This window comes from Equus quagga, chromosome 19 (assembly GCF_021613505.1).
Source record: "Equus quagga isolate Etosha38 chromosome 19, UCLA_HA_Equagga_1.0, whole genome shotgun sequence".
Classification (NCBI taxonomy): Eukaryota; Metazoa; Chordata; class Mammalia; order Perissodactyla; family Equidae; genus Equus; species Equus quagga.
The window spans coordinates 42,611,108-42,677,929 of record NC_060285.1 but is presented as its reverse complement, the minus strand read 5'-3'; the positions used below and the strand labels follow the sequence as shown (position 1 = coordinate 42,677,929).

The 66,822-nt window shown below is 37.5% G+C and overlaps 1 protein-coding gene across 3 annotated transcripts; it reads right to left on the bottom strand.

Moving 5' to 3' along the window:
- Positions 1–8,313: 8,313 nt before the first annotated feature.
- Positions 8,314–60,809, bottom strand: CAPS2 (calcyphosine 2). Of its 3 annotated transcripts, XM_046646525.1 has the most exons (18): positions 60,582–60,809; positions 56,706–56,812; positions 52,569–52,618; positions 50,827–50,872; positions 50,618–50,740; positions 49,198–49,374; positions 37,294–37,416; positions 34,420–34,487; positions 31,486–31,605; positions 26,991–27,065; positions 26,102–26,197; positions 25,920–26,013; positions 23,044–23,162; positions 21,691–21,767; positions 19,969–20,123; positions 16,761–16,880; positions 14,481–14,577; positions 8,314–10,390 (listed from the first exon to the last, which is right to left on the bottom strand). In XM_046646525.1, exons 2-18 carry the CDS (start codon positions 56,781–56,783, stop codon positions 10,215–10,217), a joined length of 1,794 nt encoding a protein of 597 aa, XP_046502481.1. In that variant the 5' UTR covers positions 56,784–56,812; positions 60,582–60,809; the 3' UTR covers positions 8,314–10,214. The 3 variants fall into 3 exon arrangements, with proteins under 3 accessions (XP_046502481.1, XP_046502482.1, XP_046502483.1); XM_046646526.1 differs by lacking the exons at positions 50,618–50,740; positions 50,827–50,872; XM_046646527.1 differs by lacking the exons at positions 50,618–50,740; positions 50,827–50,872 and having other exon boundaries at positions 52,569–52,614; positions 60,582–60,595.
- Between the last annotated feature and the right edge of the window lie 6,013 nt (positions 60,810–66,822).

Genomic DNA, 66,822 nt, shown 5'->3' with positions numbered 1-66,822 from the left:
TAATCTTCAACAAAGGAGCTGAGGGCATACAATGGAGAAAAGAAATTCTTTTCAACAAATGGTGCTGGGAAAACTGGAAAGCCACATGTAAAAGGATGAAAATTGACCATTCTTTTTCACCATTCACAAAAATAAACTCAAAATGGATCAAAGACCTAAAGGAAAGACCTGAAACCATAAGGCTTCTAGAAGAAAATGTAGGCAGTACATTTTTTGACATCAGTATTAAAAGGATCTTTTAGGACACCATGTCTTCTCAGACAAGGGAAACAATAGAAAGAATAAACAAAAGGGACTTCATCAGACTAAAGAGCTTCTTCAAGGCAAGGAAAAACAGGATTGAAACAAAAAAACAACCCACTAATTGGGAAAAAATATTTGCAAGTTATATCCAACAAAGGATTAATCTCCATAATATATAAAGAACTAACACAACTCAACAACAAACAATCAAACAACCTGATCAAAAAATGGGCAGGAGACATGAACAGACATTTCTCCAAAGAAAATATATGGATGGCCAATAGGCACATGAAAAGATGCTCATCATCACTGATCATCAGGGAAATGCAAATCGAAACCACACTAAGACATCACTTTACACCCATTAGAATGGCAAAAATAACCAAAACAACAAGTAACAAATGTTGGAGAGGTTGTGGAGAAAAAGGAACCCTCATACACTGCTGGTGGGAATGCAAACTTGTGCAGCCACTATGGAAAACAGTATAGAGATTCCTCAAAAAATTAAAAATAGAAATACCATATGATCCAGCTATCCCACTACTGGGTATCTATCCAAAGAGCTTGAAGTCAGCAATTCCAAAAGTCCCATGCACCCCTATGTTCACTGCAGCATTATTCAAAATAGCCAAGATGTATGTGGAAGCAACCCAACTGCCCATCAACTGATGATTGGATAAAGAAGATGTGGTGTATATATATACAATGGAATACTACTCAGCCATAAAAAAGAATAAAATCATACCATTCACAACAACATGGATGGACCTTGAGGTTGTTATGTTAAGTGAAATAAGCCAGATAGAGAAGGACAATCTCTGTATGACTCCACTCATATGTGGAAGTTAAACATGTAGATAAAGAGAACAGATTAGCAGCTACCAGGGGAAGGGGGGGGGGCACAAAGGGTGAAGGGGTGCACCTACAACACGACTGACAAACAATAATGTACAACTGAAATTTCACAAGGTTGTAAACTATCACAAACTCAATAAAAAGTAATATATATATATATATATATATACACAAAGAAAACACCTGAATAATAGATGAAAAGTGATCATCAACATTTAATAAAATTCTGAAATTAAAAATAACAAAGATAAGAAATGGAAACAGAGAACGTGTCTGCTATCAAATGAGCAAGCAGAAGTCAGTACTGTGATATGTCCTAATAAAAGCCCTAAATTTCAAGAAAAAAAATAAAGAATTCTCTAAACTTCAAAAGCAGCTGGAAAGTAAACAGATTACTGTCAGGAAACCAAGTTGAAGAATGCTTCTGACCACCTGACAGTGGAGTGGCATCTCCAGAAGTCAGAAAGAGAAAGCAGTGATCACAGACTGCTGTGCACAATTTGTCCCTGCTGCCTGGTGGCGACAGGAGCTATTAGATGCCGACTCCATCACGTTTCCTCCTCATGTACCTTTCTTCAGAGAACAGTAGAATATGGTACTTAGAACACCAGTAACTAAAGGATTACAAGAAAACACTAAATAAAATCTTCAGATGTCTTGTAAACTCACTACTCACTTTAGTGAGACATAAATAATGAGAAGATGATAAAAGAATGGTCATTAAAAAGGGTAGAATACCAGCACTCGGAAGGAGAAGAATTTGGTGTGGATTATAAATAACTCCAATAATTTTTGGCAAAATCATACTTTAAAAAACATCAGTTCTTTCTATAGAAATAGTAAAGAATGTGACAGGATAGAAATAAAAAAGGTCAAAAACACAAAACATCTGATGTAAAATGATCCAAAAGTATTGGGATTGTTGAGGCAGATACAATTTTATGTATTATGTCAGTCAACAAATATTTATTGTGCATTTATGTCAGACACAAAACCAGGAACTGCGCTAGACAGAGAGAACACAGTGATGAGCAATAAACAAGGCCAGCTGCCTCTCACGGAAGATAATCACCGACACAAATGCAAGTGGCAAAGAGATAGGAAGGATGGAGAGAATGCTACGGAAGGTGGAAGGAGCAGTCCTAGTGTTCCTGGCATTACAGGTGAAACCCGAAAATGTGTTTCGAATTTCAGAAATAGAATAGCTACCTTCTGAATGATATTGGAATAAAAAAGAAAAACAGAAATAGGAAATGCATCAAAATCTGTGCCTCCCTCTGCCTTCCAACCTTCGTTGCACCAGGGAACTCTATTAAAATTTACGCAAACATCATCTTCCCTGTCTCCTCTCATTTTCATCACATATGTACAAATACACACCCACCCACCCCCGCCCACACACACACACACACACACACACACACACACACACTGACCAGGAGTATTATTTCTATGTCTATTCATGCTGCCAACCACTTATCACACTTCTGACAGTCAATGACTTCTTGGTCTGCAGTGTCCAGAGCCCATGAGGCTCCTTGAGGATGGAAAGCATGTTTTATCTGCTTTGCGCCACTGGGAGCTCCCACACCAGGTCCCTTTCCTTCTGCTCACTAGAAACTCTCAAAGGTTTCCTCTTCTGCTTCGGGTGGACCTATTTCCATCATAATCTACTCAAACAAACTCCCTCAGACACACACACACACACAGACACACACACACAGACACACACACACAGACACACACACACACAGACACACACACACACACATGCACACCCCCCACTGAAAGGTGGATGAGGGTCAGATCCCGAGTTGAGTTCTTGGCATTTCTGCTTCCAATTCCAGGATACTAAAAACAGAAGCTTGCCTGTCTTCTTGCAATGGGACTGGAGGGATGTCTTTTATTCTTTTCTGTGTCTTACAGCAATAAGAACCAAACATAAATTATATTCTCTACAAATTATCTTGCCATATGTATTAGAGTCACTGGTGAAACCATTAGATGGAATGGACAAATTTTTTCAGTAATAAAATTATACGATACTTAAGATTGCAATAAATAAACTTGCTAATTGCCAGAACTAATAAAATATAATGAGTAATCGCTGCAGTGGTAAAACACATGTTCCACAACTTTGACTTTACATTAGATGAGCCATTCAATTGGCTTATCTTTAATAAAGTACGACCTTCTGCATTCTGAGTATCATACATGGCATCATAGCACTTTCCTCCAAACAGCTGAGATCTACACTTATCGTGCCTATTTCTTCTTTATGTCTCAAAAGACTTCTATAAACTGTGGGCCATATTAATTAAATCGCCTGAATATTTGACAAAGTGTTTTTAACATCCTTGCTTTATTCAAATTCTGATTAAGGGTTTGTTCTACCTACTATTTTTGTATAAAAAATAACCCCCAAATTTAGCAGCTTAAAGCAAGCATTTTCTTTTTCTCACAAAGTTATGGGCCAATTATACCTCAATAAATCTGAAAATTGTTTTAAAAAGAAGACGGAAGGGCTCAGCCGGGTGGTTCCCACATGGGGTGTCATATGACTATAGTGACACGTTGGCCGGGGCTGCAATCAACCTCAGCTGCAACCACTCACGTTGTAGACATCTGATGCTGGCTATCAGCTGGGACCTCAGATCTGCTTGTTGGCCAAGGCATCTGTATGTAGACTCTCCAACCTAGCAATCCCACATAGCCTGCCTTCTTCCTTAATAGCTGAAACATCCCAACAAACAAGGCAGAAACAATGTAGCTTTCACTTGCCTAGTCTAAGAAGTAGCACAGCATCATTGCAGCCAACATCTATTGTGGCAAACAAGTAACAAGTCACCCAGAGCCAAAGAGAGGGAAAAATAGACCCCATCTCTGGATGTGAAGTCAAGGTCACAATGTAAGAACACAATAGGGGATGAGAGATACTGTTGTAGCCATCTTTGTAAAACACAATGTCTTACAGGATTCAAGGCAATCAATTGTATTAGTGCCTAAAGATATTAGGAACGTTCCCTAAAGTCTCTACCGATATAAAATTAGGCTTCCACATGTAGTATCTTCCAATTAACTTGAAGAACAATAAGTTTTGTTACTAATCACTTTGCTATATGCTTTGAAGGAAAAGAGTTGATAGCCTTAATGCAAGATTTTGTCTTTCCTTTATGGACTCTAACGAAGGAAGAGACTTGATAATAATGGAAAGTTTATAGGTTGGAGGAGGAAATGGTGACATACAAATTATTCCTACCCATAAAAATATATCTTTTAAAAGAATGATTCTTGTGATGGCCATTTGGGATTAATCAGGGATTAATCAAGAAAACAATAAGGAAAACTTTTCATTAATTTCTTTATTTCAAGGAAGAAAACAAAGGCAATAGATGTATACTGAGTTGCATGTGTTTGCTAGACTGTGCTAAGCACTAAATCTAGATATATCTACATATACATCTCTAAGTATACCCATGTCTCTATTAGACACTCATATCAACCTTCCAATGAAGAAGTAGAGACCTGGTGACATTAGTAGTTTCCCAAAGTAGCACAGCTAATTCGTAGCAGAACTCAAGTTTGACATCAGTATGCAGTGACTTCAAAGCTTGTGTTCTTTCCAGAATATCATTTATTAAAATAGTACTATGAGTACATTGGGGCCAGCCAGTGGCATAGCAGTTAAGTTGCCACGCCCCACTTCAAAGACCTGGGGTTTGCCAGTGTGGATTCCTGGCATGGACCTACGCTTCACCCGCCAAGCCATGCTGCAGCAGGCATCCCACATATAAAATAGAAGAAGATAGGCATGGATGTTCGCTCAGGGCTAATCTTCCTCAAAAAAATTTTTTTTACTATTAGTACACACCTTTTCTTGATGGAGCGGTCATCTGAACACTTCCTCAAAATTACTTTTCTTTGACAACATATATTTTCTGCAAAGTTCTTCGATAAGAATCTCTTCAACTACTGGATAATTGTGCAACTTTTATAAGTGACACAAAATTATTTTCTTGAAGTGCAGTTATTTGTTTCATCTGAAAATCCCAGGAAACTCAACATACAGTTACAAAAAGCAAGAATCTTTTCACTTATACCTAAACTCATTCAGCCATCACACAGAAATCAGAATTCTAACCTGATAAAAAGAATACTTAAACACAACACGGGCCTTGCATAAAATTTGTTACCAGTGAGGCAATTTTTAAATTCAAATCCTTCTGGATAACTTTATCTTGCTTGGATATCTAAAAAGTATACAAATCATCTTACACACGTTATTAAAGAGAGAAATTCGAAAATGTGTATCCAGTAATAATTTTCTACACTCTGTACAATTCAATCTCTGAAATCTTTCCTGTTTCAGTTTTCACACAGAACTGTATAATCACCATCTCAATAATACCTTCACAAAGCAGTGTTTTCAGAGTGGCGAATGCCTCCTCCCCTGGGAGGGCACGACAGTCCTCTCCACTCCACTGCACCTGGTTCACGCCTGTGCTCCCTCAGTCACGGGCAGGGCTGAAATTTTTAACTCTACTACATTAGGCATTGAACCTGCCATTTGGGCTCAGTGATGCCTCCTGCAGGGTCTGACAGAAAATTGCAGCTGCGAACTGACGAGTGAATTAGGAGTAATTTAGTTGTGCACAAGCAATAGGTTTTTAAAATGGTGGTTAACTGGGACCCTCACTAACATCTTTGCAGTAGGTGAGCATTAGCTACTTCTAACCTCACTCCTCAGTTATAGTAAAATAAATTTTCAGACCAACCTCTGCCACATATACAGACATTTACTAAACAAGCACATTTTAGCAGGAGGCACAGAGACTACACAGCTCTTCTGTAAGCTCAGTGGATCCCGGCGGCCTGTCCTTTCACGAGTTCCCACCCCCACTGAGCACGAAAGGCTCAGCGGAGGAAGCAGCGGCAACATTCCAGGGCAGGCATCTGTTACAGCTGGGCAACCAGAAGTCATTCTCATCCACAGACGGCCCCCCAGGCCTTTTCGGACTCTAACGAGACACTGTCTTCATGAATAAAACTCATCGTGCCTAGGAGGCTAATTCTATAGGCATCAGATCCTGCCTGAGTTCCAGCTAACTGAAGGGAGCACAGCAGCCGCTGAGCAGTGAGCCCTCCGTAATAAAAGTGCTAACCGACCCACCTTTGGTCTGTGCATTCTTTATTAGGGGAACTTACTGCCCCTATAATTGATGCTTACACTAAACTGCACATTCATAATATTTACACAGTCTATGCTAAAGTGTTTTAACGAAAAAGTGTTCAAATGTAAGTACCAGAACAATTGCTGCTCAATAAATCATACATTCATCCAGTCAACAGATTTTGATGGAACACCTACCACATGTCAGATGCTGTGCTAGACACCAGGGTCCTAAAGTTAAACAAGATATGATTCTTATCTTCAAAGAGTTTACAATCTAGTGGGAAAAACATAAGCAAGGTAATCAATATAGTATAAAGTGATAAAAGCTGGATTAAGAGCACACCCAGGGTGCCAATGGGATCCCAAAGAAGGGCAACTACATCAGACTCAAGAGTTTGTCTGATTTAGCTTTCTAGAAGAGATGGTTCTTGACGTAGTGTTAGAAAACCAGTATGAATTAATTTAGATGCACTACATGGAGGAAATAATTTTAAACAAAAGTCGCAGAGCAGTTCTGAAGGCAGAGGTTTGAAACCCCACAATCCATTTTAAAAACGGTAAGTAGTTTAGAGTGGCTGGAGGACATGGAGACTGAGTGGAGGGAGATGAGCTTGGGAGACCAGCTCATTTAGGCTTACGTGTTAAGGTAAGGAGTTTGAAATTTTCTGAAAGATATGGAATACCAGGAAAGAACTTGAATCATGCAAGTAATGTAGATTTTAGAAGGATTGTTCCAACAATATGTAGGATGAGTTGAAGTAGGATTGGGGAGGAGGCAGAGTCGATAAGGGGGTAATACACATGACAAGTGGTAAGCGTTTGGGCAAAGGCAGAAGCATACTGAGATATATAGTAAGCATAGCGAGTGCAAGAATAGTGAAAGGGACAGACTCCAAAGTAAGAAACTAAAGGACTCGCGACTGAGTGGATAAACAGAGAATGAGAAAAATCTAGAATGTCTCAGGGCCTTGGGCAATTGCACAGATTGTGCTACACAGTAAGTATAAACGACCGAATGAATGAAGTAAAGATCAAATTAACAGTGGCTTCAATATGGTGCATTTATTCTTTATTATATGAAGATATCCAATACATAAGTTTTCCTTAAAAGTCTGTATAACCATAAAATAAAAATGGAAGGCTATATGACAGGAGCTTCTTCTCATTATCAGATACTAATACACCCATGTCAACCCACTGGATTCTCTCTGCTCTTCTCTTACCTGGCTTGTGTTACAGAGGCTCAGTTCCCTCCACTTCTTTAAGCACTTTCACTACAGATGTTTGTCCTTGCTGGTCAACCTGGAAGTGATTTCAATTTATCACAGTATATATCTTATTTATGCAAGCACTGCAAACTATAACCTCACAAATGTATGTTAAATTCTCTGCAGTAAGCATAGCTTATTGTATACAATTCTCTCCTAACATAACTGAAAACAACTTAAACTGAATGGAAATCCAAAGTAATTAATAAGATGTGTTTTTGAACTATCCAATTATGAATTACTCTAAGTGACTCTCCCTGTGCAGTCACTGGGTCACTAAGCACATATGTTCATGTACAATAACCTTTAAAACAGGAACATGTACTTTTGCCTATACAATACTCTAGCTGCTCCATCAGGCAAATGTGTATTCTTTCTAATTAAAATATAGCTAAAAATTCCTAAATAATGTCCCTTGTTTTCTAATAAAATCACAAAATCAACATATAGAATTCAATGAACAGTATGGTTATCTGGGAAAGCGATTCTATACAACAAACAAGTGCCTCCTTTTCAAAGATCTTGAGAATGATGAAATACACTTAACTGTAACATTCATGTAACATCATTACAACATATAATTCAATATTTTAGTCATGAGATATTTTAGAATCTTGAAGACTATCAAGAGTAGAATTTCAAAAGTCAACTATTACACATTGTGGATGTCTGAATGTAACTTCCAGTAAATTGAATACTAAAAAATAGATTTTACTATACCAAAGTCAAAGAAAAATGCAGACAGTGAGGCAAAATAAAAATGATTTATTGTGCCACCAGTTGTAATTTAACAAAATACAGCAAATAACGTATTGGATATGTATTTTCTAACTCTACATGGAAATAATAGTGTAAAATAATAAATTAACTACAAAAAAGTTACATCTCCTGAAGGGAAAAACTTCTACAAATGACCACACTGAGTATTTAGATGAAGAAAGAGGTTTGTTTCAGAGTGTGCTGTCTTATTAAAATGTTAGATCCCAGAAGAATCTCCCCTTTTTCTACAATATGACAGCCTACATATTTTCTGATTATATTCACAGGAAAATATAACACAACAATATTGAGAACAGATTTGTTAAGGAGAAGTAAAGAAAAATTTATCAATGGAAAATACTACACGCATGCTGAGCAACCACAGTAGTAGTCATTTTAATATGAGAACCCTCTGTAGGGTTTAAGATGATTACAGTGGGATAAATTTTTCCGAAAAAAGAGAACATGACTCAGAAATGGTGTTATAGACTTATTTTTGCCAAAATGTCTTCCAGCTTATTGTTTTAATCACAATAACCTGAACAAAAAAGAAATTCCAAGGTATAAATTTAGCTAGTGAAGACAGCACTGAAACGTTACATATACTTATATATGTTTTCTTTCTGATATTTTAGTAGTGAATTTTAACACCTCCTCAGATCTTGAAAAAGTACTACTTTGAATTTATTGGGTTCACACACATCACATTTCTGATAATGTTGCCAAGGGAATAGACAAAAGTCATATTCTACAGAATAGATTTTTCATTTTTGAACCACTTATTTTGCTTGATGCTATTTTTTCTAATTTATGTAATCTTAACATATAAAATTTAAAATTATGAACTTGGAAACAACTCTATAAAGTTCTCTCTTCTCTCTGTATTTCCAAGGACAAGTGAGAAACATAGAATAGACAAAATGATTCTAACACATCTAACCGTTAAATAATATCTATTTAGAAGAAAATTTTCAATTGTTTAATATACCAAAAGGAGATGCTTACAATAACATACATTAATTTTGGGACAGAAAATATCTCTTTACATTTTGGATAAGAATTGCTAAATTATCCCTTAGTCCATATATGTGATAATGGATAATGCACGTTTTTAGATCCTTATTTAATAATCTAAGAAAACATTCCCCCTCCCATTTTGTATTGTTTCTAGCTAAATAACAATTCTGTGCAGGTAATAAGATTTGTAGTTAAAAACAGAATAAAAGAACAAACAGAACTGGTCACTAGAATAATTACCTTGTGCTCTACTGAACAAATAGAAGCACATAATTTAGAAGACAAGAATTCACAAGACAAATCAGCGTTTAAATAAGCATTTTAGGGGTGAGCCTCCATCATTCTAAATGCTTGTTACAGAAAACATCTATAATCACGCTACATGGAAAATTTCTCTTGCATGTACTTTAATTCCTTGAACATTTTCATATGTTTGAAACAAGGTGAACTATTTTCGTCTCACAGGTTTTGGGTCCAATTCCAATTCATCAAATTGAGAATGGTGGCAATTATATTTTGGGGAATGGGAAGCAAAAAAACAGTAGACAAGAAATGTGGTTACTGTATAGATGCTGTCATATAGTTTGATACAGATGTAACTTTCTTATGAAAGCTAATTAAAAATTGACCTCTAAAATATATTCAAGATAAGTAATAAATCAGAAAGACAGAGCTTTAACAACTTATACACAAGCGAGCACTTGTATGTGTGCAGGAACTTTCACACACCCAGCATCTGTCCTTCTGAATATTCTCTTTCCATCCTCAACTTTTCGAGAAAAAAAAACCTGAATAAAGGGAGCTTTAGACAAATATATTCCAGTGTTTGATCATACTTTACATTCAATTCATCTCTCCCTTAAAATGCTTAGTGCGAACGGCATATTCACTTTAAAAAACTAAATTCCCCATGGAATACGTAAGACATTGACAAAGTCTTCATCATTGGCTATCCCTATACTTAGACCTTCATAGAAATCCTCAAATTCACCATATGACACTTCATCAGATTTGCTGCAGGCATCTTTCAGGGTTTCTAGAAAAGATGATTTGACTTCTTCTTCTGTAGAATGGCCTGTAAAATAGTGACAATGAAACAATCTCCTTAAAAGTCCAGTAAAATGACTGATGATGATAAAAAAATACTTAATCACCTTAGGAAATTTTTTCAACAATTTGAACTTTTATGTCAAACTGCCCTCCAATTTATTTAAACATCTTCTTACGTGAAATAGAATTTAATGGTGATTTTAATACACATTTGAGGCATCTTTTAAGCTTCTGATGGGGCTATCCTATACGGAAAGGCAAAATAATAGTTACTACTATAGATATTCTTATATTTCTTAATGTTTTAGAAGACTTGCCTTCATTCCCATTAGAAATGAGGAAAGAAGAAAACAAGCGAATAATTTCAACGATTGCTAGGCTGTTGACACAGTAATGCACTGTGTGAAAGGCGGCCCTACGCTCAGGCATTGGTTATTTATTTTATGGGTCCGTTACTCATGACTGAGGCTAGAAAATGCTCCTGCAAACAGGATTTACAGGCCTTTGAAAACCTTTGCTGGAAGAACTTTCACTTGATTAAATCATTCTATTTTAATCTCTAACTTTCAGTAGGCTATTTCCACTGGATTATATTAAATATGATTAATTTTATCCTATAGAAAGACGCTATTGAAAATCACATGTGTAAAAGAAAATTCTAATTCTTTGATCGGTGTCTTAAAGAAAGAACATAACATATCTGATTCATCCTTTTAAAAATTCATTTGATTTTTAATCCACAAAGAGAACAATAAGTTATTTAAATAAGTCGCTTTGATTATATTATGCCCAGTTAAAGGGAAGGAGTGATTTCAGCTTAAACACCATTTCCTTAAGAAGCTGTCAGCGACCACCCACCATGTAGGCACTCTGTCACAGAACTCATCTCACTAATTTGTGCCCCCATCCCCACCCTCTTTGCAGGGATCTACTCCCAGGATCCTAACATGACACAGGGGAAAAGACATTCATTAATTTTTTAATAAGAAAAGAGGAATTAAAAGATGAAAAGAAGCTTTAAAAAAATGGTCATATAATACTCAAAGAAAATAGAGGCCCATATACAAAGGAAGAAAAAGGGTCAGAAAAATCTATGTGACTCTCTAAATCGTTTTAAAGTCAAGTTGCATTTTAAAATAAAAAAATGGGAATACCACCTTTAATTGTTTCTTACAGGGTGGGCAAAATTATGGTAAGAGTTGGATCTTTTTCAAAAGCCAGAGGTTCTCTAACCGACTTAGATAATAAATCATTGTACAGTGCCTTTCAAACTAAAACAATAAAATCTGCTTTGGATAGCAAGATGTTTGCTGTCTTTTAAAAACATGCAAGAAATAGAGAACAAGTGATTATTTTATTTAAAAAAACAAGTTGAATAAACAAGGACCGAATAATTATGCTATGCAGAGATGGTAATATAAAACAGTAAAGTGAATTTGTGACTGAATGCTAGTCAAGGATAAAAATTAATCGAGATCTAATCTATATAAAAATGTTTACCTGTCAGCAGAAGAGATTTCCCCTTATACCATGCATACTTTTGAACAGATGAGTTTAACACTTAAGAAAAACATGTTTTATCTAAATGTATGTTTCAAATACTCAAGAATTTTATGCCTCCTTTGTATCCCCCACCCAGAAAATACCTACCTTCTCTCATTTGTAACTAAGCTTTCTTTCACTCCTCTCAGAGACCAGAAGGTATTTTAATAAATGATGTTAGATTTTTAACAGCATTACACAGAAATACATTTGGGAAATCTCATTTCTATTTAAGCTGAAAATGCTTTTTTCTAATAAATTATTTAAGCAAAGTAAAAAGAAAATACTTTCTATGGTTAAATTATATGTGATATAAAAGCCTTAATTTGAAATTAAATATAAATTGTAAACAATCTATATCGCAGAGATGAGTGCGTGAATAGATTATAATTTGTAATGATAGATAACAATAAATGTTTTCTGTCTTTCTTTTTTTAAAAACAGTAACAGGTTTTCCTTTTTTTAAGACTGTTTAGCTTTCTAGCTTATCTTCCTTAATGTTAATGCAAAGAAGAGGTATGGAATTTCTTCAACTAACAAAGGCTTATCCAACAACAACAAAAACAGAACCCTTGCCGATTCAGTGACGCATACTAAAGCTACTTAAGCAACTTAGTTAAGATTACTAGAGAAGACAAAGAGAAAAGAAATAAAAAGTGTTGAAATCACCTAATTTTGAAATAAACAAACTATCTTGTTTTTATATTTAGTATGACTAGTGAAAGGAAAAAAGCAGAGAATGGCATGGATTTAAAGGGAAAGATACGCTAAAGTACAATTAAATAATACTAGAAATTCTCTTACGGCAACTGTAGTTCATTCAAAGTCATTGATAAACAAATGAAACTATGTTGACCTGAAATACATTATGACAAATTGGGAAGCCAATGATGATTAGCTTTAATCTTCATAACAAATTCTGTTGTTTTTTTCACTTCACAATTAAAAGTTATAAATAAACCATTTACAAAGGTTAATGATGATAATAAACCAAAGTAATTACAGTGCATCTTCTTTTTCGTTTTTTTAATTTTTTTGTGAGGAAAACTGTCCCTGAGCTAACACCTGTGCCAATCTTCCTCTATTTTATATACGGGACACTGCCACAGCATGGCCTGATGAGTGGTGCGCAAGTCCGCATCCGGGATCCGAACCTGCAAACCCCAGGTGGTTGAAGGGGAGCACATGAACTCAACCACCATGCCACTAGGCCAGCTCCCAGTGCATCTTCTCTTAATATTAAAAAAGGAAAATTCTAGAATAATAGTATTCCATAGTATTTACCAGTATATAATCAAAATTATAAATTAGAAACTATTCACAAAATATAAATTACAAATGGTCAATAAATATACAAAAATATGTTTAACCTTCCTAGTAACTGGAGAAATGCAAATACAAATATTATTTTAGCCTATCAGATTGGCAAAAGTCTAAGGCATTGTCAGGTTGTGGGGGAAATGAATTCTCCAGCAATGGCAGGGTAATCTGGCATAGCGATCTTACAACACAAGTTGGGAGGATCAATTAAAATTTGTAATGTAGATCTTCTAGGTCTTGATATTACCCCAAGAAAATAATAGAAAATGGGCTTCAGGAGTCATAAATAAGCATATTCATTGCTTCACTAATTGTACATCAATAATTAGAAATTAGCCTACCAATAGAAGACTAGCTAAGTAAACCGTAGTATACTGATTTTTAAAAAGATACGCAGCAGATAAAAATAAGGTGCTCAAATCTTTGTCTTCGTGGTGCAATCAGTCAGTGCGTCTGGCTGTTAACAGAAAGCTTGGTGGTTCGAGCCCACCCAGGGACGGCTCCTTTGGTGTGTAAAAAGCAAACTACAGAGCAATACATTTAGTGTACCTTTCATGTAAAAAAAATCTTCAAAAAACTTAGATATTTATAGTACAATACAGCTATGAAAATTCATACAGTAGGGATGGAAATATATACATATTAAATGGTAATCACCGTCATGTCTATGGAGGGAAACAGTGAACAGAGGAGAGTTACTGTGGCTAAATCGTTCTTCACAATAAGAATTCATTTATAAATCAGTTATGTAAAAGTAAAAGTCAGAAGAAATATAGTAGGTAATGAATCCCTAGAATCACTTCGATATTTTCTATATCCTCAAATTTTGATAGATGTATGTATGTTCATTGTATGTATAGCCCCATCACTAGAGAAAGGCGTTCCCTCATTCTGACGTCAATCTTCAGGTATAAGCAGATGCTGTAAAACTGACTTGGAGAACCTGCACATGTAATTATCCATTCTCCCAGTCTATTCTATTCTTTCTAATTCAAACCCCTCACTATCTCCTCAACAAGAAATAAAAGTTCAATCTCGATTACAAACATAAAAGAAAAAAATAAGTACAGACAATAGACCTAAGAAGTATAAATGAAAAAAGTCAAATAGCTCTCACATTTCTGGTTTAAAAAATAATTATTTATTTCTTCCCTTAATGGCCTCAAGTCCACATTATAAATTAATATGATTTAAAGATATTTTTATTAACTAACATTTCAGAAATCTAATGCAGTCTGACTTATAATAATTACCTGAAATTACTTGAGGATGCTTCTTTGCACAGTAACATTTTCTTATGTCTATAATAGACACGCTGCCTGTTTTATTGAAATCCAGTTTCATAAAGGCCTAAATAAGAGAGAAATGTTATTTTTTTGTATGAAATCATTAGACATGTGAACCTAATCTTCTATTCTACAGTAGGCTATTTTTGAGCTCTAAACAAGACAGTTTAAAAGTATTAAACTGGTGTGTGAAGGAAGCATCATGGACACAGGGAGAAAGATATTAGAGCAAGACATTAGGGGCTGGCCCCATGGCCAAGTGGTTGGGTTCCCATGCTCCGTTTCATTGGCCCAGGGTTTTGCTGGTTCAGATCCTGGGTGCGGACACATGGCACTGCTTATCAAGCCACGCTGAGGCAGCGTCCCACATAGCAGAACTAGAAGGACCTACAACTAGAATATACAACTATGTACTGGAGGGCTTTAGGGGGGAAAAAAAGAGAAGATTATCAACAGTTGTTAGCTCAGGTGCCAATCTTTAAAAAAAAAAAAAAGGCACTAGGTAACCTGCACTCAAGTATTAGTTCTACCACCTTCCAGCACCCTGACCTTGAGAAAACCTCAGCCACCCTGGCTTTCCTGCTCTGCACACTGAAGAGCTGGGTAAAAGCTCTCAGGTAGCTTCCAGCCCTAGGATTCACGTGAAACTGATAAATGGCCAAGACAAATTGCCAGGACTATTTTGATTCAAAAAGTGCAAAATCAATGAGAAAGTGAAATACTTTATAAATGGGTTAATCACTCTATCTCCTGAAATTTAACACTACCTTTTGAAATGCTAGCTGTTTCATTGCTCCTCTAATTCAATGCAATTCTGAGTATCATAAAATATAAAATATTTTATTGGGAAGAGAAGTGGATGCACAGAAACACACAACTGACCAAAGCAACATCCCACATTTACAGAAGAGTCAAAACTAGAATCAAGTTAGTCTATTCACAACAGTGTGTTCACAGGCATACGGTGCATTTTATGGGCTGAACTGTATCCCCCAAAATTCATATGTTGAAGCTCTAACCCCAGTATCTCAGAATGTGACTGTATTTGGAGATAGAGCCTTTAGGGAGGTAATTAAGATAAAATGGAATCATCAGGGTGGGCCCTAATCCAATCTGACTGGCGTCCTTCGAAGAAGAGGAGATGAGGACACAGACACACAGACTCAGGGACGACCACGTAAACACACAGGGAGAAGACAGGCATCTACAAGCCAAGGAGAGAAGCTGAGGGAGAAACCAAACCTGCCGACACCTTGATCTTGGACGTCCAGCCTCCAGAATTGTGAGACAACACATTTCTGTCATTTAAGGCACCCAGTCTGTGGTATTTGTTAGCGCAGCCCTACTTTATAACTCTATGTGTGTCCTCTATTGCCAGCACCAAGATTTATGAAAGAGACAACCTCCAGTTTCCACTCTGGACACTCAAACCTATTACTAGCACATGCAAAGCACAAATAAATGCAAATTTACAAATATTATGTGGTGAATTTGTTTCACATGGGGTTTTTATTGTGTCTTTTGGCCAGTAAAGATTTTGATATTCTCTATTTGAGACTTACACCTGATGTACTGTTTATACTACTCCATACACAATAGCTTTGTTTCAATATGACATACATATACATTTTATATCAGGTACATACACAAAAGAAAAGGAAAACTACATTGTTCAAAAGTCTGCTCTAAAAATGGCTACCAGAATCCAAGTGATATGTACTTTCCTAAGAAAATCAGGACTCCTGTTTTTAATTCCAGTTTAAGATGGTAACTTTCATCTTCATTTTAACATTTAGCATGCATATTATAAAAACTAGAGAAACCATCCTAAGATAACATGTATTGAGCCTTGACACTGGGACAGCCACCAATGCTAAGAATTTAACATGTATTATCTTATTCAATCCTTATACCACCTCTATGGGACAAGAAACTGAGACTCGGAGATATTTAATAACAGATATAGTCATATAGCTAGTAATTTATGGAACCAACAATTTATAGAACTAGTAATTTGTGAACAAAATTTGATTTCAGATTTTATTTTCCTTTTATAATATTTTCCAAAAACATATGCATAAACTATTTTGCTTTATTCTGGGCTGGTTGTATGCGTTTGTGTTTTACTAAACCCAAATACATGACAGCTAAAGGGATTTAAAATATTTTACATGGTAATTCATTTAAAATAATGAACCTAACAACCTATTATAAGTAACTATTTGAAAGATTACTTAAGAAAGTTACCTTCCGAACAAATGATTTCCTGTATTCATTCATTTCACCAATAACGGCACGTTTGAATTCTCCGTAATCAACATTGCCATTGCCATTGCCATTCAGAATTAGCCATGAAGACTCAAAATCCTAGAAATAATCACAGAGACCACTGTTACACCTTTAACTTATATATGGCCACAACAATAATCATCATAATAGCATTTTGTTACATCTTTGTAGCCCCAGACAAGGCGGCAGACTTAATAAGAAAATTCCAAAAAGTTAAATAAAAATCCAAGCAAAGGTACTAAGAAAGCTATTTAAAGGAACTCTGTGGTGGACAGTTCTGTAAAGAGCCACTTAGGAATGGCAATAAATCCCAAATCTATCTTTTTAAGTTCAATTCCTTTCTATACACACACACGTAAAAATACTTACCATTTACTTGAATTTGAGCACAATTATTTTTAATGTTTTCTATCTGTGACAATTAAAAAGTCACTCCAGGTTCTGAAAAGCCTCCAATAACATTAGGTCCACTGATTGTATTTCTGCTAGTCTTCATGCTTGAAAGTATGGAAGATCTGAATGACTTTAATATGATTCCATAATTTACACTAAAAGGTGTTATTGTGAGTAAACCTCTATGCCAATTTGTTCATTTACCATCGACTCTGACTTCTTTGGCAAATGCACTATTTAACAGAATGTTCTATTCACAGAGTTCCTAACCCAGCAATACAGCATGAGAGTTTCTTAAACTCAGGTGAATATCTTTTCAATGTTTCAGTCCAGTTGTTAGCTGTAACTGAGAATGTAAATAAAACATCTAGCAAGGTGACGACAAATAATGGGTACTCAAAAATATTCTCTTTCACTTTCTTCTAATTTTTTCAATTAAAACTGTAATAAGAAAAACTACATCTTAAGGTGCCCTGCCTCCCCCCAGTTCTCAACAATCCACACTTTTGTTTTGTCTATCCTAATCCCTGTACATGGTACAGACTATAAGTATCTGTAAAGTGAGCGTTAAGTGTGAAAATGAGCTTGACCTTTAAAATCATAAGTAATAGTGACAGAAGATGAATTTGTTCACCCAACTCATGGAATACTAGAATTAAAAGATACTGCTTGAAGCTTATAAGAAATAGTGTTCAAGAATTGAATAATGTACCAAAAGTGGCGACAAATTTATATAACTCTTCCTTTCAAAGATATGGTACAGAAAGGAAAATAATCATTCAGTTGGGAAAAAACTGAGGTAAATTTATTGATAGTGTCTCTATATAAATTAGGCTATTTAGGGAGCATATCAATGTTTTTTTTATTTCACATCAGGGAGAATGACAATGGCTTCCCAGAAACTAGCTCCACAATTCGCCCAGGCTGGGGATTCTTATGTTCTTGTGTTTGCTTATCTTTGCACGGACGGTCTCCAGGGACATTACAGGGAAAATAACAGGGGATATCATTTTTTAAGTGAGAAAAAGGGGAAGCTTACTGATATCTTCATAATATATGTTGTCCCTATGTTAGAAGTCTTATATAATTATTTTAGTTTTTATCCCTGAATCCAATCATAAAAATTTAGCAAATCAACAAAAAGAGAAGTATTGTGGTGATGCAGAAAGAGTACTAGCCTGGCCCAGATTATCTGGGTTCTAGTTCTATCTCAGTTAATAATTACATGTGTGACGGTAGATAGAGACACCAAGGCTTTCTAATTTTCTATTGCTGCTTTTTATTATTATGATTATTTATGAAAGGAAGAGATGAAGTTAGATGGTCCCTGGTGTGTGTCACTAGGTGGGCCACAAGGTTAAACTCAGCAAAAAACACGGAAGACAGATACGTCACAACAATGATAGGCAACACCATATTGGCACAGATTTTATAGTTGATAAGGCATGTTCCCATGTAATTTCCTCCTTTGAGCTTCAAAGCAACTCTGACTATATGCATCATATCTGGATCGCCTAGGCAGAGCCTGTCAATCAGAAAGTCAAAAGACCTATTCAAGATCACACAGCTCAAGTCATAAGGATAGAACTGAACCTATACCTCATAAATTCAATTTCCAGTGTTCCCTCCACAAAACACACTGTATCTTGTGATAAGACCATTTCAAGTAAAAGAGAACAATGCAAGAGAGCACCTTATCTGAAACCTTTGAGGTAAATGGGTTTCAAATTCATATGCTTTTAGGATAAAATCCAAACTTCTCAGCGTGACGTGCAAGGCTTCATTGTAACGGACACTGCTGGGTTTATTTCTCTCCATTCCTCTCTTTACCTTCCTTCCTTCCTTCCGTCTATCCCTTTAAACCAATGTGTCATCTGTTGATTCAGCACTTGCTATATGCCAGGTTCTATTCGAGGTGACAGAAATAGAGCAGGAAACCAGAAGCATCCTGGTCCCTGTGCTGATAGGACTCACAATCTACTTACAGGCAGAGCCAGACGATACTTATAAAGTGACATGAAGAAAATAAAATGGGCTAATGGCGTAGAGAGGACCAGGGATCAGACGGGGTGCTCCCGCAGACAGAGGAGTCAGGGTAGTGCTCTCAGTAGAGAAACGTGTGGCCTGAATGACGAGAAATCCCAGCCCTGCAAAGGTCTAGTGAAGATCCCTCAGAGCAGAGGGGACAGTGCTGCGAAGGCTTGGGACGGGGCGTGGCGTGGGGATTTGCAATTCCCGGAAGAGGCCACACTCCTCCCCTCCATGCCTTCACACGTCCTTCTCCTCAGGAAGTATCCTCTGTCTGATCCATGCCCTTCCTCCCCTCTTGTCTGCTTGACTCCTTCTCAGCCTTCAAAACTCCGTGCGGACGATCCTCCTCCAGGAATCCTGTGATCTTCCCTCCTTCGCCATAACCTGGCTTGGAATTTATCCCATGTGTTCTGAAAGCATTCTCCCTTTGACACATATCATATTGTTTTGTAATCTTTTATATGTTTCTTTCCTTTGATTATGAAGACCTTAAGAGTACAGAGTATGCCTTCTCACAGCTTAGAACAATGCCTGGTTATAAGGCTCTTAATAAACATGTGAGGGAGGAGTCAATGTTGGACTTTTAAAAATCAACAGGACTTGTTGCCTGACAGCTTAACACTGATAATGAGGCATAAAGAAGAAGGAGACAAAGGAACTACTAAAATTTCAGTAGCAAAGTGAATAATACCATTTAAGAATAATGTGTCATTCACTGCAGAGAATTATCTGTGGTACATACATTTTCAGATACTTCTAAGTGAAATACTTTTAGAGCTTGTTTAAAATCTGCCTTATCTAAAAGTCCATTTCCTTCCTTGTCCAATTGTTGAAGGTATTTTCCCAGTCCAGTCAAAATGCGAACACCTCTGTTACGTAGCTGTTCTTTTAGCATATCTGTTTAGGAAGAAGAGAAATAGAAAGTAATTGTTCCTATGCACAAATTTATCAATTGCAAGTGGTTTTCTTGTAAGAAAATTAAAGTCAATGTAACTGATATAACATATGTGAATATACAAACAGATCATACACATGACTGAGAGACTTTGCAAAATAGAAAGCTTTTAGTAAAGGGGGTTATATATAAAATCACAAGTAAATACACCAGAACCATAGCACCACTGTGTGGTGAAAGTGTTATATCTTAAATACAGGAAAATAATAGTTCACTTTATCAGCATGAAAACAATCTAGATGCTACAAATAAAATTTTAGTTTTTATTTTGCAGGTTTCCTCTTCATCTCACATCATTAATCTCTTTCCTCTTTCTTTGCTGTTACCAACCAAATTACAAAATTGATGCCAGGCAAGTTACTCAAAAATCATCAGTTCAAAATTTCTAAAATAGTTTGAAATCTTCAAATTGTAACTTACACATTAAATAGCATCAAGGCTTTGGGGTGCTATCCTATACCAGTGCATTAAAGTAACCCTTTCTTACAGGAATTCATCAGAAATCATACTCAAGCCCCTAGCACTCTTTGTGTGGCTCAGCGACTTCCTTTAACGCAGTTCTGCCATCTTTACTTAAGAAAATCTAGGTAGCTTTACTAAAGCAAGTATTAAATATAATCATCAGAAGAAGGAACAAATGTCACCAGATACAATAGGGACAAATATTGTGTTGACCATGACAGAATAGAGAAAATGATTTACTAACAGTGGCATCAAGGATATTTGAGAGTTCAAACACCAATTCCAGACAACTTTTAAATCTGCTTCTAGCCTTCTTACTCCCATTTCATCTTTAAATGATAAATCAGGATTTATCAAAATTTATAAATTATTTGTTGACTTCTGTGATTAGTTGGTTAATGCCCTCCTCCCTTCTTGACTATGAGACTCAGCAAAGAAATTGTCCACTTGAGCCTAGTAAACTGTAATGGATATAAGATTGGACTCTAAAAACAAAATTTATAAAATGTATTAGTGTCCAAAACCTACATATATTTCATTTATTACCTACAACAACTCTGGAAAGTTAATAAAATAGGTTATTATCCCCATTTTAGAGATAAAGAAAGAGGTGCAAGAGATTTACACAAAGTCATATGTCTAGTGAATGGCAGACCCCAAACATGATACTGACTCCCGGTCCAGCATTTTTTCTCTTCCACTAGGCCACCACAATCTCTCTAGGAGATCATCTAACGCAGAAGACAAGTATTATATTACAAAAATCACTTCCATTGTATTCATTTCATGAATAAAACCCATACTATCTAGTACTTTTTTAAATTCTTAAATTCATAATTCATATAAATAGGATCATTAAAGTAGGAGAAATCCTAAAAATATTTTTAAATATCTATCTATCTATATAAACTTATAAAAAGATAAGCAAATAGAAAACATAAATCAAGTGCCATAAAACTAAAAAATATCTGGAAAATACTGCTTTTCCACTTGCAAAGCAAGTGGCTGAAAATTAAACCTACCTGCGAACATAGCAATGACACGTACCTTGAACAGCCTTGAGCACCAGCTTATCACTGGCTTCTTGACTGGTTATGTCATCCTCACGTTCCACAGAATCAGCTCTGCAATTGCCATGTTCACAGTGAAAAAAATATACTCCATTGTGCAATCTTGAGTATGGAAACTCTAAGTTCTTCTTTGCTTTAGACTCAAAGAAACTCTCAAGCAAAGTAGGAAGGCGGTTTTGAGATTTCTCAAGTCCCGCCTTCACCTGCGGCTTCGGTGCCCAGTGGGGTTAAATATGCTAAACCAGGGCCCAGATCCTTACAGCCTTCCAAGACTACCTTTAAAAATTATATTCATGTTTGTAATTATTTCAATGTTCTCTTAAACTACTTAATTATATTTATTAAATTTAAAAGCAGTTTTACCTTGCAAAGTATAAAATGTAAAAATCTATTTTAAAAAAAACAAAAAATTGCATTCATTTTGAGCAATACAGTAAATGACAAAGAAACATACACTCCCTCCAGCCAATATGTGGAATACGGCCTCTAATGCACATATAGTACACCAATTATTGTCATTTTGAATTATATTTAGTACCAAGAAACACTCAGCAAGAATAACACATATATATATTCTGTGATTAAAAACTCAAATTCATTTAAAAATATTTTTTGATTCATAGCATTATTTTTTCATTATGCATATTATCAATCAATGCATACTATAAGCATGTGGGACCCAAGATGTTTTTTTAATGCTTAATAAAAAAGCATCACACTAAAAGCATGGGAAAAGTTCTTATAATATTCTACTATATTCCATCTGTTAAAATTTATTACTTGGTAGCATTTGGTAAAACATGTGTTAGCACAGGCAAATTAATAAAGTATCTTTAACTAACATAATGGCATATTTTTTATCTTTACTTGATTGTAACTGTTCCCATATATGGAGTATACTTCAGTACAAGACAGCACATAAAATAGACAAATATAGCTATGGTTTGTTTTTAAAAAATATAAACCTTAACTAAAGTCAAAAAGCCTTAGGGGACCCGCCAGGTGGTGCAGCAGTTAAGTGCGCACGTTCCACCTCAGCAGCTGGGGGTTCGCAGGTTCGGATCCTGGGTGTGGACATGGCACTGCTTGGCACGCCATGCTGTGGTAGGTGTCCCACATATAAAGTAGAGGAAGATGGGCACGGATGTTAGCTCAGGGCCAGTCTTCCTCAGCAAAAAGAGGAGGATTGGCGGCAGATGTTAGCTCAGGGCTGACCTTCCTCAAAAAAAAAAAAAAAAGAAAAGAAAAAGCCTTGGGATAGAATCTCATTTTAACAATAAAAATAGTGTTTTTGTTTACTTTCAAAATGACAAATGCATGTTTGACTTACTTGAGAGAATCCAAAGCTATCTGATCAATATTTGTGATTCGAAGTATAAGTAATGTGTTTTCTCTTATGCTCTCTGGAAGTCTGGGATGATCAGAACTCAAAAATGTTAAGTTTCCACCCTAAAGAAATTAATACATTAATTATTTAAGGCTAGAAAGTATATAAGAAGTAAAAGAAACTAATACTAATTTCAAATATTCAATTTTCATTATATGTGACATGGTATACTGTTATACTGATAAAAAAGTACATTTAGAGAACATTTAGAAAGTACACAGGCCTTCAGCTAATAATATAAGAAAAAAAGGACTAATTTCCCAATCAATCTCTCAATTAGAACAATCTTAGATTTAACAATTTATGTGAAAAAAATAAGAACTCCAAATTTTTATAAGAATCGGAGGAAGAAAGGACAAGTTATTTCAATTGAACTTATGACATCCCTAAACACAGAAACAGAGCTATCGACCCACAGAAAGATGTACTGCAAACGGACTGAACTATCATAGATTCCTCACCCTCTTTCACCTGGTCTTTTAATGACAAACATCACATAAATGTAAAACTAATTTTAACCTAATTAGAGCATCAAGGCTTTGGTGAAAAAATTCCTATCAAAAATCCTTAATCTAAACTTAGAAAATTATTATTTTAATTTCTGAGTTGCTCAAATAAATATGATCAAATACAAATTTAAAATAAGAGGCTTAATTATCTCTCTTGAAAATTAAGGAAGAGATTTCTCTCCCCTCCTTTTTCCTGGAACATTTACTTTAGAAAACCTGTAACTATAAGTACTTCATCCATTCTTTGAAATGTATATAAGTTCTCTCGAAATTATCATATTAAGCAATTAAAGAGAGCATATGATATGCGTAGCAGTGTTATGTATATAAGTATATGTGTGTATGCGTACGTGTGTGCATAAAGGTACATCTATGCAGTCTGTGCATTCACACAATACGTATATGCATGCGTATGAGTGAACATATGTGGGTGCACTTCAATGCATGAGTGTCTATGGGCACGTGTGCATGTTTATATGTGTATTATCTTAACAGCTGGCACTAAAATTTTTTTAGGGAATGTTTAGAAAAAGACCTTGAAGGGGCATATAGAAATGAAAAGATAAGTTCCAGAGTAACATCTGGAAGGCAGAAGAGACCTGCCCCTCCCTCCCAAAAAAGAAGAAGGTCAAATATTTCTGCATAAAGAAATGGAATAATGTGGGGAGCAGCAAGAGATGGAAGGAGTCAGAAAATGGAGAGGAAGGCTTTTACCATGGGAAATATTCAAGGAACATATTTTTAAGACTAAGAATGTCGGATAATAGATAGTAAGTTGCTTACACTGCTGCAAGATAAATCTCCCTCTAGATCCCTGTCAGAATGTCTACCACACACCCAAAGCATTATATATATGGCTTGTGTATGGTTTCCTCCCTTCCTTCCTTGTTTCTCTCCAGCCCCTGCTTCTTCTCTTTCTTTCTTAGAAATCATAAAAAGGAGCAGAGTTCCACATCTGGCTCAAGTAATATGGAACAGGGATAGCGAGAATAAATCATCAACTATACACACTAAATGACTGGAGACAGCAGCCAGAGCTAGGGGTAACATTTAATCTTGGGATAGGCATTAAACATTCTCTCTGCAGGTTGTGAAATGGGAGTTGGAGCTGATTTTCTCTAGATCTCAAGAGGCAGGCTTGAGTGACATATGTGTAGTGTATTCAATCCAAGTTTAAGATGTGAAGTTTTTCCGCACCCCCAACTCCTCACCTAACCTGTCACTACATCTTATTGATTCTACCTCCTGAAGATTTTTTTTTATTTTTCTAATTAGCATCATAGCCATTGTCACTTGTCTAGTTCAGGTTGCCATAACCTTCTTCCTAGATTAATATAATTCACTCCAATCCGGTTCTTTGTACTAGTCTTCAATCCATTCCCCACATTGTAACCAGAGAGATCTTTCTAAATCACAAACCTGGTAATATCACCTCCCCTCATTCATCCACCTCTCTCTTTCAATATCTCCTCAGTACATTTTACATAACTCTTTAACATAAGACTGCTCTTGATAAGCTCTGACTTATCTCTTGCCAACCCCCACCTTGAACTAGAGTTCAGCTATACTGAACTACTTTCAGTTCTCCAAATAAGCCACGTTCTTTCATGCTTTTGTTCTTTGCTGTGTCCTCCACCTGAAAGCCCGTCCTGACACCCTTCTGTCTACTTACCCCAGCGCATCTAACTCCTTCCCTACGTCAAGGTTAGATGGCACTTTCTCCAGGAAGCCTCCTTTAACCCCACAAAACTGGGTCATTGACCCTCCTTTCTGGCCCCTCCTATCTGACTGTAGGCTCCACAAAAGCAGGGAATGGATTTTACTTATTCACTGTTCTATCTCCAATGCTTAGCCTAAGAGTATGTATTTGTTACCTGAATGATCACCATAGATATTGCTGCCTGTTGATCATGAGATAACATGATGTAATAACTTAAAATTAAAGAGCAATAATTGTAACATTACCTATGATTGACCCATTCAAGGGAATCCTTGGGATATACCAGATGCCTTTTAGGGCCTGTAAAAGTACCGAGAGACAAGCTCTCCTGGGCTTATATTGCAGATTTGGGCAGGGAGAGTGTTACAGGGCATACACACTATGCTTAGATTCAGACCATGGGGATCTGGACCTGAGAGGCAGAACCTCATGGGGAAACATCAACCATTAGCCATTCACACAAATGCCCCTGCTCAGGAAGGAGGAGAGAAAATAAAGTGAAGGTTAGAAACCCCACTCCTCCAGCCCACAGGATCCCACAGCACCCAACATCTGGTACTAAAATGTTTGCACGTATGCACACAACTTACAATATAAAAATCACCAAGTTGGTATTGTTTTCCTTTTCTTCGTCCACGCTGATGACTATAAACATTTTTTTGAATGAAAGGAAGCACATTTGTTCTAGAAATTAAAGGACAAAAATGTGAAATTATTCAGCTTCTCTCAGAAATAGTCATCTTGAGAGTTGTAACAATGCTTTATGGCATACCTATTTTTCCCAAATTGCCGATATTCATAAACTGTAAGAGACTGGTCATGAGTGAAAAAGAACCCAATCAGCTCTCTGCAAGCATCATGTCCATTTCTAGAAAAACAGAATGATATCAAAAGATTTTCAAATAGGATAACTTTCAAATTAAATAATCAACCAGAATTGTGTATGTCAAAGACAGCATAAATTCCTTCAAATGTGTACCAATGAGCAAGGGTTACAGGAAGGCACAGGGAAAACATGACAGAGCTTCTTGAAGTGTCAAGTCAAGTAAGATTTGGGTGGAGAAAATAGCTTTTTCTTACACTGATATGACTATGGATATATTACAATATGGATTACTAATTCAACATAGGCATTTAAGATAAAGTAAAAGAACTTAAAAAAATATTGAGTTTCTTTTTGAAAGACATTTTAAAATCACTTTTAAAGTAATTTCTAATTAAAATGTTTTTCTTGTAGGTTCATACTTCCTATAATTTTTGTAACATACAAATAATACACATGACCTAAAAATGTTTGTTCTAAATTCACATTTTTCACTCAAATTTAATCTCATTATTATTTCTATTTAAAAAGAGAATACCTTTTCTTTTTTTTATATATATTTTTTTTAAAGATTTTATTTTTTTCCTTTTTCTCCCCAAAGCCCCCCGGTACATAGTTGTGTATTCTTCGTTGTGGGTTCCTCTAGTTGTGGCATGTGGGACGCTGCCTCAGCGTGGTCTGACGAGCACTGCCACGTCCGCGCCCCAGGATTCGAACTGACGAAACACTGGGCCGCTTGCAGCGGAGCGCGCGAACTTAACCACTCGGCCACGGGGCCAGCCCCGAGAATACCTTTTCTTAATCATAATATTAAAAAGTTTAATAAAATCACAATTACCTTGATATGATCCTACCATCAAATTGTACTTTATGAGAAAGCATATTTTCAGTTAATGTAGAATGGGTTCTTATCCTGTTAACAAAAACAATTGTCAATAATTATTTTAAAGTTCTTCTAAATAATTTCTAAGCCTCTTCTCTTTGCCTCCCTCCCACCACAGAATTCGCCTTCTTAGCTTCTTGTGATTAGAGGTGACTAAGAGACCCAGTTCTGCCAATAAACTTCCAAGAAAGTCTTTCCTTTGTCCCGACAAGAGAGGGGCATGAGAAGCGTTCCCACCTGTGAATGTGGCAGGAATAGGATGCTAGGAGCCACTGCAGGCATCAGGCAGCCAGGTCAGGCCAATAAGATCTCAAGGAAGCCAGCCCAGAGCTGGGCCATGACTGAGCCACTGAACTGAAACCAACAACTGCCTACTCCAGGCAGCTGGTTATACAAGAAAAATAAATCCTGACTTTTTAAAGCTACTATCAGTTAGGTTTTCAGTTATGGGGAGCTGAAAATATTCCTTACTTTGGTAAGAATAGAGAAAAGAGTGCTGGATGAGATTCCAGTCTTGACAGAGTTTCAGCTGAGAGCCCTCAGATCAGTGATTGAATCTTTATGGCCTTCAGATAGCACTGAGCAATCTCACAAAGACTGCCAATCCTAAAACTCTGTTTAATAATATGAAGCAAAACCCAAATGCACAATCTTTGGAACCCAAATACTAATAATCTCCTTTATATAGAGAGATCAGAAGACTCAGTGACGTATCTTTTACTCCCCTTCCTAAATAATTTTATGACATTCCTCTAAAACTGCAGGTATAATGAAACTGCAAGAAGAGTGGGTCATTGGGATCTTGAAGAGGGATACCTCTGTAAAAGCTCAGCCTCTGTGAAAGGTAAGCAGGACACAGCAAACAAGAGCCTGCAGACTAAATGAGAGCTTGTGAACACAGAGTGGAGCCACAAAAGCTTGGTCAACTTGACTCCATTTAATCCATCAGTATTAACAGGTTCATTGAGTGCCAACTAAGTGCCTAAAACAACTCTAAACGCTGAGAAAATAACAGCAATACCAACAGCTACTATTTATTAAAAACTTCCTAGACACTAGCCAGTGTTAAAATCACTTTAATGTGCATTGGTTCATTTAATGCTTGCGATAGGTCTATAAAGTAAGTACTATTATCCTCATTTCACAAATAAACTTTACAAAGTCATACAGTTAGTACATGGAAGAACCAGAAAAAAACCTTGCTCATAGCCATTACATCATACTGATTCTCAAAGGTGAGCAGAACTCAGTTTAACAGTGACAGCTTCAAGAGGTCTAGAGTCTTCTTGAAAAGATAAGTCAATAGGCATTTATATTATAAATGGGAGGTTCCATGTTGGGGTTTTAGGTATCAAATATGTAGCACCAATACTTCTCTCTACCCAAGTTCTTAACTAATACAGAAATAAAAATCAGGCAGATGAAGACCAAAACATGAATTGTATTATCAATAAAGCTGTTGGAAACCACGGCTTAGGAATGTAACCACAATAAGCTAAGTCCTTAACACTAGACTTAGACAGACTAACCCACTCATTCCCACTGGGGAGGGACCCTGTAAAATGTAATGGGTAGGGCAGAATGTGTGCTTCTTCAGGCAGCTGGCTCCCATGGAAGAGACGGGAGGAAGGGCGCCACTCCACCTCCTGCTTCCAACTCCAGGGAGCAAAACTCTCTCCTCCTCCTCTGGGAAGAATGATGAGGACGTAAAACCACAAATTCAATAATTCTAATCAATACCCCACAGCATTTTTGATGGAACTAGATTAGCTCAATCGAAAATTTATATTGAAGAGGAAAGGGCCTAGGGTGCCATGACAATATTGAAGGTAAACAAGTAGCAGGCATTTACTCCAATATGAAGCAAGACTAATGAAGACAGGATGATACTGGTACAGGGATACAAGACAGGTAGAGGAGACTGAAGAAAAAGCCTGGGAACCAACCATGCATTTATAACAACTGGATATACCACTATGTGGCATTACAAGTCAAAGGGCCAGTGAGTTTGTGGTAGGCAAAGATTTCTTAAAGAAGGTACAAAGGACACTAGAAATAAACAGAAAGATTGGTACACTGGTCTACATTAAAATTAGGGACTCCTATTCATCAAAAGACATGATCAAAGGAATGAAAAGGTGACCACAGAGTAGGAAAAGATATGTCCAACAAATATAACTGAAAAAGAACTTGTAACTAGAATATATAAATAAGTTCCAAAAATCAATATGAAATAGATAAGCCAACATATTTGAAGGGAAATTTCATATAAAAAGATATCTAGATGACCAACATACATATACAAAAGTACTCAACTTCATTAGTCTCCAGTGAAATGTAAATTAAAATTACCAACACATACCCATAAGAAGAACCGAAATGAAAAATTTAGACCATACCAAGCACTGGCAAAGACAGGGTGCTACCAGCACACTCTTAACTGCCCCTGCTGGTGTGAGTGTAAACTGCAGCAACCACTCTGGAAAATTGTTTGGCAGTATTTTTTTTTTTTTTTAGGAAGATCAGCCCTGAGCTAAGATCTGCCACCAATCCTCCTCTTTTTGCTGAGGAAGACTGGCCCTGAGCTAAAATCCGTGCTCATCTTCCTCTACATTATATATGGGACGCCTACCACAGCATGGCTTGATGAGCAGTGCCATGTCCGCACCCAGGATCCAAACCGGCGAACCCCGGGTCACCAAAGCAGAATGTGTGAACTGAACTACTGTGCCAATGGGCTGGCCCCTATTTGGCAGTGTTTTTTAAAGCTGAACATATGCATACAAAATGGTCCAGCAATCCCACTTCTAAGCATGTGCTGAGCAGAAATGAGCAAACATGTTCACCAAAATGCATGCACAGAAGTTCATGGGAACACTATCCATAAATAGCCAAATATCTACCATGGAGTCCATCATCTCGGACTAAAATTGTGGCACATTCATACAATGAAATACTGTACACAATGACAATCAAGGACAACTACAAATAACAATATGGATAAAATTCACACATATTATGTTGAGTGACAAAGGCCAGATACAGAATCCAACTTTTGTGATTTCATATAGATTTATAACCAGGCTGCTATAATCCAGGAGAGTAGGATAGAGAGGTTAACCCGGTAGGGCAGAGGAAGTGGGCAGTAACTGGAAGCAGCACAGGTGGGCTCCTGGGGTACTGGTAAGGTCTTATTTCTCGATCTAGGAACTTGGTACATGAGTATTGTTCAGTTCGTGAACATTCCTATGCTGTACACTTAAAATGTGTACACTTTGTGAATGCATATTTTATTTCAATAAAAGTTGACTTCAAAAAAGAGAAGTTTAGATATATGGTAGCTGAATGATGGCCCCCCAAAGATGTTCATCTCCTAATCCTCAGAACATGGAAATACGTTAATTTACATGCTATGATAAAAGAGATTTTGCATATGTGATTAACTTAAGGATCTTGAGATGAGAAGATTACCCAAGATTATCCACATAGGTTCAATGCAATCAGTGTCTTTATAAGAGGAAAGCAGAGGGATATGTGACGACAGAAGAGGAGTGTCAGAATGATGTGCCATGAGCCCTTGCTGGCGCTGAAGATGGAGGAGGGGGCCATGAGCCAGGGAACAAAGGCAGCTTCTAGAAGCTGAGAACTGCAAGGAAACTGATTCTCCCCTGAAGCCTCCAGAAGGAGTGCAGCCCTGCCAGCACCTTCATTTTAGGCTTCTGGCTTCCAGAACTGTAAGACAATAAATTGGTGTTGTTTTAAAATTTGCATTGTTTGTGGTAATTTGTTACAGCAGCAATAAGAAATTAATATGTGATAAGTTCAAATATTTAAAGGCATAGAAACAAAGGCTTTCAGAAAATAAGAATGAGACAAAAAGACAGACGTTATAAGAAAGCACCATCTAATGACTACAGCTATCTGAAAACAGAAAATCTGCCACAGGGACTGGCGGGTTTCCTCTGTCTATTAAAGCTGAGGCTAGATGTCAACTTTCAGCGAAGGTGTTGGGAAATTTAAGTGGACTGCACCAGAGGACTGTCAAAGTCCATACAGACCCAAAGACTTTATAAGCTACAAAGTAAAATGCAAAGAATAACAATAAATTTTAAACAATACTAATTTTGAACATATTATATCAATGAGATTCTGCCAACATAAATGTGCACATACAAATGTCTCAGTTACTATATTATATGTTTTCACATATATTATCACCTAACTGTGGCTATTATTCCTAAATGACAAATAGAAAATCTAGAGGGCAAAGTTTACCCCAATATCTTAAAGTGGCAGAACTGGGATCTGAACTCCAAATATTCCACTTCCCTTTATATAGAAAAAAAGCAAAAAGAAGCAGAAAAACTTTCAGTTAGACACAAAAGTACATTTTAAAAAATACATTTATAACACACTACACCCTCATTTTACATAAGTAAAACCTTCTTACTTTGTTTCATGCAACGCTCTTCTCCTAAATCGAAGAGGGGCTCTCCTGGCATCCGGAAGGATGGAAGCACTTTCCTCTTTCTCAATGGTTACGTTTTGCTCCGGATCGCTGATCACAGCCCTACACAGGAAAATGCAAAGTCCAACGAAGGCCACAATGCACGGCTCTGGCACTCATTTATAAACAGCTGGAAAAGCTCATACACAAATGCGAATTTACGCTACTGTCAGAATTATATATTTGTCAGGTAGTGAATGAATAAATTTAATAACTACAAAATACTAGCCATAAAAAAGTGAATATTCCTGTCTCTTTTTCCGTAAGTGTTAAATAAAAATAAACTGAAATTTTTGAGAGAACTCAGAGCTTCATGTCTTTCTCTCTCCTACTGTTCTTCAAACAAGCAGACACTGTGCTGGTAACTTCTGAATAAAGACATGAAGCAAAGTAAGCAAGCAGCCATATGGATTTCTGGGGGAAAAGCATCCCAAGCAGAGGAAAAAATAAACACAAAGTACCTCAGACAGGAGTGAACCTAGTATGTTTCAGAACAGGGAGAAGCCAAATGAGGGAGCAGAGTAGACAAGACAGAGAGAAATAGGAAAAGGGGTCCAAGGTCTAATGGTGCATGGATCATGTAGGGCTTGGGTGGACTGTATTATTGACTCCAGTTTTTTAGCACTCCTGATCCACATCCTCGCCACAACATCATTATAGTTGTAGTGTACCTTCTCACCCTTTGGCTTTGAGCTTAGCCATTTGACTTGCTTTGGCCAATTACATACAGCTGGATGGCTCTGCTGATCTCAGTTGAACTAACTCATGTAAGTGTGGGTTGGCTGGGGATCTGCTCATCTAGGATAATCTTGGCTAAATGGCTCAGGTGCATTTGTAGAGGCTTCTTCTTGAGGCCAGTGTGCTGGCCAACCTGTGTTCCGTTTCAAAGATGGCAGAAGCACAAAACAGCAAATTGAAACACACGAAGTTTCTTAAGGCCTAAGCTCAGAACTAAGACCATTGTTTTTGATCATATATAACTGGCCAAAGTAAGTAGAAAGTATATCCACTTAGCCAAGCCTAGCCTGGACGGGTGATCTGAAGATATATGAGCTATAATTAATGATTGTTGTTTTAAGCTACTAAGTTTTGTGGTGAAACATAACCAATACCAAAGTCTTTTAGGTTTTACTCTGATTGAAATGGGGAATTACTGGAGGGTTTGATCTTGCCTTTTTGTTTTTTTTCTCCCCAAAGCCCCAGTGCACAGTTGTATATCTTCACTGTAAGTCATTCTAGCTCCTCTATGTGGGATGCCACCACAGAATGGCTTATGATGGCGTCAGGTCCACGCCCAGGATCTGAACCAATGAACCCCAGGCTGCCGAAGCAGAGCACACAAACTTAACCACTCAGCCACGGGGCTGGCCCCTTGCCTGCCTTTTAATAGACTCACTCTGGCTGCTGGGTTGAGAATAGACCAATGAGGGGCAAATGCAGACACAATAAGTCCAGTTAGAAAGTGACTGAAATAATCCAGGAGACAGAACATGGCAGTCTGTACAGAGACGGTGGTAGCAGAGGGAGCAAATTTATTTTGATGGCAAGAGTGTTTCCAGACAAACTAGATACAGGATTTGAGAGAAAGAGAGGGATCAAAGGCATCACCAAGATTTTAGGTCTAAATAACTTTAAGAATGGGGTTGCCATAGAGGAAAACTAACGAGGATTTGGTTCTGGGGAGAGGGAATGGAAACAACTTTCAAGAACTCAGACTAGAAAATGTGACGTTGGAATCTTAGATCAGGAAAGCATGAGCATATAGCCGGATTTTAAAGGCATGGTGCTGGATGAGATCACCTAGGAGGTAAATGTAAAAGTCCGAGAACAAGCCCTCATGTACACTCACGTGTAAAGACTGGTGAGGAGATGAGGAAGCAGGAGAAGAGACTGAAAGGAGCAGGAGGCAGAAGGAACACCAGCCAAGTGTGGTGTACAGAGAGCCAAGCGGGAAAGAGGAAAGTGTTTCAAAGGAAGAAAGTCTTCAACTGAGACAGATGCTGCTGATGGGTCAAGTAAATGAGGGCTGAGAAATCACCATAGTCTGGTAAAATGGATGTCACTAGTTTTCTTAGGAAGAGATGCTGTGGTGGCCTAGGGGGGTGGGGGGTGGAAACATAAACGCAGTGAGTTCATGAGATACTGGAAGGAGACACATTGAAGACTTTAAGTATAATTATTTCAAAGAATTTACTGAAAAACATGCATGTAGAATAGCTTTTTTTCTAACTGCCACCTAACTAAACAGTAATTTTTTAAAGCTAAATTTAGTCTCACTTCTTCCTGGAAGACCTCCTAGACCATTCCAGCCTCTTCTGAAACCATACAATATTTACATGTTGTCATGCAATTTAGCACAGCAGGTATTAAAGCTTTATATAGCTTTCTAAGCGCTATGAAACTTTAGATTAGCTTTTAAAATTCTTGACAATTAGTCCCACAGTTCCCAAACCGCCTACCGAGTCACTCTGGAAGGCCACAGGGAACTCACAAGGACACTGCAGGATATTTTTAATTTTTGAGGGAAACAGTGATACCCAATATTTGTAGGATACCACACAAAATAACATAAAAGTAAAATATTTTTCTTTCAATTTATGTGTATTTTTTCAAATTGTCATTAAGTTGTTAGGAAGTAAATACTTATTAAGTTGTTTAGACAAAAATACTTAATAAATATAACTATTAGGTATTTCTATTGGCCTAGGAGTGCCATGAAAAAATTACTAAAACACTACACGTTCAGTGAACACAGCAAGTTTGGGACCCTCTGAGTTAGGCACTTGTTGATTGACCAAGGATATGTGTGTAATGTATAAAAAAGAAATTTAATGAAAACTTTCTGAATGGATTTGTATTCCCAGTTACCAGTCTCACCTGGATAAGTGGTCTATCATCACTTGCTCTGCAACAGTCTGTTTCTTCTTCTCTGCAGCCACAATTTCCTAAGAAGAGAAAATATAGAAGATGTCATTGTCCCCAAAGCAGAACAATACAATAGTTAACACAAGAGCCCTAAAATATAAATTAAACATTTCATACTTGCTTCTTAAATATAGATTACTATATGCATGATTAATAAGTTCAAATTCCAATTATTTAATCTAAAAGTACTATTTATTTCCTAAAACGTAATGCACTTAAATTTAGGTGAAATCTTCAGAGATTTCCACAAACTGCATTTGCATTTTACAGAACCAGAATAAAGGAGGAGGAGACTATGACCTCCCTCCCCTCGAGAGATGCCCTGCGAAAGTCATCTTAGCCTGCTCCAGGAAGAATCCCACTGCTGACACAGATAACTCGGTCTAAAACCATTCATATTAGGTGATGCTGAAACTGAATCCGAATCATTCAAACATACAGCACAAACCTAAAAAAACAAACAAAAAGGCCTCCCACCATTAAAAGGATAATAATCTTTTCTGTGTATATAATTCATTAACAATACTTGATCAACTTTTCTCAATTACTGGTTTGATTAAACTGTCTTCATACTATTTTTTGCTTTTCCAACTCATCCAAAAGTATCTTTACTACATTTTAGGTCATATCAATTGGAAGATTTGTAATCATTCAATTCCAATTAGGTTATCATCCAACTATAATCACTAAAATGTTACTTTTGAAGGATAATAAAACGTTTAAAAAATTAAGAAATCAAAATGAAGCTGTTCTAGTTTTAGAATGTAAATCACTGTCATCCCCATTGATCACTCTAATGAATGAAATCAAGTAAGATGATACTGCTTAAGATAAAGGCTTTGTAGCCTTAGGAAGAGTGCTGTATTTGAAACTGACACGAAATTCAAATAAGAATGACTAAAACAATAGAAAGAAAAGGTAGAAACTCCTAAGAAACCTGGACACGTTGGGCACAATGATTTAAATGTTAACCTATAATTGAATTTAGTTTTATTGTTTGGTAGAAACTTAAGATGTATAGCTACATATTCAAATATGCCCATATGAAGTTCATATTTAATACATAACTATATTAAACTGCATCTTGTGTTCTCTAAGCCAGTGACACTTTATAAGGGTTGTTGGTTGGTAGTAAATTAAAACAGCAATTAAAAAGTTAGAAAAATTGTGTAACTTGCAGGTCAAGTAAGTATGTTTGAGACCTAAGGGTGATTCAGAAAGTGGACACTGATTAAAACACGAAATTCTAAAGAGAAAATATCCACATCAGCCAGAACATCAATGTAAACCCCAGAAGCAAGGAAGAGAGGTGAGCTGAATGAAGACCCCGAGCCCAGGCAGACAGCCCACCTTGAGGGTGGCATTTACGGTGGCTTACAGTCTGGAGGGAGGGTTAGAACCACCCTCAGGCTCACTGACTTAGAGGTCTGTGTAAACACGAGCAGAATAGAAGCAGAAGTCACACTGATGTGAAGGATCTGATAATACTGAAAAATTACAAGCAAACTAGAAAAGATGGATATAAAAACCACAGTTTCACTGGTTCTGCTGTTCACTTAAGCAGCCAAAAATTAAACTAAAAAGCTTCCACTTATATTAAAAAAATAAACGCGTACTAATTTCAGATGCAAAGTTTACTCACATAACCATTTCCTTGAAAAAAACAGATGAGTGCTCCCACAATAAAGTAACATGCACTTGACAGTGAGTTTAGACACCCTGACACAATAAGTAATTGTGAGGAAAAGAAACCCACTAACACCCAGGTGGCTTTGGATTGTACCAAGAACAATACCCTATGAGCCTTAAATAAGACACAATTTTGCTTTATAAAGTAGCTTTTTTACTTTTAGAATAATCCTGGTAATAGTCCTTATTCAATTAAGCATAAATATCTATATAATAATAGGCATAGAAAATAAGGTGTATGTGGTTTTAGTAAAAGAACTATAGCAACTTGAGACATCCACAGAAAATCAGTCCACCTGACCCAGAGATTAATTACAGACTGCTATCAATTCAGAATGTATTGATGCTGGATGATCGTTATCCAAATAAAATATATACTGAATTTCTACTCAGTAATAGCAATAATGTGACTAGCTAAATCCAGACTGCTTTATTATTATTTAGGCCATATAAACCAGAGTTTTCCCAACTTTTGAGCCACCACACACTGCTATTACATCAATCCATTACAGGTGTGTCTAAGATATGACTCACCTTGGGGTGTCTGGGTGGCCAGTGGACTGCAACTTCAAGCAGCTTGGTCTGCCTATCCCAGGACATCACAGAAATTATAATTATATTATAATTACCTATTTGTACCAGAAGTAGCCTAAGCAATAGTCATCAAATAATCTGATTTTGTAAAATATACAATTTAAAGTTAATACTGAGAGTCTAGATCTTTGCTTCCCTTTTCCTAAAGAAAAATTACTTTATGCCTACCCTTTTCCTTAAGTGGCCTGAATTTCTCTAGTTTTAGTAGCTTATGACTTTCAAAAAAAATAACCAGCCTACTTCTTTGGGGTGGAGAGTGACGATGCCAAATAACTCCACTGATATAAACAGCAGCCAATTAACATTTTCAACAATGTAAACTACATTTTTAACAACTCCTAAAGATTCAAGACAATTTTCCACAGTAAATACATCCAACACCAATGGGTTGTAAAAGTGAGGACTCAGTTTGCACATTAATGGATAGTCACCTTAGTCCAAATTCAATTATTGCAATTATTAATTCATTTGTTGGTCTGTAAAATCTTGGAGAGAAAATTATCTCAATGGCTTATCAAATAAGTAAAATCACTAACAACTTACAGCATCAGATTTTCTTGTGCTCCATTGTGCACTGTGCCTGTTGTCTGCATAACCCTGCTGGAGAAGGGCCTTCCTATCCAGAGTTGTGAGGTCACCCATGATGACTTCTTCACCTTGGACACACTGTATGTGAAACAACTAGTGAACTCTCATACATATATTTAGAATATTTGTTTTTAACAAAATGAAGGATTAAATAACCACTGACATATGGGGATTAAGAGTACAGGCTTTAACAATCAGTTTGCCTGTTTGAATCCAGCTCTTCCACTTTCTAGGTAGATGCCCTCTCTGGGCTTCAGCTTACTCATAGATAAAATGGAAATTAATAATAGCAACTACTTCACACACAAGAAATGATTAAATGAGATGATACATGTCCAACACTTATAAAAGTACCTGACATACAGTAAGCATTAAATAAAAGGTAGCAAATATTATAACTATTATTGTCCTTTGAGTCTTTTTAAAGTTAATTAATGTGGGTTTGTCACTCCTTTATAAAATTAAATTCAAAAGTAAAGTACTAATAGACGGGGTGTATCCTTTGAGGTTGTTAAAATCAAACACAAACAGCGACACTGAAATTTCCTGAGCAGACAAAACCAGTTTAGTCACACAGCAAAGCTTCATTCAGCTTGTTTTGCAAGACTAACTTGACCTGGGTCACTTCTTGTTTATGCCTCGGAAATCAGAAGCAAAACTTGAACTGTTCCCCAAAATTGATGAGATAAACACTAACCAATTCCATATTGTTTAAGAAAATTCTAATAGTATAATCAATCACTGCAAAGAATAAATAGTCTCTGCCTCTTCACTAGATAAGCTGCTTTATAACAATATCCTCCGACCTCCTTCCATGCTTGGTTTGAGTGCTCCTGCTTCACAATCTTTTGGTGTGTGTACAATAAGGTTTTACTAATTACTATTTTGGTGATTCACTGGTTTTACTTCTGCTATTTCTGAACTTTTGACAAGGTAAAGGATCCTTCGGGATCCTAAAGAAATAAACACTAAATTTTTCTCTGAATATAAGATGTACCTTAACAAAAAATAATGCTCCAATAGGACAGCAACTTATCAAAAATTTAACAGGTAGTTGGTGTCAAGATGGCAGGGTAGGTAGACTCTGAACTCATCTCCTCCCATGAACACAACCAACTTACAACTTTTCTAGGAACAACTGCCACTGAGAGAGAATTGAAAACTGGATATAAAAAGAATGCCCACAACAAAGGACAGTCCTAACTGAGGCGGAAGAGGCAGAAATTCCTGTCTGGAGAGAAAAAAGCCACCTTCATGAGCTGTGGACCTTTACGGCAAGGCAGGAGCAACCCTAAGGTACTCAGCCTTCCCTGGAGGAGCAGGGGACCTGAACAGGGGTGCGTTACAGCATAAGCATCCTTCAGATTCAGCACAACTGAGACAAGTCTCATAATATCTGGCTTTGCTGGCTGTTAACAACAACAGGGAATAGCCCTAGAAAAGCTATTGGACACAAGAAGAATAAAGTCAGCTCTAAAGGGCCTATACACAAATTTACCCATTTTGGAAAACAACCTAAAATCACCAGAAAGAAAGGTGCACAGTCCTTTGGTGAAAAGAGATTCACTGAATAAGGTCTGGGTGCCTCTCGGTGAGATGTGAGAAGTCTCAAGGGACTGAAACATTGGCAGCAGCCATTTTGTGACCTAGTACAGGTGTGCTAACACACATGCTGGCAGATGCCATTGGAGTTCTTCCCCTGGCCTGTTAGCCCAGGGTCTGCCACACCCACTAGTGCACAGATTTAATCCAGCTCAGCCAGGGCAGGCAGCCTGCCCTAGGGACAGACCCCACAAAACAGCAAGCCCTCAGGCAACTCTTTGATCTGCATAGACTGGGTGCCTAGATCCTCTGCTGGCAGGTGAGTGGGTCTGCCCCTGTGGGGCAGGGTGGAGGGTATGGGGCATTGGTGGAAGGTGTGGGGGCCTCTGCAGTGGGGCAACTGGGTCCACTCCAAGGGGTCGGGAAGTGTACACAGGCCAGGACTGTGTCGAAGGTGTGTGTGGACCTGTAGGCCATGGGGCTTATCAGCAGCAGAAGACCTGTGTTTCTCAAACAGCCACAGAGGGAATTGGGCCCACATTCCAAAGCCTGAAACAGTTGGGTCCTCCCATGCCTGGGGCCGGCCCCACTCACCTGCAATACTGAGGGAGCTGACATTAGCCTTGCAGGCCAGAGGCCTACAGCAATTGTAAGACCCTGAAGCTACCAACCAGACATGCTGAGGGCTTACTCACTTAACAGAAAAACTGAAACAGGAACGTACTATTAGACCTTGCACCCAACTGTGCTGGGGCTCCCCACACCTGATAAAGTGACTGAAAAGACCATAGCAGCCACACATAGCTGAGCATTACAACCAGTGGGCTAGGGGGACAGCCTAGCCTGCCTAGCCTCCCTAGCCACCTGCAGCAACAGCAGCCCTGCCACAAGAGAAGGACACATGGAGCCCACACAGGGGACACCCCTGGAACAGTTGGAATGGTGACAGGAGGGAAGCACACAGCTGGGCCTCAAAAGGCAAGGCATCTCTTACATAAGGCCACTTCTCCAAGATAAGGAGACACAGCTGACCCACCTACTACATAGATATAAGCACAGAGAAAGAGACAAAATGAAGAGGCAAAGGAATACATTACATGCAAGGGAACAGGACAAAACCCTAGAAAAAGAACTAAATGAAACAGAAATAAGCAATCTACCTGAGAAAGAGTTCAAACAAAAAGTCATAAGGATGCTCGCTGATCTTGGGAGAAGAATGGATGACAAAGTGAGTATGTCAACAAAGAACTGGAACATATAAAAGAATCAGTCAGAAATGAAGAATACAATACTGGAAATGAAAAACTCCCTAGAGGGACTCAATAGCAGAGTAAATGATACAGAAGAACGGAGCAGCAAGCTGGATGAAAGACTAGAGGAAATCACCCAAGCTGAACAGATAAAAGAAAAAAGATTAAAAAGAACAAGAACAGTCCAAGGGAAATCTGGGACTACATCAAGTGCACTAACATTTGTATTATAGGTGTCCCAGAAGGAGAAGAGGGAGACAAAGGGGCAGAGAATCTATCTGAAGAAATAACAGCTGAAAACTTTCCTAACCTAAGGAAGGAAACAACAACCAGGTACAGGAAGCACAGAGAGCACCAAACAAGATAAACCTAAAGAGGCCTACACCAAGACACATTATAATTAAAATGTCCAAAATTAAAGATAAAGAGAGAATCCTAAAATCCAGGAGAGTAGGGCAACAAGTGACATACAAAGGAAACCTCATAAGGCTCAGCGGACTTCTGGCAAAAACCCTACTTGTTAGAAGGGAGTGGCATGATATACTTAAAGAGTTAAAAGGAAAAAACCTACAGCCAAGAATACTCTACTTGGAAAGGTTATCACTCAGAAGGGAAGGAGAGATAAAGAGTTTCCCAGACAAGCAAAAACTAAAGGAGTTTATCACCAAGAAATCAGCCTTATAAGAAATGCCAAAGGGACTTAAGTGGGAAAGAGAAGACCACAAGTAGGAATTTAAAAAATTATCCAAAAAAAAAGGCAATGAAATCACTGTTAAAGGTAAAAATACAGTAAAGGTAGCAGATCAACCACCTATGAAGACAACATGAAGGTCAAAAGACAAAAGTATGAAAATTACCTATTTTAATGATGAGAGGGTAATGGATACACACACAAAAAATAAAAGGTTAGATATGGTATCAAAAACATAAAATGTTGGAGGAGGGGAGTAAAAGAGCAGAGCTTTTAGAAAGAGGTCAAACTAAAGACAGCTTCAACTCAATACAGATTGCTATATATGCAGATTATTATATATGAACCTCATGATAATCAAAAACGAGAAACCTATAATAAATACAGAAATAATTAAGAGAAAGGAACCCAAACATAACACTGAAGAAAGCCATAAACCAGAAGGGAAGAGAGCAAGAGAAAAAGGAAGGAACAGAGAAGAACTACTAAAACAACCAGAAAAAAAGTAAGAAAATGGCAATAAGTACATATTTATCAATAGCTACTTTAAACATCAATGGACTAAATGTTCCAATCAAAAAGCATAGGCTGGCTGATTGGATAAAAAAACAAGACCCATATATATGCTGTATACAAGAGACACACTTCAGACCTAAAGACACTCACAAACTGAAAGTGAAAGGATGGAAAAAGATACTCCACACAAATTGAAAAGGAAATAAAGCTGGGGTAGTAATACTTATATGAGACAAAATAGACTTTAAAACAAAAACTGTAACAACAGACAAGAGCACTACATAATGATAAAGTGAAGATTCCAACAGGAGGATATAACACTTGTAAATATCTATGCACCCAACATAGGAGAACTTAATACATAAAACAATTATTAACAGACATAAAAGGAGAAATATACAGTAACACAATAATAGTAGGGGACTTTAACACTCCACTTACACTAATGGATAGATATCCAACAGAAGATCAATAAGGAAACATTGGGCTTAAATGACACACTAGACCAGATGGACTTGGTAGATATATATAGAACATTCCATCCAAAAACAATACACATTCTTTTTTAATGCACATGGAACATTCTCCAGGATCGGTCACGTATTAGGCCACAAAACAAGTCTCAACAAATTTAAGAAGATTGAAATAATACCATGCATCTTTTCTGACCACAAAAGTATGAAACTAGAAATCAACTACAGGAAGAAAACTGGAAAATCCACAAAAATGTTGAGATTAAACAAAATGGTACTGAACAACAATTGGGTCAATGAAGAAATCAAAGAATAAATCAAAAAATACCTGGAGACAAATGAAAATGAAAATATGACATGCCAAAATCTATGGGATACAGCAAAAGCAGTTCTAAGAGGGAAGTTTATAGCAATTCAGACCTATCTCAACAAACAAGAAAAATCCCAAATAATCTAACAGTGCACCTAAAGGAACTGGAAAAAGAACCAAGCCCAAAATAAGTAGAAGGAAAAAAATAATAAAAATCAGAGCAGAAATAAATGAAATGGAGACTAAAAATACAATAGAAAAAATTAATGAAACCAAGAGCTGGTTCTCTGAAAAGATAAACAGAATTGACAAACCTTTAGATAGAGTCCCCAAGAAAAAAGGAGAGATGGCTCAAATAAATAAAATCAGAAATGAAAGAGGAGAAATTACAATGGACACCTCAGAAATACATATGATCATATCAGAATACTATCAAAAGCTATATTCCAACAAATTGGATAATCTAGAAGAAATGGATAAATTCTTAGAAACATACAACCTGCCAAAACTGAATCAAGAAGAAATCGAGAAGTTGAATAGACAACTCACCAGTAAGGAGATCAAAACAGTAATCAAAAACCTCCCCCAAACTGAAAGTCCAGGACCAGACAGCTTCCCTGGTGAATTCTACCAAACATTCAAAGAAGACTTAATATCTATCCTTCTCAATCTGTTGCAAAAAATTGAAGAGGAGAGGAGGCTTCCTAACTCCTTCTACGAAGCCAACATCAACCTGATACCAAAACCAGACAAGGACAATGCAACAAAAGAAAATTACAGGCCAATATCACTGATGAACATCAATGCAAAAATCCTCCACTAAATACTAGCAAACCAAATACAACAATACATCAAAAAGCTCATACACCATGATCAAGTGGGATTTATTCCAGGGATGCAGGGATGGTTCAATATCCACAAATCAATGTGATACACTACATTAACAAAATGAAGAATAAAAATCACATGATCATCTCAATAGACACAGAAAAAGCATTCGACAAGATACAGCATCCATTTATGATAAAAACTCTGAATAAAATAGGAATAAAAGGAAAGTACCTCAACATAATAAAGGCCACATGTGACAAACCCATTGCAAGTATCATTCTCAATGGAGAAAAACTGAAAGCTATCCCTCTAAGAACAGGAACCAGATAAGCATGCCCACTTTCACCACTCTTATTTAACATAGTATTGGAAGTCTTAGCCAAAGCTATCAGTCAAGAAAAACAAATAAAAGGGATCCAAATTGGAAAGGAAGAAGTGAAACTGTCAATATTTGCAGATGACATGATTTTATATACAGAAAACCCTAAAGAATCCACTAAAAATCTTTTAGAAATAATAAATTAATATGGTCAAGTTGCAGGACACAAAGTCAACATACAAAATTCAGTTGTGTTTCTATACACTAACAAAGTAGCAGAAAGAGAAATTAAGAATAAAATCCCACTTACAATTGCAACAAAAAGAAAAAATACCTAGGAATAAGATTAACCAAAGAGGTGAAAGATCTGTACACTGAAAACTATAAAACATTGTTAAAAGAAATTAAAGAAGACACAAAGAAATGAAAAGATATTCCATGCTTTTGGATTCAACATAGTTAAAATGTCCACACTTCCTAAGACAATCTACAGATTCATTGCCATCTCTATCAAAGTCTCAACAACATTTTTCACAGAAATAGAACAAAGAATCCTAAAATTTATATGGAACAACAAAAGACCCTGAATAGCTAATGGAATCCTAAGAAAAAAGAACAAAGCTAGAGGTATCACACTACCTGCTCTCAAAATCTACTACAAAGCCATAGTAACCAAAACAGCATAGTACTGGCACAAAAACAGACACACAGATCAATGGAACAGAATCAAGAGCCCAGAAATAAACCCACACATCTATGTTCAGCTAATTTTTGACAAGGGAGCTGAAAAGATACAATGGAGAAAGGAAACTCTCTTCAATAAATGGTGTTGAGAGAACTGGACAGCCACATGCAAAACAATGAAAGCAGACCATTATCTTACACCATGCACAAAAATCAACTCAAAATGGATTAAAGACTTGAATGCAAGACCCAGAACCATTAAACTTCTGGAAGAAAACATAGGCAGTACACTCTTCGACATCGGTCTTAGCAGCATATTTTCAAGTACCATGTCTGGCTGGGCAAGGGAAATAATAGAAAAAATAAACAAATGGGTCTACATCAAACTAAAAAACTTCTGCACAGCAAAGAAAACCATCAACAAAACGAAAAGATAACCGAACAATTTGGAGAAGATATTTGCAAACCATATATCTGATAAGGGGTTACTATCCAAAATATACGAAGAACTCATACATCTCAAGAAGAAAAAAACTAATAACCCCATTAAAAAATGGACAAAAGATCTCAATAGACATTTCTCCAAAGAAGATATACAGATGGCCAACAGGCACATGAAAAGATGCTCAACTCATTAGCTATCAGAGAAATGCTAATCAAAACTACAATGAGATATCACCTCACTCCCATCAGAATGGCTATAATTAACAAGACAGGAAACAATAAGTGTTGGAGAGGATGTAGAGAGAACCCTCATACACTGCTGGTGGGAGTGCAAACTGGTACAGCCACCATGGAAAACCTTATGGAGATTCCTCAAAGAATTAAGAATAGATCTAGCATATAATCCAGCTATTCCACTGCTGGATATTTAGTCAAAGAACATGAAAACATGAATGCATAAAGATACATGCACCCCTATGTTCATCGTAGCATTATTCACAGTAGCTAAGACTTGGCAGCAACCTAGGTGCCCATCATGGACAAATGGATAAAGAAGATGTGGTATATATACACAATAGAATACTACTCAGCCAAAAGAAATGATGAAATCTGGCCATTTACGACAATATGGATGAACCTTGAGAGTACTATGCTAAGTTAAATGTCAGAGGGAGAAAGTCAAATTCCATATCATCTCACTCATAAACAGAAGATAAAAACAACAAACAAACAAACACAGGGAAACAGAGATTGGACTGGTAGTTACCAGAGGGGCAGGGGGAGGGAAGAGGAGAAAGGCTGATTAGGCACATGTGTGCGGTGATGGATTGTGATTGGTCTTTGGGTGGTGAACATGACGTAACCTACACAGAAAACAAAATATGTAATGATGTACACCTGAAATTTACATAATGTTATAAATCAATGTTATCAAATAAATAAATAAATTTAATAGGTTTCAATAGCTTTTTTCCCAAAGGCTTGTTCTTACATCAGATCTTCCTTAAAAGGTCACACTCCATCTTCATACTCTGCTCTGTCTTCACGACTTTTGAATTTCTACATGAATTTTATGATACATATGTTTAAGATGTGTTGCCTGGCTTCCTGCTATAAGTTCCATGAGGGCAGGAACCTGGTCTGACATTTATATTGCAGTATCCCTGGTGCCAGAACAAGACCATGCATCGTGAGCACTTGATAAATATTTACTCAGCAAATCAACAGTGAATCTTAAGTACACGTTTACTACTGGGAAATGAATTTATGAAGATACCTTATAATTTTATTTACCCACTAATATATTTGTTTTCCCTAAATAGTGATCTAACAAGCACCAAAAAGATGTTTAGCATTATATAAGGTATGTTAAACAGATTGATATGTTTAAGTATAAGCCAAGCTCTGCATTATGCATCTGTTGTTAGTGTTGTCAGTGGATTCTGACTCCTAGCGACCCTGGACAGCAGAGTGGAACCCTGCCTGGTCCTCTCATCTTTCAGGGCTCTATCAGACAACACTGCGCTGCTATTCATGGGCTTTATGGCCAATTTTTTTGGAAGTGGGTGGCCATGTCCTCCTTCTTAGTCTATCTTAGTCTGGAAGCGCTGCTGAAACCTGTCCACTATGGGTGACCTTGCCAGTATTTGAAATCCTGGTGGCAGAGCTTTCCGCATCACAGTAACACAGCCGCCACAATACAACAACCCGACAGATGGGTTGTGCGATGCCCTGACTGGGACATGAACCCAGGCCGCAGCGGTAAGAGCACCAGGTCTTAACCACTGAACAACCAGGGCTGTCTATATTATGCTGTAGGTTGGAAGAAACTTTCAAAAGCATTTTATTTTGTTTCGGCTTGTTTCTAACCTTTTACAAAAAGGGAAACAGTGACATTCCCACTGGTATTTCCAATTTAAACTCCCCAAACCAGACTTCCTTGTGGTCTTCCCCACTCCAGTTAATGGCAAGACCACCCTTTCAATTGCTCAGGCCAACAGCTTTAGAGGCATTCTTCATCTTCCCTTTCTCCCATGCCTACAACCAATCCATTAGCAAACATTCTCAGCCCCACCTTCAGAATCTATCCAGAACGTGGCTTCTCATCATGACCACTTCTTATCCAAGTGTGCTGTTACCACCTGGGTCCAAGCCAGCGTCCTCATCTCTTCCCTAGATTGCATACTGTGAGAGCCCCCTCAAAGGGCTTCCTGCCTCCCGTGTTACCCTTTTCTCAACAGAACAAAGTAGTTTTCTGCCTCAGAATAAAAGGCAAAGGCCTGCCGTGGTTTATAAGGCCTCCCTGTTCTGTTTCCCAGCCTCCCTTTTCCTCTCTGCCCAATCTCTTCTCATCTCTCCCTTGCTCTCCCTCCTCTCACCACGCTGTTCTTCTTGATATTTCTTAAATACTTCATGCCTACTCCTGCTTCATGACAGAGTTTCTCCTGACTGGCTAGCTTCTCCCCGCTTTCAGATGTGCGCTAAAACACTACCTAATGGAAAAGATCTTCCCCAGGGACCCTATACACACTGCTGCCCACCCTCCAGCCCTTCCCAGTTCCCTTCAATCTACACCATTCGTCAAACCAGACGAGTTAATTGATCAATTGATTGATTTTTTGTTTTCCTTGCTAACTCCTTTAGGATAAATGTCCTGTAAGGGTATAAACTTTTGTGTTTTATTCACTGACTTATCATCAGTACCTGGAAGAAAACCTTGCATATAGTTAAACATTCAATACCTATTTGTTTGAAAGAATAAACAATGAGCAAATAAATTTAGGGTGATAATTTCTAAAACCAAAAGGTATTTTGTCTTTTTATAGAATTGGTGAAAAAGAATATATCTGGAATGATTAATAATAAGTACAATTAAGGAATTCATATTTCCTGTAAAACCGAAGTTTAATGATTTTCATGTTTTATTTACAAATGTTTCATTATTTAAATACATATACACACACACAAATAAGGTTAACTTTTAGGTACTAAAACAATTTGCCAAGAGATCCATCATCTCTCTATACTAAACAGAAGGAAATTCAACAAAGAAAATTTGCCATTAGAATCAAGCAGATGCCACTTTTATTTTCGTATTTGACATTATCAGTTGACTGATGTATCAGCCCAATTAACTAGCAACTATGGCTTTTAGTTATTGTCCTGGATCCTAAATATATTTAACTGTAGCTTTTATCAGTAAATAGAATCAAGGTGCATGTCGCTCCCTGCTTTGCATTTCTAGTATCAGGGACCTCTTCTCCTTCCAGAGGTTCCTATTCCAGTGTTAACTGATGTGACAGTAATAGGATTTCTAATGGCAGCGTTGTTTCTCATAATGATATACATCTAAAAAGTCAGCAAATAAGTTGCTCAAACCCCTTAAGCACAAGATTATTATATAGAGACTATATACAAACCAGGGCTTTTTGCAAGACTATCGAGAGCATATTAAAATTTTAATATGTAGGTTAAAAAAATCAAAGAAGGAAAACAGGATCTTTTCCAGAAGAAAATACACACATATTGGCTTCTATTTATAAAATTCTTTATTGATACTTTGTAAATATTTACAATCATATGGGAAGATTTTCAAACAAGATTTGTTCCTCTCTTAAACCAAAAGTAAACAAATGTCCTCATTTGAACTTGTGTTTTAGGAAATCAAAGTTTCACTTTAAAAATATTTTGAATGATTTTGCCACAGCAAATAAAGCATGTGCTTTCAGAAACCCTCATTCTATTTTTCTGACATTATTGCAATGATCTAAATATCACATGGTAGGTCCTGCAGATAATACACGGCCAGATGCTGCAGGGCTGTGAAAGTACCCTGCCTAGCTTGAATCAAAGATACTAGAATATTACATTTGTGTGCATCCATTTGGATCTGGGAAATCTGTTTGATGATAAGAGACCAAATAATCCCATAGCTTTTGTTACTCTTTCAGCTAAACACCATGTGACTCAGTTATTTCTAGACAGTTCCCACAGGGATAGGAAAAGCAGCGATGTGCCACATCTACTTTTCTCTCTTTTTTTTCCTACAGGAAAATGCTAAGCAAATACAACCGTCAAACTTACCTGAAAACACATTATTCTTACTAAAAGTTAACTGACTTAAGAATTGCATCCAAGTGCTCTCTTCTTTACAGCCAGAAGTATCACAAACTGTTTTCAAACCTTTCAAAAGTTTCCAAAATTCAAGATTGGCCTTTCCTGTATGCTTATGGAAAGCCATTAAATTTACTATGTTTTCTTTGCTCTTATATTCATGAATAGCGAATTTACATGTAATTAATATTAAATAAAAGCATAACAATTTTATAATTCATGATGTTAAAAAAACATCTAAAATGAGGCAGAAGACAATCATGGAGTGATGACAGTTTTAGAATAAAACAGGGTCACTATAAAGTCTGAAATCACTTTTCAACTTTAAAAAGTAGACCATAAGAGCAACAGAGTTCAAGACAGTTACATCAAAAACAGATATATAGCACTGTCTTATTTCCAATCCCAGGGCAAGTGCACAGCTTCTAACAGAGAAAAGCTGGCCAGGTCACGTGGCTAGTTTTCACATCTGAAAATGGTGATAATAACCCTTTAGGGTTGTGGTGAAGAAAAACTAGTTAATGTAAGCAAAATACTTAAAACCGTCCCTGGCACACAGACAGAAACGTCAGCTATTACGCTTACTCTGACCCATAGCAAGCCATATCAGACAAAAAGACGTTTCCATAACACACGCCCTATTTGCTTTCAACTTTATCAGAACTCTGTGAAGCCTCATACATCACCTCGTCATTGATCCTCTTCCTTGGAGACTGCTGATGTGTGACATTTGATTTTGCCTTTTCTGCTTTTCTCTGACTATACTGTTTATATGCCTCTTTCATTTCAGTTTCGTATTGCTGATATTTTAGTTTATATTTGTCTGTTGGGGCTGGCAAGTTTTCAGGAATTACGTCCTGCTCCTGGAAGTAAAAAGAAAAAGTATGCTATCCACCAGAAAAAAAACAAAATTATTATTAACTTTCCTTATTAACATTATCAGACTTATCATTTACCTTAGCATTATTATGCCCAAGGCAGAGACCGTTATTACCTATGTTCTAAACAGAGGTGATATTTAAAACATTTAGCTGGTACAACATCTCTGAGCAATCAGAGCTCACAGAACTGCTCAGAATGGTTACCGGCCTTCAAGACCAGCGAGTCTGTCTCTTGTTCTCCGCTGAAAGTCAGTCCTGGTTCTAAAACAAATTGAGAGGAGAAAAAATGGCTTTTCTTTCTTCTTAAGAATTTTAGATAGGCTTTTTTTTTTTCCTGCTCCAGAAAAACTCCACTGTCAACCATTTCTTCTATAATAGTCATAGGAATTGAAGAGACTAATACTGAGAAGCACTCGTTGCCATTTCTAGAATATTGGGATATTCTACCTTGTGGTTTTATTTGGTCCCCTGCCACATTTCCTTGGGACAAGAGATAACACAGCCAGTGGATAAGAGAAACCTAACCAGCACAGTAAGCAAACACACGCACCAGAGAGAGACAGGTGCCCCAAAAGGAGTACAGCACAGTCTGTATCCAGAGGGAAGGGCGATGCAAAGCTTCAGGGTGAAAACTGCAGCACGGTCCAGACCGGGGTCCTATTCCCGCAATTTACCCAAAATGAAACTGAGGAGACCGGGCACACGGCCCGCTACAGGACAAAGACTAACAAAGACAGAAAAGCAAGCGCTGCTCACAGGATACTGGTTAGAACTTGTATTTATAATGTGGAATAAGACACTGAATATCGTTTGAGGTATAAATATGTCCCGAGGAGGCATCTTGGAATAAGAATAGTTACTTACTTCTCCACAGCATCCTACTAGCCTAAATTATGAGTCAGTTTCCAAGAGACCAATTTTATATGGCTAAGCCAGCAAGATCTTATCTAATATTCTGCCATAAGTTTTAATCCCTGGACTGCCTATTAGTATAAACCTGTACTTGACCAATTTTATAAGATATTTTAAAAATACCATTCTTACATGAGGAAAAACGTAAAACAAAGTAAAATTATTCCACCAATATTATTGTTTGTGATGTTAATATATAAAATACTTACACTGGATAAAGCATAGACTGAACATAATGACATTTCTGGATTAAGTACAACGCTAAAATACATACTATAATCCTGAAAGTTGGTAAGGAGAAATAAATACTAACCAGCTCACCTAGACGATGCTGAGTACATGGAATGTGACATGGTGTGACCCAACCAAAAGCAGACGAATTTGGTGGGTTAAAATAAATATGTGCTGTACTAAGTGGAACATATGAAAAAGCATCCTGAAAATAAAATTAAATGACAATTATATGCTGGCTGTAATGTTGTGTTCAAATGTTTATCATATTAAATACCAAGTAAAAATTACCTCATCAGCAGAGTCAATAAGGCTTGCCAAATCAAGTCGTGGGACCCTGAAAGAAATAATCTATGCATCCCGTAACTTTTAAAAATAAGACTTTAAAAGTTGCAAACCATATACACTCCATCTTATATAAACAGGTACACTGAAGCCATTGGTGAGCTGGCTCCCAGCAGCTGTGACAGGCTTTTCTTAAATGTTCAGTAATTTTTTGAGCTGGTTGTTACCAAAGAATTATTAAAAATAAAATTATATAAACACAATTAAGTACATTATATTAAAAACAAAGGTAATAAATACTGAAAAGTCATCACTTCTTAATGGTTTTACTATGCTTTGCTGTCACCTGTGTTCTGGAGGTTCCTTCTATCTACCGTAGCATGGGGTAACACAAGGGTGCACATCCCTCTCCAACTCAGAGCTCTGAGACCACATGGAGAGCCTGAAATTGCCACAGTGGGCCCTTCGCACAGGAATGAACCAGTGCTATGAGGCAGGACTTGATATGTTACTCTGTTGATTGCTGAGACTTGAAAGAATGGTGGAGCAAACGTTAATATGCCTATGAAACTGAAAGTGCATCATGTCTGTAAGGGGCACGTTGTGCGTGACAAACACTGAGGAAATATTGTTTCACTATTCAAAACTATTACGTGATTCAGCAAAGAAATCACTTCACTCTACAACAACATTCATCTTGGTTGATATTTTCATGTAAAATTTATAATCAAGTTAAAATATACCTAATTTTATTTATAATTCCCAAGTAAAATTTATTAAACATCCATCAGCACCCAACTGACTGTCCTCACACCCTCAGTACCTTGTACACAGCATGTGTACCTAGCTTGACTCTTTGTCTAGAGGAGCATGCAGGGGTCTATTATGTGGAACCATAGGAAATTGCTGACATTTGCCCATTTTCAATCTGTAAAAATGTCGACTTTATACAGTTCAGCCTTATAAATTATAGTTTTTAATTTCTATTTTCAAGAAATCTTGTAAGTCTAACATACTTAAAACAATACAAAAATCACATCCTTCCAAATTTTAAAAGGCAAAAATGTAAAATATAAAACATAAATTAATATATTCTAGTCCCAAAATAAAATCCTTTTAGTAAGATTGATAAAATTGTCATATTCCTCAAGACAAGATCGAAGCACAGATATACCCACGTTAAGTTCATTTAGACTATCCCAATTATAAAATGCAAGATTTCATATATTTGTTTAATGAATGCATGTAGCTGAATTTTCTAAATAAAACAACATTTTAACTCTTTCAAGATAATATAAAAATAATATTAAAGAAAATTAAAAAACAAGAGACACGGGCCGGCTCCGTGGCCGAGTGGTTAAGTTCACGTGCTCTGCTGTGGCGGCCCAGGGTTCGGATCCTGGGCGCGGACATGGCACCGCTCGTCAGGCCACGTTGTGGCGGCATCCCACATCCCACAACTAGAAGGACCTGCAACTAAGATATACAACTGTGTACGGGGGCAGTTTGAGGAGATAAAACAGAAAAAAAAACAAAAACAAGAGACATATTTCCCTTAGTCCGACCATCCTATCACAAGAGCAGCTTTAATTTTAGCAGGGTCATTTGCAGGCCATCCACATGCATAAAATTTTTTCTGTGGTTCACAATCATAGCTACATATATCATTTTGCTTTCTTTTCATGCTTCTCAATGTATTATAAATATTTGCCCATTATACTGCTCAAAGGTGAAGAAATGTGACTTACACAGGTAGGCAAGGATTCTGGATTGCCCATGATCTCGAAGTCCATCCTTGCTTTAATTAAAAAAAAAAAGAATCAGTGTGCATATATCCCGTATTACCCCGTATTTATACCTTAAAAGACAAGCAGTGCGTCAATGCAATAAGGCTAATTACAATTTTTCTCAGTACACTTTATATAAGAAGTATTTATTAAGCCCTCCTTACTGTGCCTGAGACATGAGACAGGATGATTAGCAACAGAGGTAATTCTTGCCCTCAGAGCACTCTGTCTGCTGGGGAAGACATTCCTGCAAATACTAATGCAGAAAACACGTGCCGTGACAGAGCAGCTGCACAGAGCATGTACCCAACCTAGTCTAGGAAATTGAGGAGGTTTTTCAAAACGAAAAAGTAACCTTTAAATGAAGCTCTGAAGGATGAGTAGGAGTTAGCCAGATCAAGAGAGAAGGGAGAAAATCGCTTCAGCCAGGAGGAACAATTTGTGCGGCACGGACAAACAGACAAGAGTCAGCTGTCGGAAAGGGCTGAAATCCTGAGTGTGAGGAGGTAGAGGTCAGAGCTGTTACACTATAACACAGGTTGAGGAACCTGGACTTTGCCCTAAAGGTAATGGGAGGGCAGGTGGTGCAGGATTTCAGCAAGGAAGCGACAAATATATACACGTATATGTTTGTAAATGTTCAATATTAATGCCAAAAAATTGTGCAAAGACTTGAAAATTACAGTGAGCTTAGTCACCATGGAATGAGAAATATGTATGAATCTTAGGGAAAGTTCAAATAAATAAAAGCAGGAAATAACTCACTCACCAGCACTTACAGCTTACTTCTGAAATGTTATCTAACTGGTCATTTTTGTGATACTGACAGCAGGTACAGAAATTATATTCAAGACTGAGCTTCATCACTCTGACCATAAGAGTAAGAGAAAACAAACTCAGCTCAGAATCAAATTTAATACGGCGTTGTTTTAGATACTATCCTAATAAATAATTAAAATATAGCAATGTAAAATCCAAGATGATCATTTAAATTTAAATATATATATTTATTATATATAATAAAATAAAAATAAATATAATTTATTAATTATATTAAATTGATAAAATAAAATATAATTTTTTATGTTTGTGTGTGTGTGTGTGTATATATATAAAATGTAGCCTAATATAGCAGCATACTTCCATTATCCATCAAAGATTTTCTTAATTGCTTTTGGGGAACATTATGACCTCATCTAACTTTAGGGAGAAAACCTAAATAGAATATACTTGTAGTTGTCATAGTCATCATGATCATCATCATTATTATCCCCAGAAAGTGTTTTAATAGACCTATAGACGGTCTTCTGAAGTCATAGGCATAAATATTTTAGAATGGCATTTACTTTTCTTGTCTAATTCCAACAAAACTGTGTTAGCCAATCCAGAATAGACAAATTAGTTTACAAATCCCTAGGCTGGGGGTCAGCAAACTATGACCCAGCTCTGTTTTTGTAAATAAAGTTTTATTGGAACATAGCCATATTCATCTGTTTTACAAACTGTCTATATGTTCTCACGACAACAGCAGAGTTGAGTGGTTGGAACAGAGACCACACAGCCCATGAAGCCAAAAATATTTACTACCTGGCCCTTTATTTAAAAAGTTAGATATTTCTGTATCCTCTCATTTAAAAAAAATAGACTTTAGGGGTCAGCCCCATGGCCTAGTGGTTAAGTTTGGTGTGCTCCACTTTTGGCAGTCCAGGTTTGGCTCCCGGACATGGACCTACACCACTGGTTGGTGGCCATGCTGTGGTGGTGACCCACATACAAAATAGAGGAAGACTGGCACAGATTTTAGCTCAGGGTGAATCTCCCTCAGCAAAAAAAAAAAAAAAAAAAAAAAAAAAGACTTTATTTAAAATACACCTTTTAAAATAGACTTTATTTTTTAGAACAGTTTTAGGTTCACAGCAAAACTGAGTGGAAGGCACAAAGATTTCCCATACAGCCCCTGATCCCACACATGCATAGCCTCCCCCATTATCAAAATCCCCCACAAGAGTGATACATTTGTTAGAACTGATGAATCTACACTGTACATCATTATCATCCAAAATCCATAGATTATGTTAGGGTTCACTCTTGGTGTTGTACATTTTATAAGTTTAGACAAATTTATACTGACATATATACTGTCTTTTTCACCTTTTATTATAAGCTATTTCTATGCTACTCCTTAAAATCATCTTTTTTATTTTTTTACTTTTTTGGTGAGGAAGATTGTCGCTGAGCTAACATCTATGGTAATTTTCCTCTATTTTGTATGTGGGACGCTGCCACAGAATGGCACGACCAGTGGTGCATAGGTCCACATCTGGGATCCAGGCCTGTGACCCCATGGGCCACCAAATTGGAGCACGCAAATTTAACCACTACACCACCTGGCTGGCCCCTAAAATCATCATTTTTATGTCTACATAATATTCCATCTAAAAGTTGTACGTTAATTTATCTAATATTTCTCAATTGCTACATATTTTTCAATATATTTTGCGCTATTAAAAAACACACTTCAAAAAATATCTTTCTTTTCATTTGGCATTTTCTATATTTTGAATTGTTTCCTTAGGACATATTACCAGGTATGAAATTTTTTGCATCAAATAATTTGAACACTTTTGTAGCTCAATACACACTGCCAATCTCGTTTCCAAAAATGTGGTACCAATTTACAATGCACCAACTCTAGTTCTGAATACTCTCAATATTACATTTTTCCCCTAATTTAATAGACACATAAAAGAATATCATTATGTTAATTTTCATCCCCTTATCAGTGGAACTGAAGAACTTTTTATATTCTTATCTCCCACCTGTATTTATCGTTGTTGGTGTTTATAATGACATTTAAAGCATTAAGTATCATTTTTTAAAAAGTTTGCATATTATTTCTCACTTTTAATTCTAGCTGTTAGAAGACTCCAGAAATGGCAGCTGATAGCTATGATATCGATACTTTGCTGACAAACTCTAAGAGATGATAACCTGATATCTGGGATTGTTGTTTTCTTAAGAAACAAGGGTTCTAAGATAAGCATAAACTTTTTCCCTAACTCTACCACTAGCTGGACCTTCCTAATACAGAGACGAAGGCATTAAGACCTAAAGAAAGATACGATTTTGGCAGAAAAAGGTAATTTTAGAAATCATTTTTTTAAGGACTTAAACCTTGAGGTTTTCCTAACAACCAGGAGAAAAGCTGAAGCATCCACAGCGTGATAACCAAACAATCAGCAGGAAAGGCGGCAACACTGTCCTTGACATTCTGACCAGCAGGAAGGGCTGCTTTGATTCAAATCACCAAATAGTCCGGATTTAACCCATAATACTGCGACCAGGAACCCCAAGGCACTAACTGATCCATACAAAGGGAGATGGTTGAAGACAGAGTAAGGCGCACAGATCTTGAAGTCAGAACCAGAGTTCAAAATCCTGACAAGTCACTGAATCTCTAGTTCTTCCCTATCTTAAAGCAGGGTAATAAGAATACCCACCTCAAAGGTTTGTTGTAAGAATTAAGTGATACGAATAATTGAAACACATATCATGGTCACTGATAAGCAATAGGCATTCAGTATTTGAAATAATAAGAATAGCAAGGAAATACACATCATTTTTATGTTTCTAAACTAAATTTTTTATTTACCCAATCCTGTGGTGGATACAGGAACAAAGTAGCTTTAAACTTGCACTTAATTATCAATGATAAACACAACAGTGACATTATGAAGGCTGAGAAGAATAAAAGTCCTAATAATAGAAGCCCAGATTCTCTTCCTATCTAGCTAACACAAAATGCATACTGATATTTTCTTCTTCTATTTTTCTTTTTTATATTTTCTGCCGACATACAGATGTTTTTTAATAATAAGAAGAAACAATAAGCTTCATTTAAAAAAATAAAGCTAATTCAAGTAGTGACCAATTTTTAAGTAATAATTATCTTCAATTTTGGTGCTTCAATTATTCAAGTCTAGGAAATATTGATCCTAAATATTTGGGAGTATAAGTAGCCATAAAAACACGAAGAAAGGAATCAGAAAATTATTTAACGAATTATCCTACAAGGGGAAAATCATATAGCATACATACTCGTAGTGGCTTCTTTCTTCCAGAGAATGGCTGAGTTTGACTTGGAGAAGCAGCAATTCCTTTAACCTCTAACTCCATTAAAGTTCACGTATTTATCATGCAGGATACTGTGAAAAAGGTAAAATAAACATAAAATGAAAATTATTACTCTAATTTTAAATAAGCCATGCAAATTACATAATAATACTACATGGAAAGAAATGAGGTGGTTAATCACTTGTACTCCTTTCAACAAAATCAACTTTCTGTGAGGCAATTACATTACGTGAGGCAACAGTTGTGGGGCAGATACTGGTGGGAAGGACGGCCCCCCAAAGATGTCCATGTTGTAATTACCAGGCCCTGTGAATATGCTGCCTTACATGGCAAAAAGGACTTTTCAGACATGATTAAGATAAGGATCTTAGGGGCCAGCTCCGTGGCCAAGTGGTTAAGTTTGCCCACTCCGCTGCGGCGGCCCAGGGTTCGGATCCTGGGCGCAGACATGGCACTGCTCGTCAGGCCACATTGAGGCAGCATCCCACATCCCACAACTAGAAGACCGGCAACTAAGATATACAACTGTGTACCCGGGGGGAGGGTTTGGGAAATAAAGCAGGAAAAAAAAAAATTGGCAACAGTTGTTAGCCCAGGTGGTCAATCTTTAAAAAAAATAAAATAAAATAAAAAGATAAGGATTTTCAAATGTGGACATTATCCTGGAGTATCTGGTGGCCCAATGAATCCCCCGGGTCCTTATAAAAGGGAGGCAGGACAGTCAGACTGAGAAAGAGAAGACATAAGGATGGAGGACAGGTCAGAGAGGAGAGAAGATGCTATGGAGCTGGCTCTGCAAACGCAGGGAGAGGTCACTAACAGTCTCTGGAAGCTGGAAGAGGCCAGGAAGGGATTCTCCCCCGGAGTCTGCAAAGACACCAGCCCTGCGGACATCTTGATTCTAAGCCCTGCAGGCCTCATTTGTACTTCTGGCTTCCAGAACCATAAAATAATGAATTTGTTTTAAACCACTAAGTTTGTGGTAATTGTTTACAGCAGCAAAAGGAAACTCATGCACGTACCTCATCTCCACCACAAAGCAATACAAATTTACTTTCTTTACTCTTTTCCTAAAATTTTATGAGTTTTGATTTTTGCCAGAGTAGGCTGATGAAAATATTTTTAGCAAACAGAATCTGTATCTAATACAAAGAATAAAGTGGAGTGAATGGTCCAATTAGTAATTATGAAGTGATAGGTAAAAATGCTTGCAAGAAAATATGCAACTTGCAAATATGTACAAAACAAAAATCACATGACTATCTCAGTCATCCAAATTTTGTGTGTATATATATATATTTCTTTTTGGTGAGGAAGGCTGTCCCTGAGCTAACATGTGTGCCAATCTTCCTCAGTTTTGTATGTGGGATGCCACCACAGTGTGGCTGACAAGTGGCGTAGGTATGTGCCCAGGATCCGAACCTGTGAACCCAGGCTCCTGAGGCGAAGCGTGCAACTAACCACTATGCCACTGGGCCAGCCTCCCAAATTTTGTATATTTTATTTTATACTTCGACCTTATGTTCCCAAGGATATATTTGTGCCCAATGATTCATTCATACCTTCTTTTTCTATTGTTAGACTTGGATTTATTCGAATAGTAATTTTTTTTTTTTAAGGAAAGATAGCACAGCATAGCATCAGCTTGGAGTCAGATAGACTGACATTAAAATCCTCATTTCTGACACTTTCCCATAGTGTAAGCTTGGATAAGAACTTTAATCTTTCTGAACCAATATTTCTAAAATGAGTTTAATGTTAGCACCTTTCTCATCCTCCTCTACCCTGTGGAACAGGGTTAACATTCAATACATGGCAGCCACCTCATTATCATAAAAACATAGTTTTATTTTATACTCAATGAAGTAAGGAACGATAACTCAGTTCCTTACTAACTTATCTATATAGTTCCCTTCGCCCTATTTCCACAGCCCCTCCCCTACAAACTCCTTGCTCTAAGCTGGAATTCTACTATAAGAGCAAAGTCAAGATGACTTACCAACCAACAGTAACCATGTTCTGAAAACATCACAAATCATCGGATTTGAAAATAGTCCTATAGCAGTAGTCAGCCTATTGCTTTCTTTTCAGGGATATCTTTCACAAAGAAGCCAGTATTTAAACTTGTTTTTGGTTTGGATGGGGGGAGGGAGTAGTTGTTTACATTTAACCACATCAAAAGAGCTGTTCTATTTGTCATGAGGGTTAGTGGCCAACAACCCAAGCTGAGACACAGATGCTCAGCAAACAGCTAAGGGATTTTCTCCACACATCAGTGTCACAATTATTTATACCTTAGTAACATTACAGCCATTTAAAATCACTAGAGGTCACTTTAAATCATTATAATGCATTTGGAAATAATAAAAACAACAAAATTTAAACCCTCAAATGTCCAGGTTATCCTAGTCCCTGGACTTCCTCCGGCATGACAGTCATCACGCTTCACTGTAATTAGTTCTTTTCATCTCCTAATAATGTTGGTATCTCGTGCTATATTAATAGCAGGTACTTAATAAATATTTACTTAGTCAATCAATAAATTAATGTGTAGTCTCAATAAATTAATGCGTAGTATGTGTAATAGCTGTACACATTTTAAACATATTCTTATATCAGTTTCACTTCTCTGCACCTATAATTATGACATGATCACAATGCCCACATATAAATTGTCTTCAAACAATTAGATAACATGTTTATAGCATGAGCGGTAACTATTTTTCTTCACCATTATACTGTAAGCCTCATAAAGGAAGGACTACCATTTTGTTCACCCTATATCTCAGCACTTAGCAGAAAGCCTAGAAAATAGTAGGAACTTAAATATTTGTTAAATAAGTGAATTCAGTCAATTCGGATATGAGTTATTTCAAAACTACAATTACTAGCACACAAATGGTTCATTCAGATATGGGAGCCTTCAAAGGGCCCGTCATCATATAGGGGGCCTCCAGGACCCACAGCACAGAGCACTCAGCTCAGCGATACCCTGTGTCAGAGAGAGAACAGCTCAACCTTCGGATTTCCACACTGAGGAATCTGAGACCCAGAAAAGTGAATTTTACTTTGCCAAATTATTTGCCAGTTATTACAGACCCTGTATTCACACGTTTCAGCCCCCTTTCCAGTTCTGCACCCCTCCTGGTACAGGTGATAGTCAGAAGAAGGGGAAGGGAATTAGCCGCAGAGACTAAAGAACACCGGAAACCTAAACTTGGTGGCAAAAGAATCAGCATTTCAAACAAATGGGCTGTGAGCCCATCTTTGGAATGGATGCCAAGGGTTGTCTTTGTCCTAAAACACTGACCATCCAGCTGGGGTGTGTTGAGGGTGGGGGAGGATGGGGGGAGAAGGAGGGAAGAGCACTTCCGAATGGTTTGTCTCCGCCCAAACTGCTGCCAAGACGCTAGATGTTATTCCTAACATGAAATGAATGTTGCTGACTAACAGATCCCCAACTTACCATATTATCTTTAGAGCTACCAAAAAGAACAGAACTCGCCTCCCCCTTCCCTCATTTTTTAAGGATGATTATTTCCAATTCTAATTACCATCACTTCTCTCTTGGCTAGTGACATTAGTGACTATAATGTTGCTTTTACCAAATCAGAAGATAGTAGAAAGCAAAGAATAAATTGATCAAAACCAGTCCATAATCAAGGAGAGGAAAGAGATTTGTAAATACAATTTAATATCTAAGCCCCCCGCAGGAGACCAAGTGATTACAAACCCAAGTATTTGAATTGAACCTGGCATCATTCCTAATTTCAAACACAGCAGAGTAATTGCCCCCGCCCCCATGACTCCCCGAAAAGTTGAGATTATACTTAAGAGTACCTGCAATGTACCAAGAGGGATGCTCCACCTTGTTCCCGTCTGGAATTCACGGACTGGGATGGGACACCAGAGGCAACCAACCTCACTTGACCAACAATTTGGGTAAAGACCAAGTCCGGAGTGGGAGGGCTGGGAAAGCTACAAACCAGGGCGGCTCCCCGAGAACCCTCCTGAGACAGCTTCAGACACACAGTCCTCAGCGAGGCTCGGGCCGCGCAGGCCGGCGTCCTCGGTTGCCCGGCAACAGGCGCCTCCCCGGGGGCCTCCAGTCCCTCTCTCGCTTCCTGGGAAAAGAAGTCCACCGGCTGCCACCGCCTCCCCCTCGCCGTCCCGCCCGCCGCCCCGCCCCAGAGTCCTGCGCCCGGCGGAGCCGAGCCCGCGCGCGCCCCTCCGACTCCGGCGCCCCGCGGAGGAAGCCCGCGCGCGCTCCTCCCACCCCGCCGGGCGCGGGGCCGCTCGCTGGCAGGCGCCGTCGCAGCGCGAAGGGCAAAGCCCGGGCGTACGCGCTGGCGTCGTATGTAATTCTTCATTTCAGGGAATTCTGCTTAATGTGTTTTATACAGCATTACTTTAAATATGCATGCACATATACATATATGATCACATATGTAATTATGTATATAATTACAAATGAAAATACTTATATAATGGAAAAGGAACGGGCCAAGGAATCAGGAAACTTCCGTTGTATTCTTTGCTCTGCACACCATGTCTTTGGGTGTCAGCTCCTTATCAATCAAAGGAATAGTCTGGTTTGAGAGGTTTCTGAGGTTCCACTCCCCTCTAATATGCGTCACTTTCCTGAATTACACAGTCAAGCGTCAGATACCTGAATTGGGACTACGATCTTCTGAAGCCTGATCCAGTTCTCTTCCCGGACAATCAACTTGTTTCTCTAATCTGCAGTGTCTTTTCAAAATTAGCTTCTCTCAAAATGCATGTATCTGAATTTGCAGGTGGGAGCCAGTTTTGGAGTAAAAATACAAATATATCTAAAAGCATAACAGTAGTGAAGTCAATGGGTATCAGGCAATCACTCCTGTTTCTCTCCTACACTCCAGGAAGTTCCCCCACCTCCCAAAGATAAACTGAGAAAAAAAGGAAAAAGGAAACAAAAACTGAACTTCAATTTTTATAAGCTTGTGAAAGACCTTAAAAAATTCTACTACTCAACTAACCTTGCCCCTTCCACAAATAGGTATTGAAGACAAGAGCATTAGAACCTGTCCTTGTCTGTTCCTAGCACAGAGGCTCAGTACACATAAATTGCTCCAGTATTTCTGAATACACTTCTTTAAGCTATTAGGAACATGGTCTAAAAAAACACATTTACACAATTCAGATATTGTGTTAAAACATCTATTATAAAAGCGATAATCATGGATCTATGTTTTGATTATATAAATTGTACTTTTCAGTCAATTTTCAAAACAATTAACTACTCTATGAAAGTTCTGTTGTTATTACAGCCAATTAATGTCTGTATACAAAATGGAACTAAATTAGCTATATGTTAACCCATATTATTTGCAGATCCAAAATAATTTGCATTTGAAGCTCAAGACACATCCATTGAACACCTGCCATCTGCAAATAAATGCAATGTTAGAAAAAGTGAAGTATATAAGCCTACTCAATGTTGCCTTTTAAATTATTAAGTCTAAAATATTTATTGAGCCCCTAGCGTGTCTGTGACAAATGAGATATAGTTTCTAAAGGAGCTTACAATTGTATACAACTTTATTAGAAAGTTAAAGCGTGCTCATTTCTTCATTCAACAAATATTTGCTGAGGGCACACAGGCTCAGTATCTGCTCTGGGTGCTGCTAGAGCAGTGAAGCAAACAACGGCACTGCTTTAGTGAAGGTTACAATCTCATAGAAGCAACAGCATTAAATAAACAAATGTCCAATGTGGAGTAGCAATTAACACGGTGAGGAAAAATACAGTGGGCTAATGGGATAGACACTGACATGTAGGAAGTGTATGTTGTGTGTAGCTGTATGATCAGGTATGGCTTCAATGGGGGGAATTCTGCAGGTAAAGGGGACAGCAAGTGCAAAAGGCCTGAAGAGACAGCATCCTCGTCAAACTGGCAGATGTGGCTGAGGTAGAGCGAGCCAGGGGAGAATGTAGGAGAGGGACCCGAGATTAACTGCGGTCAGGTTCTGTAGTGCCTTGGGGGCCATATTGAGGTCTTCAGATTTTATAAGTGTGGTAAGAGGTCGTTAGAGGGTTTTGAAAAGAGGAGGGCTTATGTTTTAAAATCTGGCTGTTCTATGGAAAATAAATTGTAATGAAGTAGGAATGGATACTGAGAAACTGAGTAGAAAGATGTGACTGCCTTTGTCCAGTAAGAGATGGTGGTGGCTCTAACCAGGATGTTGGCAGTTTGCAGAATGGAAAGAAGTGTTTGGATTCAGGATATAGTTTAAAAGTAGAGCTAACAGGATTTGTAAATTGATTGAATGCAGTGTATGAGAGGAAAGGAAGAATAAAGTAATATGGCACATGAAGTGTTTGGAGGAGTAAGAGGGTATGATGATTAATTTTATATGTCAACTTGGCTAGATGATGGTGGCCAGGTGTTTGGTCAAATACCAGTCTAGATGTTTCAAAAAGATAGTTTTTAGATGTGAGTATCATTTAAATCAATGGACTATGAGTACAGTAGATCACTCTCCAAAGTGTGGGTGAGCCTCATCTAATTGGTGGAAGGCCTTAAAAGCAAAGACTGAAGTTTCACAAAGAAGATGGGATTCTGCCTCCAGAGTGCAACATGGGAAGTCTGCATGAGTTTCCAGCCTGCAGCCTCAAGTCTGCAGCATCAGCTCTCCCCTAGTCTTCCACCTGTCTGCTGGCCATGCAGACTGGGCTTGCCAGCCCCACCATTGTGTGAGCCAATTTCTTTAAAATCTCTGTCTGTGAGTATGTGTGTGTGTGTGGGTGTAAAGTGGGGGGCATATGTTCTGGTGTTCCTTTCTCTGGATAACCCTGACTAATGCAGAGGGAAAAAGAGAAATAGACACAGGAACATGAGGTGATTTAGTGACAGGAGATTCCTTCTAATTGGAGGACCTTGTAAAAGGAACTAACATTTGATTGCAGTCTTAAAGATTCATTTGTTAATTGGTTCGTCAAATATTGAACTCCTCTGTTGAGATGCTTGGGATACTGTAGTAAAAAAATAGCAAATAAGCAGTCCCTCCTCGTGGGGCTTGCATTCAATTAAGGGGAGAGATGATGACAATAAAAATAAGAAAATTGCATCATAAGATGTGAGGATAAGGGCTATGGAGAAGTGTAAGGCAGAAAAAGGCTTATGGGAAGTGACAGGGTAGGATGGGTAACATACAATCCCACTGTCAGGTCTTTTGAAAAGGTGTAATTAGAGCAGATGTTTGGAGGAGGTGGTAAAGGAGCCGTGGAGCTTTCAGGGAAGAGACTTCTAGCTGAAGAAACAAGAGCAAGCGCCCGGCGGCAGGAGCACCTTGGCTTTTTCAAGGAGCAACAATGGGGCCAGAGTGTCTGGAGGAGAGAAAAGGAGGGGAGAGAAGCAGGAGATGAGATCAGAGAGGGGCACTACTGTGTAAGGGCCTGGAGGCCCTTGTGAGGCCTTGGGATTTTGCTGTGAGTGCCTGGGCAACTGATAATTGGAAGGTTTTGAGCAGAGGAGTGACATGATCTGACTTACATTTAACAGCATCACTCTGGATGCTGTGTTGAGAACATTATTTAAATATTTGAATATGAAGATTATAAATATAGATAAAGGCAATGGAATGAGGTCTTAGAAATACTCTCTTATTTTCCTCTAGAGATTTTTTTCACATTTAAGTCTTAATCTGGAATTTAATTTTGTGTAACGAAAAGGAAGTGATTAAATCGTACATTTTTCCACGGGATAAGTAATTATATGAGAATATATTTTAAGAAGCCCATATCACCTAACTCATCAAAAATGCCATCTCTGTTGTATACCAGTTCTGAGAGGTACATAGGGGTACTTCTTGACTATTTTTTCATTCTATCTACAGTCATGCACTACGGAAGGACATTTTAGTCAACAATGGACTGCATATAGGATGGTGGTCCCATAAGATTAGTACCGTACAGCTAGGTGTGTAGCAGGCTATACCATCTAGGTCTGTGTAAGTGCACTCTGTGATGTTTGCACCTGAAAAAATCACCTAAAGATGCTTTTCTCAGAATGTATCCTCCATCATTATGTGGCACATGACTATATTTATAACTGAATACCAATAAAAGTAGTATACTTTCAAACCTTGAGTTGCAGCTCAAGTTGTAATTCAAGAAACATCAATAATCTTAAATACATATGAAGAAAGAAAAAAGTAAAAACTCTTTCTGATTTCTTGACTTCTATTGGGTTGATTAAATATCCTTCTTTTGTCATTTTCCCTCTACTAGCTTGGTATTTCTTTCTTTTAATAATTATTCTTAAATTTTAATACGTATGCATCACTTAACAGATCAAAAGTTAGCATCTCCACTCTTCCCCCAGCAATACAAGACCTTGGAATAGTTCAACTGTGATCACTAAGCTTTCCCATCTTCCATCTGATTTTTGCCTGGTGTTACAGTTCCACTTTGTATTTATACTCTTTCTCCAGTATCCACATGCTTTCCTCTTGCATCTCCTTCAAGTATTTGCTCAAAAGCCACCTTTTCAGAGACATCCACACTCATCATCCTATTTAAAACCACAACCTGCCACCCCCACCTCCACACCCCCCTCAGTGTCCCTAAACTCCTTAGCCTCATTTATTTTTTCCATAGATATTACCACCTTTCTAAATCGTGCTATAGCATTTATTTATTATGTTGTCATGCATTGTGTTTCCCTTCACTAGGATTCTAGAAAGGCCAATTGTTTTGTTTTGTTTTTTATGGTTATATCCCAAGCACCAAGAAGAACACCTGGTACATAGTAGTCACTCAAAATACTTACGTATACTAAAGCCTGTATACGATCACAGTGTCTGCGTCTGAAGAGTAGACTACAGGAGGCGAAGAATGGGAGCAGGAGGAGCCACTAAGAAGCCACTGCAATTATGCACAGAATCAAGGAGGTGCCATTTCGAATGGTGAGCAGTGCTCAAGGTCGGAAAATACAAAGACAAATTCAACAGGATTTACTAAGGACTAAAGCCTCCAAAGTTGGGGGCCTGAGCCATCAGAAGGATGGGGCTGCCAGGAACTGAGACAGGGAAGACATGGGAGGGTCCGGATGGGGGTGTGGGATATCGGAAGCTCAGTTTGGACTGTGTATGTAATTCCGAAGTCACATATATTGCAATTCTTCATTAGTAGATAATGGACCAGAAATATTTTCTCTATTGCTCAGTCGAATTTCCATTAGGATCCTTGTATTTTTCTCCATTTTATAACTTAGTTTTCTGCTTTCTATTAAAAAGTGGTAACTAGTTGCATCAAAGTTGTTTTTCTTAATGGCAAGGCTAATTGACTAGAACATTCAGTAGGTGTAAATATGTGTTCACTTGAATTAAATGGCATTGTAAGCAACATCAAATCATCCAATAAAGATATTTATTTGAAACACAGAAACAGTGAGAAATGTCAATGTCAGAAAAAGTGCCGGTTTATTATTGAATAACAATATAACCGATATAATGGATTTAAAACATTAAGCCACATGAAGCTGATTTATATTGCAACGTAGGTAAAATAACAGTGTCCTCTGTCCTAGTCGTTAGCACGCCAACCTAGGCAGAGCTTCATCTGAAGTTCACTAGTCACCAAAGCAGGTCTGTTCCAGATTTAAGTACCAAGAGAAGATTTTGTCCAGAGAACTACTTGGCTACACTTTTCCAGTATCTATTTTTATCTTTCTAGGTCAGTCTCTTCAAATGAGAAAAAGGCAATAAATTATTAAATTTTTACAAAGTAAAAATTTAAGATCACATTATGTCGTCGAGTGTTCAAAATGTCTACTCTTGCTTTATTCCCAATCTCTGAGGAAACGGACAATATGATGCTGCAGTTTATTTAAAACAGTAAAAAAGCTCTACACAGAAACTGAGTCTGTGAAACTAATATACAGGGTTTTGCACAGGCCTGGCCCAGTGTCAGCATCTAATACATGTCGTCCTTTTACATAACACTGTGCTGCCTGCATGTTACAATCTGGATTGTAATCCAGGCACGCTCGGCAGCGATTCCGGATTGGGTCCGCAGAAAGCTCCTCGGACGGTTAAAA

Bases quoted from the DNA above. Each gene is read 5' to 3' on its own strand.
- CAPS2 (XM_046646525.1), bottom strand. From the start codon at position 56,783: ATGGAGTTAGAGGTTAAAGGAATTGCTGCTTCTCCAAGTCAAACTCAG. The intron at 21,768-23,043 runs GTAAGTCAAACA...TGGCAATTGCAG, and splicing joins ATAGCTTTGGATTCTCTCAA to AGCTGATTCTGTGGAACGTG. The intron at 20,124-21,690 runs GTACGTGTCATT...CTTCCTAAACAG, and splicing joins GGTGCTCAAGGCTGTTCAAG to ATATGCTAAAAGAACAGCTA.